We start from the raw sequence: 72,089 nt of genomic DNA, 5'->3' as shown, positions 1-72,089 counted from the left end.
CGCTAAGCAATACTCTTACACTAAATGACTTATCTTGGATTTTTATTCCAAATCATACAAAGCCGAAGGACCTCTTTTGGTTTTTCACGCAAAAGGTTTCCTGGCCGAAGGACCTATCTCAGCAAGATTACCTTCGGAATGCTTTTTCTCGATGCGTTCGTCTTAACTACTTAGTCACGCACGCCATTTTACACTTATCAGAAACAAAATTCATACGCGAAGAGATAACATTGTTCGAGAAAGCAAATGACATTTTCATTGCAAAATCACGAGGCTCTATCGGCCCCCTTCTACATCAAAATAAACTGAACTCATGTTGGTATATAATTAAAAGCAGCAAAAACAAACTACCCTAAAACTAAAACTAGTCTAAAGCCTTCAAAAGCTGACCTACTCTTGAGGGTTGTCGACTGGATCTTCAAGAGTGTCGGCATCGACGTCAACCTCCTGGTCGGGAATTGGCTCCTCTTAGGCATCTTCGGCCTCGTCATCGAACGCAAGTTGGGTCTCTTCCTCTGGCTGGGGGGCAGCACTCGGCTCATTGCTATCAGGGTGCACTCCCTCAGGCATCTCCCCGAACGACATGAATGACCCTTGATAAAAATCTTGGGTCATGTTAAATTCGAAGTTCTCTCAAAACCGGCCGAAATACTTCGCTTGCTGAACGGCATGTCGGAAGCCAGCTTCATGTTGAGAGACAATGTGCTATTTTTCTTGCTCCTTTAATCGATTCAGCTCGGCTTTAGCCTCTTCCATCCGACGACGTTCCTCATTCGATGCCTTTTGGAGATCCAACCGAAGCGTATCATTTTCGCGCCTCAGGACGTCCAGTTCGGCAGCGAGCTCTCGGTTCTTGGTCGTGACGTCCTGCATTGTCGAGAGGGCTTCGGTAGTAGCCTTGTCGATCTCTTCAACTCTTTGCTTCAGGCGCATCAATTCACCGATCAGCTCTATCTCCAAATGATGTGCGAGTGCCAAGGAGCGCGCTTGCACCTCATAGAAGTACTTCCATTTGGTCACGGTATCCAAACGGTCCAGGAATTCCCTCCCGTGGTCTGACACAGTATCCGGATGAATCAGCGTATCGGCAGACACATCATCTCCTAAAAAGGCACGAGACATCAGCGTGGGGGGGACCACGATGACAGTCCGGGTCGATGATGGCTCGGCAGGTTGTTTAAAATTTTTCGTTTTTCTGGGCGTTCTTCATTGCCCTTTCTTTTTTGGCCATCTTGATCGGCTCCTTTCCCCTTTTTTCCCCTTCGGTGCTTACGTTCCGGATGTTGAATTCGTCAGCACCACTTGACACCATTATTCCTGCAAAATACAACAAGTGAACATCAATAGGAATTTAGCGCACGATAAAAATAGGAAAGATAAAATACCTATCAGGTCATTCTCCTACTGAGGGGATTCAACCAAGTTGATTAAAGTTCTGGTCGGCAAACGCCGAGGAAGACGAAGTAGAAATTTTAAATCTTTCCGCTCTTCGACCGAAAATCTTCTTCGGCACAACATCGTAAGGCCAAGGGGCACGCGTCCAGTATAATGAAAATAAGCTCCTATCATCCTCAACAAAGAAAATTCATCGTCCATTCGGTCGAATAGTCACTCAGAAGAATCCAGCCTTGAAATTCTTATAAGACGAGGTAAAACTATCGAGTAGTTGTCGATCCCCTACTCGGCTTAGAGACAACCATTTCGCCAGGGTAGATGGCCGAGACGAGTAGAAATAGAGAAAGAGAAGAGGTGAAGTCCTAATGCAAAGGCATCGGCATAAGTGTTTGAAGCCTTGTATTTGAGCCCAACTGTTTGGATGTAATTGAGTTGGGGCAACATTCAAAACTCTCAACACACCCATTGTGAACTCGTCAAACGACAATTTTACCTTAAGATCCCGAATAAGACAGTCATATATGTAGAACGACTCCATTTTAGCCGAATGGTGGTCCAGGCAAACCATATCGGGGTTCGGGAAGGCATTATTTCAGCAAGACCGAACGCCGATAGGATAGGGCTCCTCCTTGGCATCGAAGGTTAGGCAGTTGGTGTACTCTAGAAGGTTGGTGATCATGGTCGTGTCTCGGTAGCGAGAGTAATACGATGTCACCTCCCCATTCACCCATTCATAATCAGGTACCTCGGACGGCCTATATCATTGCCGATTCGAAACGTGCCTTGACTTGGGTCGAACCTCAAGACTTCCGCTAGTGGAGGTTTCCCCCGAAGAGGTTGCGCTCCCATGAGGTCTTTTGGCATGAACTGGGGACATAATTTCTACGCTTAGACGACTAGGATCACTGGATGACGACCCCTCGGACGACGATGGCCGAGAGCTATTGGCCGAAGAGCTTTCGGGAGTGTTAACCATGATAGTAAGCACTTACCAATGTTTGAAACGCAAATGTAATCACTTGGCACACTCGGTTCGATTTCACGGTCGTTCGAACTGTATACCTCGGCTGAAAGCGATACGCATGAGAGGCCCTACCACTCATTGCTATTTATAGCTATGAAAAAGGGCGGGAAAATTCAAAAATTTGAAAACCGTAACCGTCAGATCTTCAAGATCCAACGATTTAAATTGCGCAAACCTTTCGACTTACCCGTGGATCGCAATTTCAACTTTATACCCTTGAAGAGTCTCCCCTCTCCAAGGCTAGGGGGCAAGTGTACGAGTACGACCACTCGGCCACCAGATGGCCGATACCTGATCGGCCACCGAGCAGCCGAACCTAGTAGCCGACACCCATTCGGCTACCGAGAAGCCGAAGCCCCAAGCCCAGTACACCATGGACTCAAGAATTATCCCTAATCAACAATTAAGGGTTAATCACAACGATAAGCCAATTAGGAACGTATTACCTAATGTGGTAATCCTGTTGCAAGTCCCAAAGAAGTCAGGGCCCATTAATGTCAGTATAAATAACTGTTGTCACGAGGTAAGTCACTGTTCATTAATTACTATCGATATCTGTGTTTGTCCTGACTTGAGTGTCGAAGTGCCTTTTGCAGGTACCCTCCCTCTCATCGGAATATTCGTTTGGAGCTCTCGTTCGACCCTTAGAGACAGGAAGATTATTAGTGTGCCCTTCAAACAGGTAGAGTTACAAATAACCACAGTTGAAATACTGATAACTTATATTTAAACATGAAAGAAATTAATTTACTGAACTTAAGTTTATTTTCTATATGACAACTCTGCACCATTATCTACAAATCAAGGTTTAGAAATTGCACTACATAATTATTCTTTACAATGACATTTATTTACATTTTGAAAAAAAAAACTACTACTACTTCTTTTTTATTTATAAGACCTAATTTAGAATAATTATTTGTTCTTTTATATAAGATTTAATTCATATTATCTTATATATTAATTATTTTTAGACTAAAATACTCCTAACTAAAATATATTCTCTTAATTTGGTAAAATACATTAACTATTAATTGTTTAAAGTGTATATATACACTTTAATTGGTTAGAAGAAATGTGAGTATTAGTTAGGAGAAGTAAATAGTATAAAGCATGCAAATTAATTGATTAGAAGATATATAAATATTAATTAAAAAAGATAAGGAGTATAATGTAGTTTTCAAAACAAAAAAAAATGTATAAGTAAAACAAATTTATTATTATCAACTAATTAAATTAATTATTTTTTTTAATTTTAGTAAATTAGTTAATTGGATCTTATACATAAGAATAGTGGTAATATATTTTTTTCCCAAGAGTTAAGAATAGTGGTAATATATTTTTTTCCCAAGAGTTGTGGTGATGATAATAATTTGTAGGCCTTTGTTCTTATTATATCACTGTATATTTTTTCAGAACAAGTTTATATATATACGCACAAAACTTAGATAGAGTAATATATATGTGTAATTGATATTGTTCTTTAATTAAAATTGATATTTTGTTTCAATAATTAGTGAAACATTAGTTCCGATCGACGAACAACATAGATCATATTGTAAGTAAGTTTTGTATATTGTTTTTTAGGAAATTAATCCTCGGATAGCTATTGGTGTAACTAGTTTCACACATGTGAATGAGAAATGTGGAAATTTTGCTGTATCATAAACTTCCAATAGGAAGTGCTATGGTATTTATGAGATAGGGGCCATCTGAACTGACACATAGTGAAACCATTGTATGGCTATATTTCAACAATGAGCATTAATATGATGCAGCCATCCACCAAGACACGTGCCCATTGTAATGTGTGGTGTTGTGTAAAAGAAACATGAACCAGACAAGATACCAGTGATTAGTGAATTTTCTTCCTTAACTTTGATCAGTGTTATCTATAGCAGGTCTGGCATTTCATGGAAAAACCAAAACATGTTGGTCACAATTTCTAGTTTCCTATCATATCACATTTATTAAGGTCATGAAGTTGGAATTCATGCGTGTTGATAATTACATATACGGTTCATTTAACACCAAAAATGTACTTCTCACGTATCCTCATAGCATATATATTATATCAAAGCTGTTTGTTTTACTATTTTTTTTTTCCCAATCAATACACTTATAACTGTAGTTACAAGTCGTTGTATAAGATAAGTTTGACTAAATTTCATATTAAACATTTTAAAAGTGATTCCTATAATTATTTATCATTAGTTGATATCGTAAAGAAAATGTTATATACATATTTTTAATTTTTTTCAAAGAATTTTAATTAGGATCTTAAATTAAAAATTTGTAATTAAATTCGTAATCCTTTACATTTTTTTTGGTAATTAAATCCTTAGAATTTGTAACACATTGTGTTTTTGACTTATTTGATTAATTATATGATTAATTGCTATTTGTTATTAGTGTTGTTGTTTTAGAACTTCGGGGTGTCAAGGGACCTTGAAAATTAAGTTATTTTTTAGATAGTCTCAGATTAAGTCAAGTTGGTTCAACTTAAGGAAGGGTATATAAGATTTTCTTAATATTTGAATCTTATAAGTTTACATTTTAAGAAAATCTAAATAGAAGTTAGAGAAGTTTTCTAGAATTCGAATCTTTTTTCTCCCTCTTTTCTGCTGAAAATCCTTCTTCAATCCTTCCATACAATTGACCTAAGGTGATTGAGTTGAGGGTTCAAAGCTTCTAGAGCTAATAATGTGGGTTTGGTGGAAGTCAACAACACTAAAGACTTCAAGTTTCTTCCTTTTCCATTGATTGTTGAGCTTCTAGTGGCAAGGAAAGTTTTGTGGTTGATCATTGATGGATTGTGGTGCTTAATGGTTACTTATATTATTCATCACTTGTTGATTGTTTGAGTGGATTCTTATTGAAATGTTGAGTTATATATATGAATTGGGTTCATGAAAGGTGCCTTGATGAAGAGTATGATGATCTTAAAGTTTAATGGATGCATGTTGTTTCTAATGATGGTAATGATGGAAATGAATTATATATGTTGCATATTATTTTGCATGCATGTTGCGATTTTGCCAAGTTTCAAGGTGGTTGAGCCAAACGAAGGTTCTGTTAAGTGCAAAACTCTTCATCACATAGGTCGTGCCTTCATGGTGTTGGGTGTTGCTCAAATAAGGGGTTTTCAACTCAAATGACATCGGGCACAAGAGAAGAAAGAACCGTCTCTACTTGAATTAGCGTTAATTGTCAACAAAGTGATGTTGGACGTGAGTCAGGCAAAACCTCTTTACCTGAAATGGGGTTGATTGTGGGTTTTTCCACGCTAGCTGTGAGAGAATTGAAGGGTTCTTTGCCTCATCCACGTCGGATGTGGGCAAGATAGAAAAACCCCTTTTTCAATGGCGTCAAGCAATTAGGGAATGATGTCGAGTGTGAGTTGTCTGATAAAATGTAACATTTTAAGTCGATTAATAGTTGAAGAATGATGATTCAATTATACGATGAATGTTGTATGATGATAATTCATTATGCATTAAGTTGATATAATGTATAATAATATTTATGTTGCACAAATGTATATTAGAAATAGAATGATAAACAGCTATAACTAGATAAATATAGAATGAAGATATTATCATTCTATTTCTAATAATGTAAGATGCACTAGTGCAAAAATTAGTTTTAAAATTGGGGTTTTAAGATTAGTTAAAATGTGACCAATCTTAATAGTGACGCGGTGACAATTTTGTAAATAATGTGAATGTACTTTTAAGATCGGTTACATTTTAACCGATCTTAAAAGTACTTTTAAGACCGGTTCTTCCATGACCGATCTTAAAAGGCATGCCTGACACAACTTTTAAAATCGGTTACAAAAGAATCGATCTTGAAGTATTGTAACTATTTAAAAAATGCAATGCTCTCCCTTAGTCATTCTTCCTCACATGGGTCTCCCTTAGTCATATTTTAAGATGAATAAATATATTAAGTTAATTAATAATTTATTTAAAATGTTAAAATTTAATTTATAAAAATAATATTTTAAAAGAGAAGGGTTATAATAACACCGGTGTAACTTTTACTAAGTATTACATCGCTCAATAACTTTATATTAAATTTGAATTTTATAAATTCAACCGTTATATTGAAATCTTTTTACTCTTAGCTCATATATACAAATATTTATATTAATTTAAGATGATTTGATACTTCATTTTTATAAAATAAAATTGACGTAATATATACATTTCAAAATATACTAAAATATGAATACTTTGATTACCTTCAAGTTGTTGTTCAATTTTAAAAAATTTTGATATAAACATATAAAGTGATATGAACTTTCAATCTAACGGTTGGATTTACAAAATTCACATTTAATATAAAGTTATTGAGCAATGTAATACTTAATAAAAGTTGCATCGGTGTTATTATAACCCTTATCATTTTAAAATATATAAATTATTATTTAAACTTTTAAATTTATAATAAATAATTTAAATTGTATCATAATATTAATTTTAAATAGAAATAAGTTGATTTTTAATTATACAAGTAAGTATATATATATATATATATATATAAAGATTAATTAAATATAATATAATTATTATTATTGGTAATACAATTATTATATAATTTTTATATTTTTATAGTGGTCTGGACACACTAAAATGAGAGGGATCAAAAAATAGTATAAGTGTGAGATTGTATAGTTGAGGATGACTTAAATAAATTAATTTGTACTACTTATACTGACAACATGCATTTGTTTTTCGGTAGCTTATCTCATCAAAACTTCACAGTTAAGCGTGCTTGACTTGGAGTAATATAGGGATGGGTGACTTTCTGGGAAGTTTCCAAAAAAAGGTGCAGTAAGGACAAAACACGTTGAAAAGTGAAGTGTCGTGAAATAACATCCTTAAGAGACCAAATATAAGAATTGTTACATTAATCAATTTATTAAAATTAAATCTGATATTGTTAAATAATCGATCTTAAAAGTCTAGCTTTTAAGATCGGTTACAAAATAACCGATCTTAAAAGTTCAGCTTTTAAGATCGTCTCTTTTAAGATCGATTCTTTAACCGATCTTAAAAGTAAAAAATAACCGATCTTAAAATTCTTTTTTCCACTAGTGATGATAGATGATCAAGTTGCAAAGTTGTATGATGCTATAGTTGAATAAGTTTTTAAGCTACTAGGCATGTGGTATAAAGATACATGTCTTAGTTGAGAAACATAAAAACTAGAGGAGAGTTATGTTGTTTTAAGTTGTCCTTTCTAGGATTTATGTGGAATAATACAGAGGTGTGGTCAATCCATATTGTAGTTGAAGTGATCAACCGAGTAAGGTACAAGGTTGGGGCTTAGTCCCTAACTTAGCATTGGAAAAGCATAGTATTTGAAGGGTAATTAATGGACTAATCTCATAGGAGACTTAATGATACAAGCTAATGTCGTAATAGGCTCATACTCAAGTTGTTATTCCTTGAAATAAATACTAAACTTTCTTGTTTAAGTGGTGAAACCTAAGAAATCAATTTAAGTTGTATACCAACACTATAAGAGGCTTAATGTTGTCTATGCATGATTTGATTGTAATAGGTTATATGTTGTGATTCAGTAAGGTCTAGTCATTTAGACTGTTCATCTCTATTGTAAACGATCTCCATAGTTAATATGTTTGAGAACATATTAATTTTTTAAAGGTGTTTATTATGATGATATAGTTGTTTGTGTTATAAGTTGATGCAAAGTTTACATGATGATGTTGTTAATAAGTTAAAAGTTATTTATGTTACATTGTTGCTAGTTGTTGTTATTATGAATGCTATGTTAATTCTTTCGCAAGCTTACTCTTTCTTTTCCTTGTGGCTGAAACTGCAAATTAAAGGATCATATTTGGTAAAAGAGCAAAATAGGATAGTAGGATGGCTTGGATGTTGTAGGTGGAGGATCATGTTAGAGATGACTTGGATGTTATATATATAATTTTGCATGTATGTCCAAGTGATTGTTGTATGAGAACTCTAGAATATATAGGTTAGTTATTTTATAATTTTCACTATGTAGTACTATGTTATATTAAGTATAATGAGTTACGAAGTTGTTATAAAATTAGATTATAAAAGTAACAATTTTTGAAGTTTTTTTTATTAACTTTATAGGCTCAATTACAAAAATTGTTAAAGAGTATGGATCTAATTATATTTTTTTTTCATTTTTTTTATAGACATGTTTTTATAATGGAAGAAATCAATTAAAAATTCCCAAAAAGTTCATAAACTTAGTGATGAATATTAAACCTAAAAAGATTATACGATACAATACATGCTAATTGTTGGAATACATGTGTGAAAACTCATGTTCGATTTTTTATTTTTGTCATTCTCTATTGGTAAAAAAAAAACTCACTTTAATTAATTTAAAACCTTGCATGTAAATTGAAATCAATTTAATTATATAAAAATAATGAATGTTGTGTTAGAAGAAATAATAAGTCCTAAAATAAGTGTTATATTCATTTTTCAAAATAGTATTAATTACTTAATTTTTATTTATACTCTTAATAATATTTTTTGCAAAGTAACTATTATATTACATCGATTTTAAAAAAAATAATTATAAAACTAATTTTATAAAATTATTATTTTTTTCATTCATTTATTAATTTTTCTTATTTGTATCACTTATTACGCACGGAGGTATAATATCTTATTATAATTAATTTTGAAATGAATTACAATTATGGAGGAGAGATCGAGATTTTCATTTTTGCTTGTAAGCAACGTGCTTCATGCTTTTATCCAAAGTGCTAGTGGCATAGTGTATACTTTAAAGCTCTAAATAAAAGGGCTACTATTAATGTGACAAGTGTTAACAGTATCATTGAAGATATTCCAAAACTAAAGTATTAATGCTTTCTTATTGATTGAAGATTAAAGTGATTGAAGATTAAAGTAAGTACACATGATTATGAGATCGGTCAACTCCAATATATATTTAATAAATCTTTTCATTAATCAAGTATCAATAATGACTGGTGAGATCTCTTGCTTCTCAGCCAACATCTCACTCGATCAAGATTCCATCTTTTCTAAAGCATGTTTGGCATTGGTGATACCAACCGTAAATTAAAAAAAATATATATATATATTTTTAAGAAAATCATTCTAAAATTTATTTTAACATCTAATTTCAAATTGTTTTATCTTATTAAATGAAGAAAACGGTAAATAAACTTTATTTAATATTTACTATATTTAATATTTTTTTTAAAAAGTAGAGAGATATAATAATTAAGAAAATAGTATCACTCTTTTGTATATATATAACAAAGCAACATGATTTCTGTCTTGTATGAGATTACATTGGTACAACAAAGTAGCATAAAACTTCATAACCCTAAATTTGTGGAAAATATTAAAGTTTATCCAAGTGCAGGAGTTTACATGAGTTTCGTAATTTACTTTACTTAATTTAAATATCTATATAAATTACTTAATCTCTCTCTTCTTAGTTATATATGAGAGTGAGATAATTTTCTTTTATATGAAAATAAAATAAAAGTTATATACTCATAAATAAATGATTAAAATTATTTGACTAAATTATACTTTTGTTCAATTTATAATATCAAATTTGTAATTTTGATCTTTTATTTTTAATTTCACAATTTTAATCTCTAATCTTATAAAATCCTTAATTTTGATCTTTTAATTGAATATTTATATGTTAAAATTGTAACATTGATCATAATATAATATTAAGTAGAGGACACGATAATTAATATTTAATAATATTTAGGTTAAGTTTCACTTTTAGTTCTCATTTTTAACATAATATCATCTCATTTTGCCACTTTCATAAGATAAAAATGAGTGGTATTTAATAGTAAAAAAAATTAGTCTAAATATTATTAAATATTAGTTGTCATGTCATGAAGTCAATAGCATATCATGACTAACGTTATAATTTTAAAGATCAATGGAAAAACATTTAATGAGTGAACTAAAATTGTAGATAAATTTTATAAAATTGAAGGATTAAAATTATGGATTTTAAAATAGAGAGATCAAAATTGTTGGTTTGATAAGGGATCAATAGTAAAATTTAGTACAATTATTAGAGTTGTTAAATGGGTCGGGCCAGCCTGGCTCAACCTAACCTTAGTGGACCAAATAATGATTTTAGATTAATTTAAACCGACCAATATTATTTTCAAATTGTTATTTTATTGTTCATCTTGTTTTATGTTTGGTCATTGAGTCAAATTGACTTTAATTAAAAATTAATTAATTAATTAATTTTATATCAAAAACAAAAAATTTAAGCATTTTTTAAACTGGTTAGTATTTATTATTATTTATTCATTTTTGTAAAAATATGAATGTTTTGAATTTGGTGACTTGAGAGAAAATTTATTCTATTAATAAAAGAAAAAAAGTAAAGGTAAATAAATTAAAATAAAGAAGATAAAGAAATGTTATATATATAGAGAGATTATATCAATGAAATTAAGAGTGAAATTTAACTTATTTTCTTCTATAATTTTTTCAAATATAACAAAAGGAAAAAAAAATATTACCAGTGTCTTATATTTTAATTTATGTTTTTTAACAATTATTATTAATATTAAAATATTATTTTATTATTTTATTTTTTATCTAATCAACCTAAATAATACGGGTCAATTTAACTTAAACCTATTTAGTCTATCAAGTTATGTCATAAGAACAAAAATAGCCTGAATCTATTTAAACTATTTTTACTAAAATCTAGTATAACTTTATCAATAGGTTACTTGGATCACCTATATGATCCAACATAATTTGATTACTCTACTAATTATTTTTTAAAGTTAATAAAATATCATATGACTATATATATATGTATATGACATATATGTTATTATATAATTATTTTCATTTAAAAATATGTCTGTGTCAACTTATAATTAATTTGGGATCAAATCTAAAATAGAATCTTTTCGAATTATCAGACTGTTCTCTGTCACCTATCATATTTAGGATTTGTCACCCACCATTTCAATTAATATTTAACAATAAATGCCTATCATCTACTCAACTTTAACAATATATACTGGTAGGGTTGCAATTGTTGTCTGAAGCACGAATCTTATATTTGAATTAGGTCGATGTTATTTTAATTTTTATCGATAAAAAATATTTTTCAATCAAATACATTTTTAATATAATTAAAGTTTTACATTATTAGATTAAGAAAAAGAATATGATTACAAAATCTTCAATAATAAGAGAGATCTCTTAAAAAATAACTAAAAGTAAAACCATATAAATGTAAAATAATATCATATCAATGTTCATATGTGTGAAAACTCCATGTATACAATATGTTTGAAAATGAGTGAGTAACACAATAGATGATTAAAATAATGTCACGCCAATTCGTACTCTTCATGCTTAAATTTTTTATAACAGAGTATTATACATTAAAAATTCAAGCAAACCTTTTCCTTTCATATTGAATAAAGTAGAATGCATCTTTTGACCTTATATTTTTATTGTCGACATTTAAAGGATGGTGACTGTATACTTCATTTTAAAGGGGAACATTTTTTCATTGTTTATTTTCTAGAGAGTATATCTAAGGGGCTAGCCATTCAATATTTTTCTATTACTTGAGTTTATATATTATCTCACATTTGTGGTGGTTTCTTATCTTCTTGGTGTATAGCTCAACATCACAAGACACGATAATGTTTGTAGAATATGCAAAGCTGTCTCAAAGTAATATTAATTAGATTTAAATATATTTTAAGTGTTTTTTTGTTGTTGCAAATAATAGAAAAAATTATTACTTTTAAATTTATAATATTATTTTAGGGTCTTTTAATCCTTACCACAATATACTATTAAATTTAGTTATTTTAGTGTTAATATGACAAAAGGCTAAATTTTTTTTAAGATAATACAAATATTTTTAATTCAGATATTTAGATTTTTTAATGCATAATTAAAATAAGTAATGTATTTATTATTTTATCTATAACATATAATAAAGAGATTCTCTCATTTGGTATATATTTTTTTAAACGATTTTATAATAAAAAATAATATTAAAAATTAATCATTCTTATAAAAATAAGATTCGAATTCAGGACCTTTAAGTTTGAAGTTTAAATACAACACTAATTTATATATTAAATATTAAATTTTTTTTAAATATTTTTATTAAATAAAATATTGAAATACAAAGAACCTCGACCTCATTAATATAAATAAAATAATTATATAATATATATATATATATATATATTATTTTTAATATATTATGGACGATGATTTTATTAGATCTAATTTTTTTAATTTTCAACTTACTAATTTACTTAGCTATGTATTAAATTTATTTGTACTTGGAGACAAAATCATGCTTATGATATATTAAAAGAATAAATTATATTACAATCAAATATAAAAATAATATTAATTATATATATGAAAAATATACTATAAGTGTCTAAATATATTACAATATTTACAAAATTCAACATTAAAAATAAATTAGTGAATAAAAAAGTAAACGCAATAAAAATTACTGTTTATAATATATTAAAAACTAAAAATAAATTATAAATACATTAATTAATTAAACCATTTATTTAAAAGTAAATTATATTAATTATTACATAAAATCAACGATTATCTTATTTAAAACTAATTTTATGAACTAAAAAGATGTAATTAATATAAAAATGTCAATAAAAATTAAGAAAATTGGAAAAAGATATAGAGCATAATTATATTTTTTAAAAATTTAATAATAAGATATAACTCCTTTTCATCCAACTCGGTTTATAAGATATATATATATATATATACATTGACTTAATAATTAAACCTATTTATTATTATACTGTATTATGCACGGGTTTTTCCTTCTCCAATTTTCCCCTTCCCTATGAATAACATGTATGATCCATGATGTTGGACTGTGCCAAACCCATAATTGTAGGCCCAATAGTTAATGAGTAAGATATATAAGTATACATAATACACCATCCCATAATTCCCACAAATTCAAAAGACAATATCATCACTCAATCGATTAAACAGAAGAGTCTGTACACCACTTCCTTTGCAACATATGGATTATGGAGGGCGAGTTTTTTCTTTTTCAAAAAATATTAAACCGAATCTAATATGTTATAAAAATTGTTTAATTAATTGAAGGTTTTCCATAGTGTATCAGTTTAATTTTTTAAAGAGCAAATTGAGTGTTTTTTTTAACATAGATCGATTCCGTACAAGTTGATTACCGGTCAATTTAATATTTGATAGAAATAATTAATTAATTTGGTTTTTGTTTTTTCAAGAGTTTAGTTTTTATAATTTGATTTTATATCAATTCGGTTCAAAGTTTTTTACACCTTCGTTAAGAGGGAATATTGAAGATGTATAGGGAGAAGAAGGTAAAGGGCTGCAAGTGTGACACAATTAGTTAAGTTTTGTTGTTCCAATTAGTTAGGATTCGAGATTAAATTTGATTTTTCTTGTACTTTATATCATTTCATGTGAATTTGTTCTAGAGATAAAGTAGATAATTCATAATCGAGCTAAAAATCCTAAAAGAAATTGGTGGTTGAGTGATCTTTTTTAAAATCCAAACTTGTTTTTATCTTGGAAATATCTTTGATCACCAATTAATCTATCAAGATTTCTTTTTTCATTTACAAAGTTTGATAGATCTTTTGTCAAAGTTTCAACTTTGTTTTTAAGAATTATGTTTTCATTTTTTATTTAATAAAATAATTTCATTTCTTTGGTGATTTTCTTTAATTGATTTTCTTTAATTGTTCAGACATATTAAAGTGAGTGTCTCTTAGGCAAACGTTTCTTTTGTTCAAAATTTCATTGTATAAAGAGAGTTTTTCATTTTCTTTTTAAGCAATAAAAAGTTCTCATTTTAAAGATACACACTTCTAAACTAGCATATTAGAATCATTTAGAAGATTATCAAAAGTAATGTCTAAATCCATATTATTAGAGAGCTCAAGTTCAAATTTAATACACCTGTTCTTTGCTTGCCATCAAACATAGGTTTGCTATTTGTTCTTTACCTTCATTAGAAGAAGAACCTTTGAAGTCATCCACGCGACCATCATCGCTTTCTTCTTTGCTTTCTCATCATCTTTCTTAAGATGTGGACACTCTAATCTATAGTGTCCCAACTTGTTGCATTCATAGCATTTAACTTGACTTTTGGATGTTTCTCCAGTTGTTGATTATTTTTTGAAGGAAATCCTTTTCATTCCTTTTCTTCTGTTGAGTAGCCTCTACACACTTCTGATCAAAAGGGCTAACTCATCATCCTCTAAGTTCTAACTCAGGTTCTTCAAATTATGTCTTTTCCACAAATTTTAATGTTTTTGTTTTTTGGCTAGCCTTTAGAACTACAGTCTTCCCTTTAGGTTGAAGTTTTTCTTGTAACTCTTGCTCATGCACTTTAGGTGATCCTATCAGCTCATCCATTTGAAGCATCTTGAAATTTTTTGCTTCCTAAATAAGTGTGATCTTTGGTCTTCAAATCGTTGAAAGACTTCTAAGAATCTTTTTGATCTTCTGATGTGTTGTACATTTTTCTCCCAAATCATGTAGCTCATTTATTATAATAGTGAATTTTTTTATTCATGTTGTCTATGATTTCTTGTTCTTGCATTTTAAGCATTTCAAATTGGTGGGTTAAAATATTTACTTTAGAGTCCTTTACCTAGTATGTTCCTTCATGTGCAACTTTTAACTTTTCCCAGATTCCCCAACTTGATCATACTTTGTTCTACTTAGTGCATAAGTGAGGTAGAACTTTGTTTTTGCATTGAGCAAACACATTGACTTTTCATCAACATTCCACTCTTGCTTTGGTTTCGCTAATGACTCCTGTATCCAAAGTTTTCTTTGGTATGTATTGTTAGAACCAAATTTAACCTTTTGATGAAAACCATCATCTATATAAAAATAAATTCTATCATGTTAATCACTAGAAACAATAAGCGGAAGCATACCTGAATTCATGATGATAAGAGAGCGGTGGGGTTTGGCCTTCCAGATCAACACGTACTCTCTTGAGAAAACCCTTTAATTATCTCTCTGTCTTTCTCTGATAATGGGATGTCAGAAAAGAAAAGAACGTAGTGTGATCTGGGGACCTAACCTATTTGTAGACAGTCATAAAGTCTTTTGGTATTTCTATTTTAACCCATCACAAAATAGAATTACCCTTTAGTTACCACACATTAAAGGTCCCATAACCTTTCAGATACATAACTGCCCAAATAATTTATACGTCATTAGATCACTTTAATTTGGCATTATGTGTCTTTAATATATAATTATTCACATATAAGACCAACGTTGGATTAAGGATCCAACAATCTCCCACTTGGACTATATGTGTAACCTTATAATTATATAATTATAAAATGCATCTTTTACCAATTCGGTTCATCAATCATACCAACATAGGATCAAAGCAGTCTTTGTTACATTTAATTTGTCGTAACTAAACCCATCAATGGTCACATATATTGATAGAAATGAATAACATGAATCCTGATATGGATGTGTAGTATGGAATTTTCATGTTATGTGATCTTAACATGCCTAATTCCAATAGGTCCTCCTTAAACCTTAGTGAGATCAAACCATGACAAAATCAAAGTTTCAATATACCAAAACTTTATTTCTGCAAAAAATATACTTGAACCATACATATATTGAAAAATATGTCTATGTCATAGAAGCATTCATAAAATTAGAAACTCCCACTAAAACTGAACATCACTTAAAGACATAACACCCATATGAGCAGTGTGCTTAAGAAACATTTTGGGTGGTAATCCTTTAGTAAGCGGATCCGCAACCATGGAGTTTGTGCCAATATGTTCTATAGACAATTGTTTACTTTGAACTCTTTCTTTAACAACTAGGAACTTGATGTCTATGTGTTTAGACTTTGTTGAGCTTTTGTTGTTGTTGGAAAATAAAACTGCTGATTTATTATCACAAAATAACTTAAGTGATCTTTCTATACCATCTACTATACGCAAGCCTGTGACAAAGTTTCGCAGCCAAATTCCATGATTAGATGCCTCATAACACGCTATGAATTCAGCTGCCATAGTAGAAGAGGCTATAAGAGATTGTTTAGCACTCTTCCATGAAATAGCACCTCCAGCTAGCATGTATATATAACCTGATGTAGATTTCATACTGTCTTGGCATCCAGCGAAATCGGAGTCAGTATACCCAATGATCTCAAGCTGATCCAACCTCCGATATATGAGCATATAATCTTTTGTTCTCTTTAAGTACCGCATGACTCGCTTAACTGCTTTCCAATGATCCAATCCAGGATTTCTCAAATATCTTCCTAACATCCCTGTAACGTACGCAATATCTGGACGCGTACAGACTTGAGCGTACATAAGACTTCCTACTGCTGATGCATAAGGAATCTTTTGCATCTCCTTTTCTTCAAAGTCATTCTTAGGGCACTGAGCGAGACTAAACTTGTCTCCCTTAGCCACAGGGGTATTACCTGGTTTGCAATCTTGCATGCCATATCTCTTGAGAACCTTTTCGATATAACCTTTTTGAGACAACCCAAGAGTACCTCGAGAACGATCTCGATGTATTTGTATGCCCAATACAAAAGATGCATTACCAAGATCTTTCGTCTCAAAGTTCTTAGATAGAAATTTCTTGGTTTCATGTAATAAATTTATATCGTTGCTGGCAAGCAAAATATCATCAACATACAAAACCAGAAAAATATACTTGCTCCCACAAAACTTATGGTATATACAATCATCAACTAAATTCACTTCAAAACCACACGAGGTGATCACATGATGAAACTTGAAATACCATTGTCGAGATGCTTGCTTGAGCCCATAGATGGATTTCTTAAGTTTGCAAACCAAATTCTTTGAATCTTTCAAAATAAAGTTTTCTGGTTGCATCATATAAATTGTCTCATCAATGTTACCATTGAGAAACGCTGTCTTTACATCCATCTGATGTAACTCAAGATCGAAATGCGCCACTAATGCTATTATAGTCCTAAAAGAGTCTTTAGAAGAAACCGGAGAAAAAGTTTCTTTATAGTCAATACCTTCTTTCTGAGTAAATCCCTTTGCGACAAGACGAGCCTTAAACCTCTCCACATCACCTTTCGAATCCCTCTTGGTCTTAAATATCCATTTGCAACCAATGGGTTTTGCACCTTCTGGTAATGGAACAAGATCCCAAGCGTCATTATCCCTCATGGACTTAATCTCTTCATTCATGGCATCAATCCACTTTTGAGAATTAGAACTTTCCATGGCTTGATGAAAGTTAATTGGATCATCTTCCATCAATCCAATTCCAACCTCATGTTCTTGGAGAAACACAATATAGTCATCTGGTATTGCACTTCTTCTTTCTCTAGTGGATTTCCTTAATGGCATAGGTTCTTGAGGAGGAAGAGTTTGTTCTTCTGGAACAACTTCTTGCATAGGTGATTTGACATTGTCTTGATTTGTTGTGTCTTGAACAAAGTCAAGAAGAGGATCCTGAACAATGTCAATAACACCTGTGGGAATATCAACATATTCCTCTTCAAATACAAAGTCCTTAATTATATCTCCCCTTGCAAAATCTACATCCTCAAAGAACTGAGCATTTCCTGATTCGAAAATCGACTTAGTTGTGGGATCATAAAATTTATACCCCCTGGATCTTTCAGAGTATCCAACAAAATAACAACTTATAGTTCTTGAGTCCAGTTTCTTTTCATTTGGCCTATAAGGCCTTGCTTCAGCTGGACAACCCCAAACATGTAAGTGTTTTAAACTAGGTTTTTTGTCTGTCCAAAGTTCATAAGGGGGTTTTCCAGTTGCTTTTGTTGGAACTCTATTAAGGATATATGCTGCAGTTTTAAGGGCTTCTCCCCAGAGTGACTTTGGTAAAGTAGAATGACTAATCATACTCCTTACCATATCTTTAAGCGTTCTATTTCGTCTTTCAGCAACACCATTCATAGTGGGCGAACCCGGCATAGTGTACTGTGGGACGATACCACATTCCTCTAGGAATTTAGAAAATGGTCCTGGACGTTGTTCACCTGAACCGTCATATCTACCAGAGTATTCACCACCACGGTCAGATCTGACGCTTTTAATTCTTTTGTTGAGTTGGTTCTCAACTTCAGCCTTATAATTTTTGAACACGTCCAATGACTTTGCCTTTTCATGAATGAGATAAATGTAGCCATATCTTGAAAAATCGTCTATGAACGTTATAAAATATTGTTGACCATTCCATGCTACCGTAGGAAATGGTCCACAAATATCTGTATGTATAAGTTCTAAGACATCCAAAGTCCTATTGGCCTCAAATCTCCTTTTATTGATTTGTTTCCCTTTTATACAATTGATACAAATATCAAAATCTGTAAAATCTAAAGGGTTTAGAATTTCGTTTGACACAAGTCTTTCTATTCTCCGTTTAGAGATGTGACCTAATCGTCTGTGCCATAACGCATCTGAATTCTCATTGGTTAATTTTCTCTTTATGCCTCGAGTACTTAATTGTAAAGATTCATTAAATGAAGCAATCGTATCAATGAAATAAAGATTATCATAACTTGATAAAAAACCAGAACCAACCAATTTTGAATCATGAAACAAACTAAATTTTTCACTCCCAAATGAACAAGAATAACCAAATTTGTCCAAAACAGAAATAGAAATTAAATTTTGTCTAAAAGACGGTACAATAAATGTTTCATCAAGATCCAAATAAAAACCAGTTTTTAACAATAATCTAAATTTTCCAATTGCGTCAACTTGAACCGTCTTGCCATCACCCACATACATGTATCTTTCACCATCATTTGGTTTTCGGCAACTCAGGCAACCCTGCATAGACACACTGATGTGAGTTGTTGCACCAGAATCTATCCACCATGTGTGTCTAGGTACAGAAGTTAAATTAACCTCAGAACAAACCAAGTTGAGAAGCATACCTTTCTTAGCACGCCATGCGTGATAATTAGTGCAATGCTTCTTCACATGCCCTACAACTCCACAAAAGAAACAACCATTGCCTTCAGACTCATTTGATTTCTTTTGTTTTTTCCTTTGAGGTGCTGTAACTGCAACTTCCTTATCCTTTTTCCTTTTCAATCCCTTGCCCTTATACTTTGAGGTAGAGGCAATATGAGCACTTTCTGTCTTATCTTGCTTCAATCTTTCTTCTTCCTGAACACAATGTGAGATGAGCTCATTTAGAGACCAAGTCTCTTTCTGACAATTATAGCTCACCTTAAACTGACCAAATTGTGTTGGAAGAGAAATCAGAACTAAATGCACCAACAAGTCCTCAGAGAGTTCTAACTTAAGTGCTTTTAGTTTTGAAGCAATATGAGACATCTCCATGATGTACTCCCTAATGTTGCCTTTACCCATATACTTATTTGAAATTAGGTTTGCCAAGAGTGTACCTATCTCAGACTTTTCATTCTTAACAAACCTCTTTTCAATTTCTGCAAGGAACTCCTTAGCTATATTTATATTTTCAGATATTGTGCCTCGGAATGCTTCTGGAATGGCTTTCTTCATGATCATTAGACTCATGCGATTTGACTTCTCCCACATTTCCATTTCCCTTTTATTTTCAGAGGTACTTGTATCCGTAAGAGGTGAGGGTGAGTCTATCCTTAACGCAAGGTCAAGATCCATTACTCCAAGAACTATTAAGACATTGTCTTTCCAGGACTTGAAGTTTGAGCCATTTAATATAGGAATAGAGTTGACATTAGCAGTAATATTGGCAGGATCATTCATAACTGAATTGAGAACAACAAACAAAATACACTCATATAAGTCTCAAAAAAATAAAAATTAAATACAAATACAAATAAATCCCATTTCAAGATACCGGTAATACATTAATATTTTATCTTTGGATAAAATTTTAACTATTCAATGATACCTTGATGCGATAATAAAATGCTAATAATAAGAACATGTCAAATAATAAACCTTCCTTTGGGCTGATTTAATATTTACACGTAAAAAAGAAACCAAATAATTATTACGCATTTATCACCACAAGTACACATGTAATTATGTAAAATATTAACCTTCCTTTAGGCCGACTAATACACACATAAGTTACAAGATCACAACCTTTTATATTTTAAAATAAATTAATTTTCACAAGAGTGGTCACTTTGGTGACATGTTGTTTAAATTAATTAATCTTAAAAAATATATATAAACCTTTATTTTTACTATTTTAGTATTTAAATTTAATTAATATTTTTTAAATTTATATATACACACAAATCAACCTTTATTGTAATCATATGTAGGTTCCATTTTTTTTAATAATAAATAAAAATATTACCGTGTGTATATATGAAAATCAAACTGATTATAAAATCAATTATTATTGCAATAATGTAAACATATTAAATCAAATGAATTCTCAATATAAAAAATAATTAATACATTAAACGTTGGACATAATATATATTAATGTATCAGTTTAAAACTAAATGAATTCATAATTTAAAGACGAATTAAATTCGTAACTGAATTCGAAATCAATTGCAATATATAACATATCAATTTAAAAATGAATTTAATTCGTAATTAAAATCGAAATCAATTAGCATAAAGAGATATAATAATATATCAATTTAATACATAATCTGTGAGAATCATCAAGAAATTTATGTCAAAATATAAAAGACTATTATTTGATTCTTCATAACCAATTAGTCGTAAATCCCAAAATTGATAAAAAAAAATCATACCTTTCATACAATATAATTTAATAAATTCAATACATGCTTGCAAATGTTCAATATATCATACATCATATATCAAACAAATATTATGTATCAAACGCAAATAAAAAATTCAGACTAATATAATATGCGTCTGACATAATAAGCAATATATCACCTTAAAATTAATTAAAATTGTAAATTGAAACTGAAACCAATCCAATCAATTGCATTCAACCATAGTAATGAATACAAATTGTAGAAATAAACTTTACTGGAAGCAAACTCCATTAAAATCAAATAAAAAACTAGCATTCCATGTTACGGTGCATATGAAAATCCATTTTCCAAATTACATAAAGGAAATTCAAAAAATATATAAATAAATAAATCAGCCAACAATTAAAGTCCCTTTCTCCTTACTATAATATTCAGAAGATACATATATTGAATTTTCTTTCAACTGTACATGCATGATGAATTTATATAATACTATAATGAAGAAACATGTCCAAAATATTCCTAATGATAAAATATGATAAATGGCTCTGATACCAATTGTTAGAACCAAATTTAACCTTTTGATGAAAACTATCATCTATATAAAAATAAATTCTATCATGTTAATCACTAGAAACAATAAGCGGAAGCATACCTGAATTCATGATGATAAGAGAGCGGTGGGGTTTGGCCTTCCAGATCAACACGTACTCTCTTGAGAAAACCCTTTAATTATCTCTCTGTCTCTCTCTGATAATGGGATGTCAGAAAAGAAAAGAACGTAGTGTGATTTGGGGACCTAACCTATTTGTAGACAGTCATAAAGTCTTTTGGTATTTCTATTTTAACCCATCACAAAATAGAATTACCCTTTAGTTACCACACATTAAAGGTCCCATAACCTTTCAGATACATAACTGCCAAAATAATTTATACGTCATTAGATCACTTTAATTTGGCATTATGTATCTTTAATATATTATTCACATATAAGACCAACGTTGGATTAAGGATCCAACATGTATGGTCCTTCTTCTACTATTTTCAATAGATTTATATCTTGTGAATCCAATAATAGCTTCATTCAATTTCTCCATTAATAATAGTCTTTTCCATCAAAGCTTGATGGTCTATTTGTTGAAGCTCTTTCTAGGATGAACATTGCTGGATGTTGCACAATCATCACTTCTTTATGATCTTTTCTCCTACATTGTTAAATGTGCTTAACTCTAGGAGCCAAGCTTTGATGTCAATTGAAGTGAATGTTAGGCAAAAATAAAGGGGATTGACTTATTATGTTCTTTAAAACTAATCCTTTATGAAAATTTGTTCTTTAGAAGGTAAATTTTTGAGTGTTCAAACTTAGGATATTCTTTTGAAAATAGTTTTTGAGCAAGCTTGTTTTCACAACAGATTATGTAGCAATAAATATTAGATGAAGTAAATTAAATGCAACAAATAAAAGGATATAGTTAGAGAGATTTCTCATAGTTTTATACTAGTTTACCCTAATTAGACTACATTCAATCCTTACACAAACTTGTGAGATTTTCACTATCACAACCAATTGTTGTTCAAAAAGAACGCAACAACTTAGTGATACAATCACACCACTACATAGCCACCTACTGTTAGTAATACTCACTCAGCCACCTATTGAAATCTCACACTCACACTACAAGAAAATGACAATTTTGTGACAGTTATATGACCTACATTACGACGGTTAGAATTGTCGCAAAGACACCATTGCGATGGTTCATCAACTGTCACAGAAATGTCCGTCATGAGTGAATTTTGCGACGGTTACTGGAACCGTTGCATAAACCATTGCAAAATTGGAATTGCGACCCTTAAAGCACCCGTCGCTAAATATTTATTTTTTATTTTATTAAATTTTATAGACGTCTCAAATTCAGTCGCTATTCTTCTTAAGGATTCTATTTCACAATACTTCACTTTTTAGCATGTTTTGTCCTTACTTACACAATTTCTAGGAAACTTCCTAGAAGGTCACCCATCCCTATATTTCTCCAAGTCAAGCACACTTAACTGTAGAGTTCTGATGAGATAAGCTACTGAAAAGCAGATACATGTTGTCAGTATAAGTAGTACAAATTAATTCATTTAAGTCATTTTCAAATATACAATCTCATACTTATACTATCTTTAGATCCCTCTCATTCCGGTGTGTCCGAACCATTATAAATATATAATAATTATATTACTAATAATAATTATATTATATTTAATTAATCTTTATTTATATATATATACTTACTTTTATAATTAACAATCTACTTATTTCTATTTAAAATTAATATTATGATACAATTTAAATTATTTATTATAAATTTAAAAGTTTAAATAATAATTTATATATTTTAAAATGAGAAAGGTTATAATAACACTGATATAACTTTTACTAAGTATTACATCGCTCAATAATTTTATATTAAATGTGAATTTTGTAAATCCAACCGTTGGATTGAAAGTTCATATCACTTTATATGTTTATATCAAATTTTGTTAACATTAAACAACTTGAAGGTAATTAAAGTGTTCATATTTTAGTATATTTTGAAATGTATATATTACGTCAATTTTTTTTTACAAGAATGAAGTATCAAATCATCTTGAAGAAATAATATAAAATTTTGTATATATGGTATAAGAGTAAAAAACTTTCAATCTAATGGTTGAATTTATAAAATTCACATTTAATATAAAGTTATTGAGTGGTATAATACTTAGTAAAAGTTACACCAGTGTTATTATAACCTTTCTCTTTTAAAATATTATTTTTATAAATTAAATTTTAACATTTTAAATAAATTATTTATTAACTTAATTTATTTATTCATCTTAAATCTAAGATATAAAATTTAAAAAAATATATTTATCCTTGTTTTATTTTCTAATTATCAACCATTAATAAAACACTAATTTAAAATCTTATATAGTTATATCATAATATTTTTATATCAAATTTAAAACCAGATATTAGTTATACAAAAATATCAAGATCATATAATAAATAATCAATAAAGTTCTAGTTAAATAATTTAAAATAATTAAATTTTTAACTATATTGTTTGTAAATAATTTATTCCAAAACTAATCAAATTTTTTCTATATTAATTATTAATAAAATTTAATAACTTTTAATTTAATAATTGGATCAATAAAATTCAACTTACACCATGAGTTATTGAGTGGAGTAACTTTATTAAGAGTTACTTTGTGAGTTATTTGATTCCTCCTCTCTCTCTCGCGTGGCTAGATTAATTTTTCAATTCCACTCCCTTACATACAAATTAATATATATATATATATATATATATATATATATATATTATTTTGATTTATTTTTTTGTGTGCTTACATTTTAATATTTTGAGTTTCTTCTTCTTTTTTAATTGTAATCTTTCAAAAAATGAATAACATTTTATAATTACTCTTGATTTTATAATTTTTAGTCACGATTTTGAAATTGTAGAAAGAAAAAAAAAATGTGTATGTCATATTAAACAAAATATATATATAATTGTTAATAAAATATAAGTTTATTAAGATAATATAATACTTCCAAAAGAAAAATATTACTTTTGGTCTAGTCTACTATTAAATGTGTTTTTAATCCTAAACTTTATCAAACTTTACCGTAACTTTTGAACAAAATAATATTTAATTTGTACTAAAAATAAATTTTAAATTCTAATTAAATAGGGTTGGTATATATATATATATATATATATATATATATATATATATTATTTTCAAACCTAGAAGTAATTTTTAAGTTAATATTTGTGAAAAGATAATTTAATTTATCAAATATCTCATATTTAATTAACCATTAAAATAATAAATTTCATAAATTATTTATTAGTTGTTCAATATTCTCGATTTAATCCACAATTAACATGTATTATTAATTTCACTAACACATAAAAAAATGTAACACACACACACACACACACACACACATATATATATATATATATATATATTTTTTAATTTTTAGCTTCCTAGGATTAACATAAAACTTTTTTATTCTAAAATAATTTAAAAGATAGAGAAATAAAATTAATATAGTATATTAAAGTATTTTTTTTCCTTTTTAACATTTCTAAATGTAATTACATGTCATTATGATTTTATTTTTCTATTTTTATTGAAAGTAAAATTATAAAATTTTGGAGTGTGCATGACTTTGTGTGAATTTTTATTTTAATTTTTGTCTTGTAGATTGCGACGATTTACTACAAACTACCTCAATATAGATAAATTTTGTGGCAATTATTTGGCTCCGTTAAATGAACTATCACAATGTTGCAAAATTTTGCAACGGTTGGGAGAAACCGTCGTATGAAGAGTCGCAATATCAAAGCGATGACGATTTTAGGATAACTGTCGCAATTTATCCGTTGAAATTCATCATTTTCCTTGTAGTGTCAACAACCTATTTAGACAACCAACCCCACAACCACTTGCTATAAGATCACACAACCACTATTGTGATTCCTTTCTTCCTTCCTACACATCTACAACTCATATCTAAGTAGGAAAGGCTATTTACATAAATGGGTTTTGTATCTTAACCCCCTGCTAAGATTACAATAAGTTCTCCTAAGTTGGAGCTTCTACTAAGGAAGATTAACACTTCGTTTTTCTATTACAAGATTGATACAACTATTGAAATGGAGATCTTTGAATAACCAGAGTATGAAGCAAAGGTTGTAACTTTGATAGCTTGTGCTTTGATTACTTTCTTTTATCTTTCTTGCTTCAAAACTATAACCTTGGTCTTCCTTTTATAGCCATTGATGAAATAGATCCATTATGGCTTGCTTAGTTTTCAAGCAAAGCTAACCTTATTGTACTTTCCTTTCTAGTACTGTAAGCTTTTTCTTCGGATGATGGTACCTTTGAGGATACCTTTTCTTCAAACATTCTAAGTAGAGTCTTTAATACAAGTCTTATGAGAATTGTGTTTTAATTGAAACCTTTTGATAAATGGTTCAAAGTATAGGTCTTCCAAGCCAAGTCTTCAAGCCATTTCTCCTAAGAAGGAACGTTGTAACTTAAACCTTTTTTAATAGAGACACATGATGCTCATCTTCTTGCTTATAATAGTTAAGGACTTAGTGTTAAATGACAATTCAAGTAGATTGAATGATATCTTGTGAAGCTTTTGAATTGCTAAACTTAGGCACGCCTTTGAGTACTTAGAAAAACAATTCTAAAACATTAAAACAAAATTGTTAATACTTTACATGAGAACTCTTCTATATTAAAATTTGAAACTAAGAGTTTGTCATTATTAAAACTAGGGATGACAAAATTACCTATATTTGTAGATAAAATCCATATCATGGATAATAAATGGGTAGCCTAAATGGATATCCACGGATAACAGATATGGATATGTTTTTTACCCGTTTATAAATGGGTCAAGGGAGGGTATGGTAATATCACTAGTGGAAAAAAGGCTTTTAAAATCGATTATTTTTTACTTTTAAAATCGGTTCTGTAACCGATTTTAAAAGTAAAAGAGCCGATTTTAAAAGTTAGACTTTTAAAATCGGTTAAATAACCGATTTTAAAAGTAAACTTTTAAGATCGGTTGTTTTATAACCGATCTTAAAAGTGTTGGTCAAGAAAAAAATTAAACTGGAACGGGCCGTTCCAAAACTGGAACGGGCCGTTCCAGATTGTGAAAAGCACGAATTGAAGAACGAAACTCAGAACGACTCGTTCTCCTTTCTGTACGGGCCGTACTGCAAGGAGAACGGGTCGTTCTCCATGAAGAACGGGGCGTTCTCCATGCAGTACGGACAGTACTGAAAGGAGAACGGGCCGTTCTCCATGCAGTACGCCCTGTACTGAAAGGAGAACGGGCCGTTCTCCTTGCTGAACGGGCCGTTCCAAATTCAAAATTTACCCAAAATGAACCTACAACGAAAATAGAGACAAGAGAACAACATGAGAAAACGAAAAGAGATACAAGAAGAGGAAAACGAAAACGAAAACGATAACGAAATTTACCTCTTTAGAAAATGAGAGCGCGAGAGAGAGATTTAAAAAACAAATGGAGGGAGAGATTAAAGAGAATGAGATTGGAGGGAAATATAAAAGGTTTCTGACGAAACTTTTAAAATCGGTTATTTTAGAATCGATTTTGTATATTACATACAAAATCGATTCTGAAATAACCAATTTTAAAAATAGCACTTTTAAGATTGGTCATAAAATAACCGATCTTAAAAGTTATGTCTGATACAACTTTTAAGATCGGTTACAAAAGAATCGGTCTTAAAAGTACTTTTAAGATCGGTTAAATTTGAACCGATCTTAAAAGTGTTCAGTTTATTTACAAAATTGCCACCGCGTCACTTTTAAGATCAATTATCTTGTAACTGATCTTAAAACTCCGATTTTAAATCTAATTGTTGCACTAGTATATCCATACCCGTGGATACTCACTAAATAATATTATTTAAATATTCATATTTTTATCTTGTATTTTTTTAATATTATTTTTTATATTTCAAAAAATATATATCTTTGATTGTAAGTACAAAAATTAATATCAATTATTTATTTTTAATATTTCAACATACTTAAATATCAAATACAAGATTAAAATGATTTATAACACTTTTTAAATTTTTTTTTAAAAAAAATACAAGTATTCATGGATATCCATAGATACCCGTAGATATTTATAAAATTTACGGGTACCTGCAGGTGTATGGGGTGGGTACAAGGCAGATTTTTAACTAATAGGGTGGGTACAAATATCTTACTACCCACCCTCACAAGGCCCCATTACCATCCCTAATTAAAACATATATTTAGGTATGATTCAACAGATTATTTGTTTGATGATAGAAATCGACTAGATTTGATAAGCACAAAAGAATTTTCTCTTTTCAAAAATATGTTTCTCACCACTAAAAAAAGAAAGATTGTTAGATCAAAAATAAATCTTGGATCCCTCAAGGTATCAATTTTAATGCTAATAAACTTAGATGTTTTTATCAGAGAAAAACTTTTCAAATTATTTTATATGACGAAATAGAATAGATGTTTGGTTATGATGACATATAATCTCTTAGATGAATCACTTCATTTGTGTAAGACAAATGCATTTAATGTATATCATTTTTTGTATTTGATAACTAAATCATCTTTGTCTATGTTATTCCTTAATGTATTGATAGGAATAAAAGATTATTTGGTACTTGCATTTCAAAAAAGAGTAGAGACATGCTTTTCATCAAAGAAAGAACAAGCAAATTCCTCATGCAAAGTCTCATAAAAAGTCATTTCTGACTAACACAAACAACAATTCCTTTTGTTTGGTACCTTAAAAGTGATAAATAGCCTCCTTGATCAAATAAGAAGTAAAAATTTGGTGAAACACATTTAATGATCTCATTTAATACTCACATTTAATGCACTAACAAACATTTTTCTCCATAAGAAAGGAAGATGAAAATAGACAAAGCAACCCTGTGAAATATGCTCCAAGATTTGCAATGTCATTTTCATAAAACACCTATATAAAGAAGCTTGAAGACTAAAAAAGATAGGGTAAATAACCATTCTAAAAATTTTACTCAATTCTTTATATAAAATCGTCTGTTCTTAATTTGGTTATATCACGTCATAAAAGTAAGACAAAACAACAAGTGATTTCTCAACTTTAACTTTGTGTTAGTACTTGAAGTCTGAAAAGGCTTTCTTGTAAAGAATATTTGGTCGTTCAAGCTTGGAGAGGTTTTATTGTTCAAAAAATACTTGGATAAATTCTTGAAGAGAAAAATCAAAGAATACTTTGGTTGAGTCAGTAGTGATTTGTGATCTATGAATATGTTTAGAACTAAATATTGAGGAATTGATGTTTAGATATTTAATTCAATTGGATTGATGGAAAGAATAAGAGTTAAGCATGTGTGTTAGATTAATTATGGAGTACATTCAATCTTGATCGATGAATTTTGGTCCCAATTATCTAAATCTATTGAATTAAATTTGATTTTACTACTTGTTGCATTTTATTTATAGTTTGAATTCCGAGTAACAAAACAAAGTTTGTGTCTTATTTTAATAGAATTATGGATAATAATTTCTTAATTTGCTTAAGTGTGAAATTTGATCAATATCTATCAAAATTTGTATAAAGATGACTCATACTTGCTATTACTTATAAGTTGATATTGGTATACTTGCTAAAGTATCAACATAAATTTCCTTAATCCTATACTATTTTCTGATATTTAAAGTGTGAAACAAACTTCACAAATAAAAATCGATAAAAATCGAAGAAAATGAGGTAAAGATAAAAATAGGTATATATTAACTTTTTAATTGAATTTATATTAGAATAAAATAGTTAAGATAATGATTAAAAGTTAAAAATAAAAGCATCACTGAAATCTATATTAATATCAAAACTATAACAATCTATTACACCATAAGTTATAAAACAAAGTAGATATAATGCACAAGTATTTAATCAGTATATCAAAATAATTGTATCCTCTTTTTTTTTTTTTAACAAAACTATTAAGATAATGTTAAATGAGATTAATAATACTGTCAAACTTGTTGCAATAACTTCACGAACAAAAATTTATTAAAATTTTGCGCAACTAAGCATGGTTATATTTCAACCATCTGTGTGACAAAATATGATTATATTTCAAGTTTTTATATCAACAAAATTATCAAGACGGTGCTAATTGATATTATTAATATTCTAGAACTTGCAACAACTTAATCAAGAAATGTTCATTCAAAATTGAATAACTATGATAAATATGGACCATACTCTATAATTATTCTTTAATTAATTAGACATCTTAATTCCATGTTATCTTTTTTAAATCGTCCGTCTAGTATTTATAATAACAACTTCAATATGTATACTTGTGAATTTGCAAGAAAAATGATATACATCATTAATCATGTTTTAAATAAATATTAATTTGTTGTTATGTCATGAATAAAAAATCTCAAATGATATATAAAAAATATTGTTTAATAGCATAGTTTCATAATAAAAATAATAATAAATTGCTTTAAAGCATCTTATTTCTTTCAAATTAAAACATTTTATTTAATAGAATCAACCGTCTTTTACTTTTTAGTGTGTTTGTCAAAACTGCTTATTTTAAAAATAGATAATTTCTACTTTTTTAAGAAGCAAATGTTATTTACTTCAAAAAAAATTATTTTTTAAGAAACATTCTTTATTTAATCAATTTTTAAGTTGAAACAAATTGACTCGTTATCACAACATAATTAATCACTTTGAAAAAATATTACACTCCAAATGTTAAAAACATTATATAATAGGATAATAAGAAAATTAATTTTTGAATGAACTTAATCATATTAATAATAAATTTTTAACCCTTATTTTGAGCCAACAAAAAATATTATTCCCTATTTGGTCAAAAAAATTTGGAAGAGAAATGACGTAATTTTATTTTTTGTTGGAGAATTATTTCGTCATAAAACAAACTTAGAAATGAAGTGTGATATATCAAAATAACTTAACATTCACTTTTATTTATTAAAAGTGTAAAAGAATCTTCATATGGCAAACTGCTTCATTTTTTATTTGAGCATACAAAGATTAATAATTGGAGATCATTCAACTAAACTTAGCCATACAAAAATTCTTAATCTAAATTAGAAAAATGAATTACTAGGAGATAGTTGGTAAATTGTCGAGCCAACTATCTTTGTTGATAAAAGATGCTAAAGAAAATTCTTCTAACTGTGAAGGACTCAACTTTTTGATCCATGGAACACGCTTTGAAGTATCAGCCCCTGGTCCTTTACAGTCTACTTCAGCATAAGTAATCTTACTGATCCTACAAATATTTATTAACAAATTAAGAGAAATGAAGAAAAAATTTCTCAATACAAAAAAATACCCACTAATAAAATAAATCATAATTTTTTTAAGTTTTAAAAAATTATGATTACTTTTGCATTGTCCATTTTTAAGAATATATTTATTAAAACTTACTCTTGACCAGTACGACCAAAAGAATTCCATCCTTCAGGAGTTACCACAGAAGAAAAGTTTGTTTTGTGAAAAATAACTCTAGAGTAAGCTTTCCATGCTCTTCCTAAGTTCACTTTACCATTTCCCACTAGGGAACCGCCTTCAAATACAAAACCACTTGAGCTATTAGAAAATTTTCTTCCTTGAGCTGTGACAAAACCTGGTAAATCTTTATTTCTCCCTGTAGCATTGAGCAAACAATTCTACAGGTGACAAAAACAAATCACATAAAAATGAATGTGTGTATTATTTCATTTTCAAAAATTAAAAAAAAAAAATACATTTGTGTATTACCTCGAAATAAGCTTGTCCACCACCAAAAATAAAGTCCACTTCACCTTGAATGTAACAATCTTTATAGTAATGACGTCCATAAGCATCAAATAAAGTGTCTTGATAACCTAAAAAACTACACCTGAGGATAAAAGATTTGTCTCCGTATATTGTTGCTGCCACTGCTGGAAATATTTGTGCACTTATATTATCCACATTATATGAGTTCTGCAATTACATAACAATATATTAGGAATAAATAATATTATATAATTGCCCAAATGATTGCTTTTATCAATTTTTTTATGTATTCACCTTGAAAGTGATGTCAGTTAGAACGATGTTTGGTGGCGATGAAATGAATATAGCACTATTCTTTGTTTTGTCGTCGTTTGAGAAACTTATGATTGTGCGTTGACTACCTTCTCCTTCTAAAATGATGCATGGTTTTTCTATAGGAATTTGAACTTTTTCTCTGCACAAATACAATATAGGAATAATTAACAACATACATTTTTATGAAAATGGTAAATTCTTAAAAAGTTCCAAATTCAAGAGAGAAAAAATCACGTGCAAGATATTATTTTTCAACAAAGGTAATTAATTCAAAGATCAACAAGAAAAAAATTTGGGGCAGGATATACATTCCTTGTTAGAAAAACAACACCGAATCTGATAAATAAATAGGGTTGTCAATGTTAAATGGACGCAGTAAAAATGGTAAATATGACTTTCGGTGAAAATTTGATCAGAATTTTTGTAGCTATGTATGAAAACATTATAATTTGAATTATAGTGAGTTTGAACATTTATCCTTATCAATATCGTGGGTCATAAATGTCAAAGACAAAGAAAGCTATTCCCAACTAATTTCCTTTTTATTGATGGAGCAATTAACGCTTAAAAATCATTAATTGCTTTTAAAAATGAAAGAAAAAAAAGCTAATTATCTTATGAACTTAATGACAAAAATAATACTCCCTTTATTTTAAAGTTTTGGTTCTTTTAACTTTTTACACATAGATTAAGAAATTTTTAATTTATATATTTAAAATAAATTACTCTCATTTATTAATTTATAATTTCTGCAATATTCCTAAATACATTTAAATAGTTGTTTTATATGAGTTTTTGAAAATAATGTTCATTTTAAATACGAATTCGTCAAACATAAAGAGAACATGATGGCGAAATGAACTTGTAAAGATTTTAGGCCCATTTCAATGTGGATCCGAGGGATAAACAACAAAATCTATAAAAGTACTAACTTATAAATGGACAAAATTGATTATAGAATCCTGAGTATAATCAATGTTTCGAAGAATTAGGATTTTTTCATCTTATTTTAAATGGAAAGTCTCAATACTACCACCAAGATAATTTAGATTAGTAATGACAAAATGGTTAAGGTGTGGATAATTACTTAGTTATTTGTAGTTCGAATTTTTGAATTTATAAAAATAACATTATTTAAAAAAAATAATTAATGAGTAGATATGTTGTTTTATTTTAATTTCACGTATTAGTCTTATTTAATGTTGAAAGAGTAAATAATGTATATATATGTAACAATAAGAATATTGTTTTAAAGCATGATATATTCTTTATTTTTTTTAACAAATTCTTGTTTGTCATCAAAACAAAAAAAAATCAATAAAATTAAAAAAAAAAAAACAATACAAGATGTTACAAATAATATGAATTCAACTTACATGTAAGTACCGGCTTTTATGTGAATCTTGACCCATCGATCATTGTTACTCTTTACAGAATCAATGGCAGCTTGAATTGTTCTAAATGTTACTTTGCCATCTTGACCAACAGTAATGGTATTTGAAACACCTTTCCCGCCACAATCTGTGGCTTTGCTGAGACAAAAAAAATAACTAATGAACAAAATTAACAAGAAAGTCATTGACCGAGGAAACAATTCCATGATAGAGGATATGTGTTGAGTGAATTTTAGGAGCATAAACACCCCCTTTTAAATACAAAAAAAAAAAAGAGTATCTTCTTTGGAGAAAAAAAAAAACTATCTCTCACTTCTTTATTTAGTAAATTCAAGAAAAGAAAAAAAATCTTATGTAATATTTAATTCCAAAAAAATCAAATCTTCTAAATTAATTTTCATGCATAATTAATACTACCTTGTAATATTCTGAATTTTTCATACCATATTATGATATTCTCAATTTTATTATTATCAAAATAATAATTTAAATTTTTAGCTACATTTAAAAAAAAATACATACAAATTTAAGTATAATGATTTTTTTATGCTATGAATTTTTTTATATTTCTAGTAAATTAAAATGGAGATATAAAAATTTCAATTACATTATAATTTTCTTTTAAAAAATTTATTTTTTTTAGAATAAAACTTTAATTTTATTATTATTATGAAGTATATAGATATTTAAAAAATTATTCTTTATATGTATATAAAAAGAGAGAGGTTTATTAAAATAAAATTATAAAAAAACTTGCTACAGCAAATCTGCAGCAGTACATTACAAATCTTATCTCTTTATCTATATGTAAAGAGAATTATCAATAAGCAATGGGTAATAAATGGTCTCACCCATTTCTAACTAAATAAATATAATGATAATAATAAAATAATCATTTAAGGCTCCTATAAATAGAGATGGAGGGGGGTCGAGGAGAAAGAAAAAGAGAGAAAACATGAAGAAATATTAAGGAGGAAGAGAAAGAAATAGCATGAAAAAGGGAAAGTGAGAAATTTTTTTTACGCAGTCTTAATTATCTCTAAGCAATTCCACCTTTTTTTTATTAAGGTAAAAAAGGAGATTTTTATCCCTTTTAAGTTTTTTATATTGTTATATTTATTTATTTTGTTATATTTATATATATTTATTTAGTTAGGTGCTTTAACCTCATTTGCTTGTTTAATCTATGATACCCTTTATTCAAAATAATTAATTAGGTATTTCTAATTTATGTTATTTAATTATTTTATGTGTTTATAACTGTCATTTACTAGATTACTATTCTTTAATACATTTCATTCCTGTAAACTATGTTATAATAAATTTTTAAATAATTTAAAATATTCTAATTGTAACGACCCGACTGGTCACTACATACGGCACATCACACCGGAAACACCAGACAGAAAAGAACAAGTATATAAATATAAGATTTAAAATATATATATATACAAGGTCTCAATCCGGCTAGAGTTAGAGTGTACAAAACAAAAATACATCCAGCAAATGCTAACTAAGTAGCTAACTACATCAAAAGAATAAAACTTCATCTGCCAGTTGGAGACCTTCCTCAGCAAAACACCAACCTAACCATGCCCTGCTCCCACACAACAATATGATCATCGCAGTCCAAACACATGGAAACAACAAAGGGTAAGCTAGTGAAAAGAATCAACATACATATGTAAAATATGAATGATAAACAGCTACAACTATCAGCACATCAACCAGCTCAAAATATCACAACATTCAGCAATAACAGCACCGACTTAGCGGCTATAACAGCACCACAATAGTGGCTATAACAGTACCGACATAGCGGCTATAACAACACCACAATAGTGGCTATAACAGCACCGATATAGCGGCTATAACAGCACCACAATAGTGGCTATAACAGCACCGACATAGCGGCTATAACAACACCACAATAGTGGTTATAACAGCACTGGCATAGCGGCTATAATAGCATATAGTTCAGCACAACACAACAATATCATCAAATACAGCTTAAATCAACATACAACATGGCTCTGCTTAACATCTAAACACAGCTCACAGCACAGCTTAAACATCCCTATTCAGCAATAACATCTAACAGCACGGCATATTCATAAATTTAAGCTCAATTTAGCTTAAAATAACATTTATCAGCATTTGGTCAAGCATCGCATCCGTGCCCGGCGCACTCCTGGTTGTGCCCGGCGCGGCACAACCAGAGAGCACCAGGGGCCAGCGCGCCCGGTGCAAGAGTGCTCGCGCCCGGCGTGACCCAGCCAGAGAGCTCAAGGCTCTCACACGCCTGGCGCAATGCAAATTGCACCCAGCGCATGCCCAGGCAGAGACTCCAAGGAGTGTCACGCGCCCGGTGTGCCCAAACTCGCGCCCAGCGCGGGGAAAGCAGAGACCTCCCAAGGTCTCGCGCCCAGCACAATTAAAATTTGTGCCCGGCGACCCCATGGCAAAGACTCCCAAGGAGTCTCCACGCCCAACGCAACAAGGGTCACGCTTAGCGTAGAACCAAAACCCCAAAACATGTCACAACTGGTATCGCGCCCAGCGCGGTCTAAGTCACACCCAGCGTGGGCCAGCCAGAGACCCACATTCTCAAGCGCGCTCGGCGCACTCATCATTGCGCTCGGAGGGCTTGCTCAAATGGAGTCCCTTGGTGGTCACGCGCTTGGCGCGAAGAACGGCGCTCGGCGCGAAGCTCAGCAGCAACTCACCAAGTTCGAAAATTTTCACCCAACCCTGCAAAACAACTAGAAAACCAGCATGCAATCCATCCAAAAGTCCACATTTTCATCAAACATCAAGAAAAACACCTCATTTTCAACATGCAACTCGAATCCAAGAAAAACCCAAATTTTCTCCCAAAACCCCGAAACCCCGAAAACGAAAGTTTCAATTAATCTCAGCCCGAAATCATCAATTCGTCAGCCCACAAATGAGTTTATGAACTCATTTTCAACAAGACACAGCCACGAACTAGCTTCCCTTACCTCGGTGCAAGGATCCGAGCTTCGGAACAGCGGAGGAGAAGAGAAATGGAGAAGAAGAACGAGCGGAGAATTTAGAACGGAGAAGGAGACTTCCACTAGCTTCCAACACCACAATCAGCACCTATTGCCACCAAGATCACCACAAAGAAGATGAGAGAAAATGAGAAGTGAGGATGAGAGTGTTTTTGAGTGAGTGAGGAAGAGAAAAGAGAGGAAGAGTTTACGGGGATCTCACACTAATTTATTTAGCTTAATAATTTTTATATTAATTCTAACTATAATCTAATTTTGTTAATTTTTCTAAGCTCATCTTACTATTATATTATCATTCATTATAAAGATAAATGTTAATCTATGACCATAAGAAAAATGAAAGTTTGAATTAAATTGTAGTTAGAAGTTTAATCTTGGTGATTTAAGTGAGTAGAGAACTTAATGTGAAATATCTTTTTGTTGTTTGAGATTATCATAAAACTCATTTATCCAGATTAGTCACTACAAGAATAATTCAAATTTTTATTTAGCAAGAAGAACTAATATATATACTTAACATTGGTTAAAATATTCTTATGCATTTTATTTAACTCTCGGCATTTATTAGATAACTAGACATAGACATGCGTGATGTATGTATAAAAAAAGAAATTATATAAATTAAGAAATATATTATTTTATTAGTTAATAATATAACTTTTTTTTATGTATATAATATAAATTTGTTATTGACTTTTTTACATCAAGTAAAATTATTATTGTTTGTAAAGAAAAAATATTATTAAAAATATTTTGGTATTTTATATTTATCAAATTTATATAAATAATCTATCATTAATCGATTTAAAATTTATTTTAAAATGAATATTAAAAAATTTATACATTAATACTAAAATTAAAAAATATAATAACAATAATAAGATTAAATGAGTAAGAAAAATAATAAATCCATATTTACTATTTAGAGTAAAAAAATAATACTAAAATTAGTTATTTTGAATTATTTGTGGCAGAAAATAGATCAGCTGCAGGATAGATATTTTAGCACCCACTTTTATTAGTTTGTGGTATAATCTTAATTAGAAAAAAAGTTCATTGCTCTTTTTTCTTAATATGAACTTGTTTGTAAATATATCTATATTTATGTAATTTTGAGTAAGAAAAATTTAACCCAATAATGTAACGCCCAACTTATATAATATTGAATATATTTTTCTTTTAATGATATTATCATAATTATATCATTAATAATATTTTTCACAAGGACAAAAAAAATTTTGTGAACTTATTACATGACATCATTCTAAAAATATTTATAAATATGTACTATTTTACACATTTTTCATTTCTTCCACCTCTATTACAATAATTACATTAATAGTGAAAATAAATTTATAATTTGACTAGTATGGTTGGCAGAAAGAAAAATATATGAATGTAATCATATGTCTTCAAAACGTAATGGAGTTGGAAATAGCATCCACATCCCAATTCCATCCATGAAAGACAACAATAATAACAATTGTAAAATGTCCTCGAATCGTAGGTAGATCCATCTATTTTATAATATATTTAATTTTAAAAACAAAGAAAAGTGAGGAATGAGAACATATCCAATAAATACAATAATTCAAAAGAATATACAAAATTATTTATAATGAATATTAAACACACACACACACATATATATAAAATTTTCATCATAATATCAACCAATAAAAGGATATTTCACCTTAACCAACAAGAGGATATTTCACCTTCATTCCTTACTCATTTAAATCCCTAAGGTCAAACCTCCAGCTACAAATAATTCAAACTTTATCTTCTATGGCCATATAGAAATAATATTTATCTTCATAAATACATGAAGAAATAACAACAAGACAAGTCCAAGATATCAAAACTATATTATAGTTGATTATAAAATATATTTACATTAAATAAATTTGAATAATATTTACGTAAAAAGAATATATTAAGAGTCTCAATCATATAAATGAAAATGATAATCATTATAAAATAATTAAATAACATAAACTATGAACACCTTATTAATTTTTATAAGTAAAAATGATCATAAGTTAAGCAAATAAATGAGGTCAAGGACACCTCACTAAACAGATACAAATAAAAAATAGCATAAATAAGTCAACAAAATGGTATTAAAATTTTAAAAGAGATAACGTTCTCCTCTCCCTACCTTAGAACATCGACTTATTTGCGAAAAACTTCAAGATCCTCTTCCTACTCACTTTTTCTCTCTTTCCCTCTTTCTTTCTCTTTCTCTTTCTCTCTCTAAGTTTTCACCTCACTTTGTTATAATTTTTTCACAGCCCCCCTCCTATTTATAGAAGCCTGGAGTGGCTAGAACAACCCGTTCTGGATCCGGAATGGCCCGTTCTAGAGCCGTTCGTTATGTGTAACATTTACAACTAGAACGGCCTGTTCTCAAGAATGGAATTGCCCGTTCTCAAGACCGGAACAACCCATTTTAAAACCAGAACGTCCTGTTCTGGGGTTAAATTTTACTCACAACGACTATAATTGGAACGACCCGTTTCCAACTAAGGTTTTTAGGCATTTTTAATAACTTGGAACGACCAGTTCCACTTTTGGGAATGGCCCGTTCTAGGCCTCCGAAACACCAAAAAATAATATTTATTATTTAATTATAAACTCCTTTAATAATCTCCATAAATATTAAAAATAAATAATAATCAATTATTAAAAATCTCTAAAATGTTCTATAAAAAACCCTTTCTATTAATTAATAACTATAAGATAATAATTTCCATAAATATAAAAATAATAATTAACTATTGTATTAGTAAAAAATTTGGGATGTTACAATTCTCCCCTCCTTTTAAAAATTTCGTCCCCGAAATTTTCCTGAAAATAGAAATGGGTAGGCTTCTCGCATCTTGCTTTCTAATTCCCATGTAATCTCACTACCTTATTGATGTACAATTTTATCAATCTCTCCAAGGAATGTCTAATGTTAATAAGTATAAGGTGAGAAAACTTGGTGGGTTTATCCACTATAATCCAAATAGAATCAAATTTCTTAAGCATCTCTAGATAAACCTACCATCAAAGTCTATCTATACACCATCTCACTTCCAAAATGAGGCATCTAAAGGCTGTAAAAATCTTAAAGACTTATAGTGGTCTACCTTAGACTTCTATCATACTACACACGAGTACAAAAATTCCTCTACTCCTCTGTTCACCTTAGGCCACACCATGCTTCCGCTGCGCCACTCTGATACATGTTAGTAACTCCTGAATGAATATTAAGAGTACTTCTTGTGTCCTTCCTCTAAGATAATCTTCCTTAATTCAAGATTACTAGGCACAAAGATTTTATCCTTGAATCAAAACACTATCAACTTCCACTCGTAAAGGGCTATTTATACCCCTACCAATCTTTTTTTCACTTGGATCACTAAGAAAGAATCTAACTCCTGGCTCGTTCTGAGTTTGAATTTTACTCATAACAGCCTGTGTTGGAACGACCCGTTCCAATCTAGGGTTTATAGGCCTTTTTAGTAGTTTGGAACGGCCTATTCTAGGGTACTAAATCACCCTTATTAGGCTTTAAGCCTTCATATAATTTGTGAAAATCGAGGTGTTACAATAAATATTGGAATAACCTTAAGAGTATCATGAGACGGAAGCATATACCCTCCTATTATGGAAGGGAGCTTATGGATAGGCTCCAATGACTCCATCAAAAGAACATGAATGTAGAAGAGTATAAGCAAAAGATGGAGTTGTACATAATAAAGGAAAGCATAAGGGATGAGGAGAAAACCACAATAACAAGGTTTCTAAGTGGCTTGAGCATTAAGATCAGGGATAAAGTTTAGCTTTTATCATATAGGGACCTTAATGAATTTGTCCAATTATGCATTAAAGTTGAGAAGCAATTGTTGAGGAAAACTTCTCACAAGAAGGATTCCTCATCATCTTCATATCATAAAAAAGATCATAGAGAGGATAAATACTCTTCTAAGAGTTACTCTGAGGATGAACCATTTAGAGAGAAACATGAGAAAATCAAACTTTCACGTGAGAAAGAAACTCCTAACACTTGTTCTAGGACTAGTACCATTAAGTGCTTTAACTTTCAATGGTGTTATTACTAGTGGTGGAAAGAAACACTTTATTACCTTCATTGATGACTTCTCAAAATATTGCTATGTATACTTGATAATTCATAAAAGTGAGTTATTTGAAAAATTCAAAGTTTATAAAGTAGAAGTTCAAAATCAATTAGAAAGGAAAATTAAAATTTTTCATTCTGATAGAGGAGGAAAATATTCTTCAAGTGAAATGGGTGAATTTTTTGAATCACATGATATCATTCATGAAGTCACTCCACCAGGATGCTCCTCAATCTAATGGAATTGTTGAAAGAAAAAATCGTACTCTGTTAGACATGATAAATGTTATGCTTATAGGTTTTGGTTTGCCTAATAATTTGTGGGGGGGAAGCTTTGTTTACTGCATGTCACATTTTAAATAGAATTGCTTATAAAAATTCAGATAAAATCCTTTTTGAACTTAAGAAAAATAGAAAACCAAATTTGAAATATCTCAAAGTGTAAGGATGTCTTGCAAAGGTGAATATTCCTATTAATAATAAAAAGATTTGGTCCCAAGACTATTGATTGTGTTTTTTTTGTGTGGATATTCTTTACATATTACTACTTATAGATTTTTAGTTATTAATTCTGAAGTTGCTGAAATTTCTAATAATATAATTATAGAATCTAGAGATATTTTCTTTGAAAATATATTTTTCTCTTGAAGAATAAATTGTCCAAACCTGTTTATGATACTTCTAGCTCTATTTTACCTTCTAGTGTAATGTTAACAAGGATCTTGAACCTAGAATAAGTAAAAGAATTAGAAAACTAAAGATTCTGGTCCTGAATTTTGTTCTTTCTTACTTTAAAATGATCTTAAAACTTATAGTGAAGTCATGAGATTTGTTGATATATGCACCTTTTTGGAAAGAAGCCACTAATGATGAAATAGATTTTCTTAAAGTCAATAAAACTTGGTTTTTGATTGACCTTCCTCCTGGCTGCAACAATACAGGCTATAAATGGGTTTTTCAGAAAAAAAATAAAATAAGAATGGATGGTTCTATAGATAAGTTCAAGGCAAGACTTGTTGTTATTGGTTATTATAAACAAGTAGAAGGTGTGAATTTCTTTGATACATATTCTCCTATATCTAAAGTTACTACTATTAGAGTCTTAATTGCTCTTGCTCGTGTTTTTAATTTAGAAATTCATCAAATGGATGTAAAAACTACCTTCTTAAATGGTGACTTGGAAGAAGAAATTTATATGAATCAACCTGAAGGTTTTATAGAACCTGGAATGGAAAATAAAGTTTGCAAGCTTGTTAAATCTTTGTATGGTGTAAAACAAGCACCTAAAGAATGGAATGATAAATTTGATCATGTTGTTTCATCATATGGGTTTCAATTTAATAATAATGATAAATATGTTTATGTGAAACAATTTGATGATAATTCATGTGTTATTTTATGTCTCTATGCGGATGATATTTTAATCTTTGGTAGTAATTTACATGTTATAAATGATGTGAAGTCCTTCTTGTCTAGTAATTTTGAAATGAAGGATCTTAGCCTTGTTGATGTTTATTTTAGTGTAACATCCCGAATTTTTCTACTAATACTACGAATAATTATTATTTATTTTTGTATTTATGAAGATTATTTCCTTATAATTATTGTGATTAATTAAATGGGTTTGATTGAAGTTTTAAAGGTTTTTAATAATAATCATTTATGAAAATTATTTTGTATAATATTATTAATTATGATATTTTGTTATAATTATTATTTGAAGAAAATCATGTTTTAAATTGTATTGATATTTTATTTTGATATATATATATACGTTATTTATTTATTTATTAATCAGTAATTTGGATTTTCATAGCTCTGGAACGGGCCGTTCCACTTTGGGAACGAGTCGTTCCAAATCAAGCATTCGTGGGTAAAATTTTAACCCAGAACGGGCCGTTCCACTTTAGGAAAGGGCCGTTCCGGATGTGATTTTTAAAAGAACAAAGTTTGACTCAGAACGGGCCGTTCCACATTGAAATGGGCCGTTCCGGAAACCCCAGAACGGGCCGTTCTGGTTTTGGAACGGGCCGTTCTGGGAGAGGCTTTTGTACCTATTCCGTGTGCCCAGAACGGGCCGTTCCGGATTCGGAACGGGCCGTTCTGGCCGCGACCTGATTTCTATAAATAAAGCGTTTTGCACTCTCTAAAACTCATTTTTTCATTTTCTAATCTTCTTCCTCCTTTCTCTCTGAAGACGAAGGGAAACCTAGAGGGGGCGACCAACAAGATTCGGCTCCTGCTTATCGAGGTAAGGGGGGAGTGAGAAACCTCGCTCTGGGTGTGAGATTGTATGCTGGGTAGTGGGATTGGCCCCTAATCCTGTGTTTGCTGTATTTTTATGTATGCTCATGTATGAGGGGTTTCTCCCAATTGTATCTGTATTGCTTATTATTTTTCTTATATGCAATTAATTGTATGACTTGAGATCTCTATGGGTTCCTATGGGAAACCCTATGAGAAAACAGGCAAAATATGAATGTTTTCTATTTTTCCTTCTGATTACTTTGTTGTGTTCCTTGTTGGATGTGATGCACGAGTATGTGGTTAATTTTGAAAATAAATATGTTTTAATATGATCTAGAGTGCTCTGTGGGTTCCTGCGGGAAACCCTATGAGAAATAGGAAAAATATGAAATATTTTCTGTTTTGATTTCTGATTTTTCTGTTATATTCCTTGTTTGATGAGATGTAAAAATATGTATTTAATTTTATAAATAAATGAGTTTTGATATAAATTAAAGTGCTCTGTGAAGGCTTGGTGAATATGATGAGATAATGCGATAATGTGAAATGTGATTGAGACATGAGATATGAAATGTGATAATGAAATATGATGAGATAATGTGATGATGTGATATGACCATGGGAAATGATAATGTGATATGAGAATGCATATAGTCTTGATTGACATGCATCATTTGCATAAGTGTTTTAAGGGTACGATATGGAATACACCGCCAGAGAAGGCCCCCTAGTGTAAAAGCTTTGGGGATTAGTCCTTGGGGATAGCTCGGTTTGGAAGTCCCAGTCTCGCCCATTGTGTGCATGGGATGTATCTTGTGCGGCTTAGCTATCCCGACGAGACTCTGGTAGTATATCCTTCTAGTGAGAGTGTGTAGAGGGTGTGACCCGGCATGTACTCCTAGACTACTCTTCGTGTATTGCTAGCGGCAATATGCCATGTGATGTTTTACTGGCGCCACATGCATGATAATGTGAAGTCCGTGTCCATGCATGTGCATCCTTATTATTAAATGATAATAAATTACTATTTGTATGACTTGGATGATTGAATAAACTATTGTTGTTGATTGATCTATGAGGTAACTGTATTGTTTGTGTTTGGCTATCCGGTGTGCGTTCCTACACCGTGAGCCAGAGTGAGATGTTTCTCACTCCCTTCTTTTGTGTTGTTTCTTTTGTTTGATATACAGGTGATCATCAGCGTGAGGCTGAGGATGTTGGTGATGAAGCTTAGGCTTCTATGTTGGGTTTTGCTCTGATAGGACATGTGACATCGGGACATAGATAGAATTAGTTTAAAGATGTTCTTATTAAAGTATTTTGGAAAATTCAATTTTATTTCTTTGTAATTTTACCGGCATGTTATTTGGATTAAGTTTATGAATGTGAACTCTTTACCCTTACGTGGCTGGAAATTTGATTTTTAATGATGAAAATTTTTATATTTTTATAATTACTGTATATGTATGTTGGGGTAGAGGGTGTCACATTTAGGGATTAAGTTAATTAAGAATCACAATGATATTGTTTTGACACAATCATATTATATTGAAAAATTGTTAAAAGTGTTTAATTATTTTGATGTGAAACCTGTTTCTATCCCATTTGATTCTAATATAAAATTGAAGAAAAACATTGGTGAAAGTGTTTCTTCTCTTAAATACTCTTAAATTATTGGTTCCTTATTGCATTTGTCTAATTATTCTAGACCAAACATTGCATATGCTGTTAGTAAATTAGGAATATATACTCATAATCCTGACCATTCACATTGGCATGCTCTAGAAAGGTTATTTAAATATATTAAAAGAACTATTAATTATCGCATTTACTATGCATGTTATCCTATTGTAATTGAAGGTTTTAATGATGCAAATTGGATTTTTGACTCTTATGAAACTAAATCTACTAGTGGTTATATCTTTACTTTAGCTGGAGGTGCAATAGCTTGGAAATTTACAAAATAATCTATTATTTCTCGTTCTACTATGGAAGATAAAATAATTGCCTTAGATACTGCTAGTAGTGAAGTCGAATTTCTTAAAAATTTATTATGTGATTTGCCTTTGTTAAATAAACCTATATCTCCAATCTCAATGCATTGTGATAGTCATGTTGCTATTGCCACTAGTGGAAAAAAAGCTTTTAAAATCGGTTATTTTTAACTTTTAAAATAGGTTCCTTAACCGATTTTAAAAGAGCCAATTTTAAAAAGTTAAACTTTTAAAATCGGTTATTAACTTTTAAGATCGGTTGTTTTATAACTGATCTTAAAAGTCTTGACTTTTATGATCAGTTATAAAATAATTGATCTTAAAAGGTTATGAAACAATCGATCTTAAAAGCCTTAGAGTTTTAAAATCGGTTATGAAACAACTGATCTTAAAAGCCTTAGATTTTTAAAATCGGTTATGGCATAACCGATCTTAAAAGTAGTGATTTTAATGTTTGACTTGTTTTGGGAGCACCTCAGAACAAAACTTGCAAATGAATAAATACTAGACAGTTCAAATATTTTCAATTAACCAAAATATTTGTATTTTCTATGTTACTTCTCAATGAACCAAATTGCATAGAAATGAGAAGAGATGATAAATGTCAACCATATATATAACTGAATAGTTTTAAATACATCTAATACATAAATGGACCACATTGCTTAATGAAATGTAAGCTCTAACTAGTTAAAGCAATACTATAAAATATAAGCCCAAACTAATTAAAGTAATGGTCAATAAAAAATGTGGCCCATTGCTCCCTAATGATGTTTATGTCTTCTAGCGACAATGGTGATCGATCTATAAATATCTGTTAAGAAAAATTAAAACAATTAGTAATAATTCATAAAATATATAGAATGAGAACTTAAAACAAAAACTTTCAAAATTGTAAAACTTACTTCAACCCACCCAGATACTATTTGTGAATCGACAATAGTATGCATTGTCTTCATTATATAGTATCTGCACTCATAATTTCCTTTTTGTTTATGAGACTACAAAAAGAATATAAAATCAATTTCAATAGAATAGTAATTAAAAAAATTACTTAAAAAAATATCATTGCTAGAATTAAAATCTTACTTTAGGAGAGACCCAACTCATTTTTTTCTTCAACTTTGAACCCTTAAGTATATGATATCCTCCGATGGCCCTAATGATAAAATGACATTATGATTATAGTTTAAAGTCAAATGCAATGATAATAAATAAAAGAAATTAGACATTTTTAAACAATTTACCTATCTAATAATTGTCTAAAATCCATAGGAGGAGGTTTATGCAACGAGCAAATGCATACAGTTATGTTGTCCATATGGAAAATAACTAAAAGTTGCCAATGAGCACTGCATTAAGAAATTATGAGTAATAGAAAATAGTTTTTATAAAAAATTATATTTAATTATATAAAAGTAAACTTACTCAGAAAAATAAGGGGCCAAGTAAACTTCTTTATTTGAGTTAGACATCTAATTTTGAATGTAAGCTTGTATTTCTTCGACCTTATTCCCACTTTTTTGGATTGAATCAGGTTCCAAAAATCCATATATGTGATCATTTCCCTTATCCACGCTCAATTTATGGATAAATCTACAACGTTAGAAACAATGTTAGAAAAAATCAACAAAATATAATTAAAAATAATTTAAATACTTACAACAACCATAACTGCAAAATTGATATGTTTAGCATACAATGACCATTTGTAATCTCTGATATATCACTCTGACTTATATATAGAGGTACTTTACTAGTCATGTTAAACACTTCAGGAGGCCAAGGGAGTTGTTTGGGTTGCTCGTCATCTTCCATATCTGCAAATAATCTCCATAGCCTCATTATTGGAGGAAGATTTCAAGAAGGGATAACAATGACCGTCCCTTTATCCTTTGGTGAGGTAACAATATCCTATTCTACAAAGTACAAAACAAATATTATACAATATTATAATAAAATTACACCAACTTAAAATTAAATATTATTTAAATAACATACCTTCGTAGATATCACCTTTACTAACTTATGAGGCCACTAAAAAAAGGTGTTCAAGGCTTGTCCCATTGTCTGAACCTCCTCTGTGGGCACAGGAACTCTAGCCTCTGGTTGTCTCACATCCAACACTGAAACCTTAACCATATCATCTCCTATGACTTGATGGTGTACAGTGGACCCTAATATGTGAATCCGCCCTATACCCACAGGATCAAGTGATCCATCCACAAACAACTCACATTAGTCAAATGCCAAAAGAAATAATTTTTTAGAGATGGTTGAACCAGAGCTTTTGTTTTAATGGAATGGTGTCATATATCAATTGGTCAAATGCCAAAAGAAATAATTTTTCAGGTCTAGAGAAGGTCTAGAAAATGTGTAAAATTATGTGGTCAAATTAAATTATAAATTTAATACTTTTTATGTTCCTTTGATATTATGCAAATTCAAATAGATAAGCAGACACCTATACCACTTGCCTGATTTCTTCAATATTAATAAACTTTCTTATAAACAGTAAAACAAGAAAGCAATTATGTCTGAATAATCAATCAAAGACAAAAGAGATATAAGCAGAAAAAAAAAAAAGAATGGAAAGTTTCATGATTTCATGAATCCAAACACAATCATCACTACTACAGTAACAACATTTTACATCAGTTCTTTTGACTATTCTACATCGGTTTTGAAACCGATGTAGTTGCAAATGACGTAAAATGAATAAGATATTTTACATCGGTTCTTGAACCGTTGTAAAAAGTGAGAAAAACTACATCGGGTCTTTTATCACCCGATGTAAAATGTTGAGAAATATTACACAAATTGATAACCGGTAACGTGGTTGAAGTAAATTTTTTTTATCAAAATTACTTTTAGCAGGCTTTAATCTCTGTGATAGCAGTGTGATAGCAGGCTTTTTATGCTTTTTTATTATATAAAACCATGTTTCCATCATTATTAATTAATTCATCTAATATATCATTAGTTTCTTTATTTACATCGTGGAAACTATACAATTTATGCAACAATTATTACTGAATATTAAGAATTTAAATCCAAAATTAACCATAAAAAGACAAGTACATGGCATTATGATTTTGATTAAGTTACGAGCTTATGAACATTCAAGTTTTGGCACACGTCAAATAAGTCCTCAAATGGGAAAAATTACAAACTAACTAGAATAGAAAAAGAATGGAACCAAACATTAGAACCCCTGGAAAGTCACAAAGCATGCCACCAAGAAACCCACAAAGCATGCCTCTAAGATTTCTACTAGAAGACGATTGTTCTTCCCTTTGAAACCAATTAAAGATCCTTTACAGCTTCTTCCCATTGACCAAGCATTGCTCATGCCATGCCACGTGACTTGTATCCTTTAGTAGAATCAGGATTAATCTGGGTAAAAAATATAAAATAAAAAAGTAGAAGTGGAGGGCTATACAATACAATTTTATAAGAAGAGGATTCAACATATATGAGACTGACAACCTAAAGAATTATGTAAGGAAAATATTTAGTTTAACAAATACAATTAAAAATTATATTTTGCCTTCTATTTCATCATATGAGATGATGTGAAAATTTCAACTATGCTCACCACGAAATTAGTATTTCACGTCAAGGGTATAAAATTGTAGCATTTTATCATATTAACCAAGAATACCTAAATGAAAAATAAGGATCACATACATTCGCAAAGAGTTACAAAATACAATGAAACTTGTAATAAATGGTCAAATATAATTGCTTTCTAATTCCCACTATATAATTGCAATGAGAAAATATCTTACAAAGCATATGTTGAATAAGGAGACTTACATCATTATCATAATAGTTTGCTAGTGTTGTGAACAATTTCTCTGTCTCACACCTAATGATAGACAAAAAAATTAGTAGTTGCCTCGTGAAACACTTTGTGAATAATAGATGGAGAAGTTGAAAGCACTAAATAAAGGAACAAAATGCAGTTTTCTTTTATGCTAAACAAAGGAAGCAAGCAAAAAAAAAAGCAACCAATGCAGTTTCTAGACTAAAAGATTAGTAAATATTTTAAAAAAAAAAATAGAACACGATATTAAGAGATCAAGTCATTGCTACCTGTAAAGCTGTTCCATGAGCACAAGTAATGTTATTTGATGATTTAAGACCAGTGAAGATAAATCATGATTAATGTCTAATAGTTCCATTTTAAGATTTGCAACAAAATCACACATTCGAGCAAACTCTCATAACTAATTAGATCTCTCAAAATACTTTCAAAACTCGCCGCTAGAGTGGAGGATTACCAAGAAACTTTCATTGGGATTAATATTGATAAAAGGTGCTTCTGCAAAAGTCCCAGCCAACGTGCCTACAAGCCAATCCGTGTGAAGGAATAGATCCAAAAGGATTTAAGTTTTGTATTAGTTAAAGATTTGATATAAAAAAGTATTAATTAAAGATAATATTATAAAGTTTGTTTTTGAACCTAATAGTTGATCCAGATTTTAGCCATGTAATTGTTAAAAAACAAAAAAAAACAAAAAAGTGGTGTTTCATAGCTTAGCATCAATTAATAGTGGTTGGTTTACATGAGTGATGAAAATGAATATCGCACTGTACAAGAAAAAAACAATAGATGCATGTATGGAATATGATATAGTAGCTGTCCATAAAGAAAAGTGAACCACTCCCTTAAGACTCAGTCTTCGTCTGTGACACTGACACGTCCATGAAGAAATTAAAAACAGAGGAAAAAGGTTCAACTCTTGAAGAAATTAACGAAGAAAGCATTGATGATATGTTAAAATAGTTTAAATCACTATCCAACCAATCATAAATCATGTCATGTATGACTCTTAAGATAATTATTATATAAATTGACAAAATTATCATACATAGCAATTTTTGACAGCATAAAAAGTGCATTTACTCCTTACTCTGATAAAAGAGAACAAAAACAGTGTTTTGTTAAGAACGAAGAAGAACTAACCAGTACAATTTTGTTGACCTTCAATTCCACTTTCTGCTTGGATCCTTGACTCTTCACCACAACTCCTTGCACCCGCACGGAGGTACCAGTGGTAACCAATCCAGATTCTACCTAATAATAACCTCCACAACTTCAACAGAGAGAGCAACAAAAGCCACAAACAACTCATTACAAAAAGAAAGCATACCTGATCGTAACCTTCAGCCTCAAAGTTCAACACGCATTGCATGTTGGAAAAGGCAAGAACCATCGTTAATCTACACACAATCAACAAAGCACTCAATTAAAATGCAAGTAGAAATCCATAAGGATGCTATTCAGAAGGGAAATAAGAGTAAAGCATTGCCTCGATGAAGGTGACGCTGCTCTGAAGGCGAAGCGTGCGAACCCAGCCCTGCACGACGAGGTCGCGGCCGAGCATGTCGACGCCATTGCCTTCTTTGATTTGGGAAACCCTAAGCTTCTTGCAGAAGTGTTGGACTGTGTTGTGGGAGGTGCGGAGAGCGAGGGCGCAGAAGGAGCGGCGCGAAGAGGAGGGGGAGGGGGAGGGAGGAGGGCGTAGAGAGAGAGGTTTATGGAGAGAGAGAAAAGCAAGTCCTATTGCTGCGTAGGGTTTTGTGCGGAGGTGAACATTCTTTGAGGACATTGGTCAAACAGTTACCAGATTCAAAAAGAGGAGAGATCTAAAGCGGAGGCATGATTTAAGGAAGTAAAAAGTAACAGATCTGGAGAAAAGGAAAATCCTTACTCTTGGTGATAGAGTCATTGACGTTAATAGCGGGGAAGAGAAGAGTGCCATTAGCCTGCATCTGGTAGAGCCTCTTAACACCAGTGGTTGTCTCCTTGGAAACCTCAACGAGACGGTCCTTCATCTTGCGGTAGCGGGAGGGGCCGGTCCTCCACCACGCTTGAAGCCCTCGCGGTGGAGGATGGCGACGAGGCGCGCGGCCTCTCGGAGGTTCTTGGAGTTGCAGACGTTGTCGATGAGGATGGTGTAGGTGACGAGGTCGGGCTTGAGGGCAAAGTCGCGGCGCATCTCGTCGATGAAGGCGTAGCCAGAGGAGAGGGAGCGGATGGCAATGTCGACGGTGACGACGTTGGGGGCGAGGCTGGAGGAGAGCATGAGGTTTAGGGTTTGGTAGATGGGGGAGAGGGATTAGGAGTGGGATTGGGATTGGGAGTGGGAAGAGGTGGCTGGATTTACGTTGTTGATGAGCGCACTTAGGGTCTTATTTCTACATCGGTTATAAGTAAAACCAATGTAGAACAACTCCCAGATTTTATTTTTACATCGATTATAAGTAAAATCGATGTAAATATACTTATATTTTTTTATTTATTTACAAGTTTGCCACCGTGTTTATGATTTACATCGGTTCTACTAGAACCGATGTAAATATGGCGATGTTAAATAATATTTTTGTAGTAGTGCATTAATCACTTCCATTAACCCCTAAATTTCTAATGCCTCATCTTCTTGGGAGAATTTTCCATTAATTTTGATTATAAATCAAACACAAGATCAAAAATTTCAATTAAAACTACACACTTTGAATACAAATATGACAACTTTGCTTATAAACCTAATGCCTCAAGAAGCACCCCTGAAGTCCAAACATCCAAAATGAAAAGAAAGAACCATTCATCCACTCGAATTTCAATAAACAAAGAAATATAACAAAGACTTGTCAAAAACCATTTTGCTTATAAACCTAAAACCACTATATTAATGTGCTTTAGAATTAAGGTACAAAAAACTATAACCTTGAAATAGAACTATCACATCAAATTCAACTCTTAATTGGTTTATGTTGTCTAACCAAGAGATAACCTGATTGACAATATACAGTTTCAACTCAGAATCAAGCTACATTTATGTATTTTCTGTTTACTCATTCTTTAATTTATCACCCGTAATAAGAAAATGAATGCTTAAGCAAAGGAGAGTTAGGATACCCAACATAGTGAGGGAAGAATATATATCGTGAGAAGTCAACTCCTCAAATGAATGGTTCAAAGGATTAGTGTTTGGCTTTCGGCCAAGGATACCAAAATTGGAAACATAAATAAACATCACACACCTAGGAAACCTTAGTATAAAAATTCTCAAGAGTATTCACCCTACAAGGTTCCCATGATTATTCCAACAATGAATGCAAAAACCCTAATAAATACTCGAATCAAACAATGCACCCGTGAAACCAAACTAAGCCGACGCCAAGCATAATCGATTAGTTAAAAAAAAAAACTCAAAACCTAAAGATAGAAAAAAGCCAAAATGAAAAATTGAACCAATAATAGTAACGAATTAGTAGGAGGCAGCAAAAGATAGACGATACCAGAACCGGCAGTCCCTGTGATGACAACTTGCATGTACCTCTCCGACAACTCACTTGCACAAGAGCATCCTCCACGCCAGAAAGTCCAACAGCAGCGGTGGTGGCATAGAAGCCGTCGTAAACTCTGACGCGACCCTTAACATAGAAGGCGTCGATAAAGGGAACGACGAAGAGGGGAATAACGAAGAGGAGCAAGCCAACGTTGATTCTATAAAGGCATGGGATTTGTGGCTGAAGAGGATGATGAGGAAGATTCCGATGAGGCCGATGAGCATGTAAACGACGGCAAAGATGAGAATCGCGAGCCTGAATGGAGATGAAAGTGCAAATGCAATAGAGAAGAGGGAAAAAGGAAGGGGTCTCGTCATTTAGGACATAATTTTTTAAATCAGTTATTTAATAATCGATTTTATTTGTAATATATAAAATCAATTTTTAAATAACCGATTTTAAAAGTAGTGTTAGATAGACCTTTTAAAACAGTTAAAAATTAAATGATTTTAAAATATCTTTTAAATCGGTTAAATTTTAACCGATCTTAAAAGTGATGGTATTATTTACAAAAATGCCACCGCGTTATTTTTAAAACCGGTTCCCTCTTAACCGATTTTAAAACTCTGATTTTAAAAGCATTTTTTGCACTAGTGTGCTAAAGTTACTAGCAAAACTTTAATGAAAAAATTAAGAAGGCACTTGAGAATAAGACACAAGTCTATTAGAAATTTTATATCTCATGGTGTTTTTCTGTTGGTTTTGTTAGGTCTAAAAATAATCTTGTAGATCCGTTCACAAAAGGGTTGACGCATCAACAAGTTCTTGAATCGTCGAGGGGAATGGGACTAAAGTCCATTAACTAGTTGCAACAATGGACACCCACCTCCAAATAAATGGCGATCCCATGAATGAAGTTCAATGGGTAATAATAAAATTGTTTGTTAGCTAAAGTACACCATTGTAAACTGCAAAATTATTGCATTTTTCATACTTATGGCGAGGTGTACTCTAAATTAAATTGTGATAGTAATAAGGTTGAGGTACACTACAAGAAAAATCAGCATTATCTACGGAATTTTTCCGTAGATAATGATGAAAATCCGTAGATAACTGATAATTATCTACGGATTATCTACGGAAAAAAATCCGTAGATAATAAGGTCGTAGATAACATTATCTACGGAAATTTTTCCGTAGATAACGTTATCTACGGATTTTATCTACGGATTTAGAATTTATCTACGGATGCGTTTATCTACGGAATATATCTACGGATGCAGTTATCTACGGAAATTTCCGTAGGTAATTTATCTACGGAAATTTCCGTAGGTAATTTATCTACGGAAATTTCCGTAGGTAAATTATCTACGGAAATTCCGTAGATAACTTACCTACAGAAATTTCCGTAGGTAAATTACCTACGGAAATTTCCGTAGATAAATTAATTATTAATAAAGTTTAAAACAAACAGCTGCACACCAAAGTTAATCTGTGTAGAATACGATTTGATATCTTGTTGATGTGAAATTGATTATAAATTACTTTAACTAACTTATAAATAAAAGTAATAATAACTTATCAAAATTAATACAATTTCTTTCTACATAACAATCCATAATTAAACACCAATCTAGAAACTTTTACACAATCAACACATTTCAAATAAATTCTAAAAAGATACCCTTTAATTTTTTTTATTATTTTTCTTCAAATTCCATTCCAGTATAAATATTGATATGTCTTTGACTTGATATGCACAGTTAATGTAAACTTTACCAAATTACAATCTAAAAAGTTAAAAATTCCAAACTAATTAAATAGCCACAACCTTATAATCACATAGTTTCAACATCTGTCAAACTTAAAGGCATAAAAGCTAAAAATCTTGGCTATGATATAAGAGTCCATATTAGACTTTGTCAAACCATACTAAATATAAGAAGGAATTGGAAAAGCTAAGTTGATGAGAAAAAAGGGAATACAATAATTATTAATTACTATAGGATTTGAATTGTTTGTGGTCATGTTTTTCCATTTTCCGTCCAAGCTAATAATAATAACACGTGCTTCTAATGCTCATTGTATAGTAATAGAGAATTGGATTTTGGATTAAATACATGAAGTTTTGCCTGCCAATGGCATGTGTTTTGTATGCATAATTAGGTGACTAATTGGAGTTCCAAATTTTTCGGAGTCTGATGTAGTATAGTGATTGGACAAATCACAGAGGATGGTACTACTGATACCATGTTGAAAGAGAGAAAAATAAGACATGTTGACACACTGTGTGTTGACTACACAACTGAGTCCGTTTTATATAGACTTAATGCAATAAATACAAAATTATATAGGAGATAATATTCCTATTTACATGATACGAGAGACCTACAATCAATTACAAAGATCCTAATTAAATAAGGAAAAATATTAAAATACAAAATAAAAATAAATCCTAAAAAATCATTAAGGATACTCTAAAACATTATTGTTACTCTAAAAACATTATGTCAAAATGACTGTGTACTTACTTGTTTGTTACTCTAGCAATGCTATGGTGCCGATATGGGTGCAGCCTTTTTGCACATGCCCAAATCCCGCTGCAGCGTGAGGAATATATGTATCAGTATCACATTTCTGATAAATCATACTCATAAGTCCTAACCAGATCACATTACCATAATATATTTACATTATATCATAATATTACATGAATACAATAAGTCCACGTCTTTTGAGTTTTGACAGAGACAAGGATATAAAACAAACATGTGGGTATGTATGTATACCGTGTAATTCTTTTTTAAAGAAATTATACGAAGTAGTTCTTGAACGCATCAGAAAACAAACCCCGCTCAGGTTGCGTGTAAAACGGGGTTCTTGGTCAATGATATATAATAAAAGACCATTTTCAAGAACCATATGCTCAAATATAATTTATTAAAATAATAAATCATATAAAGTATATAGTCTGGACGCTTCTGAATACATGCAGTGCATAAATAAAAATATATAATGAGACAAAATTAGGCTTCTCATAATAAAAATTATAGCCGCATTATGTGTTGACTGCATTTTCATCAACATCATATATAGTGATGACAAAAAGAAACATCAAAAGAAGTTTAAGGACCAGATGAAGGAATATTAAAAATCAAAAGAAGCTAACACATAATTTCCAGAAGATGTCAAAGTTGTATGATACAAATTGAAACTACATGCCCTTTGAGAAGGGTATAGATAGAACCTAAATCTACATGTTCACAAATTAAGGACTAAGCTTCATTGTTTATAAGTTTAGATTAATTCACACACACCAGCTAACAAAACCAAAACCACAGAAATTTTAAGAATAAAAAAGTCATACCTAGCTAGCAATCAGAGTACGTAGAGCAGCTGATGAACTTCAGGCCCTTCAAGAAGAACGCAAAGTACTATTAGTTTTTGCTCTATATCATTGTTTGATGTATGCGTTTCTCTTTAAATAATTTAATGTTATGCTTTTTACCTTCTAGAAAGTGACTCCAGAGACAGCTGAAGCAATTGATCAGTTCTTGGTGAAACTGCGAGCTTGTGCAACAGGGGAATCAGCCTTCACGTTTATTCTTGATGATCTTGCTGGAAACAGCTTCATTGAAAACCCGTAAGGGATTACATATCTTGTTGAAGTTTTTTATAAACTGAATTAAAGTGGTTTTTATTAGAGACAAGATCAGAAAGTAGAGGCCAAGATATCCTCATATAAGTAAGATGACCTCATAAAGTAAAGAACAATAAACATTCAAGGATAAAAACTTCATCTCAATTTAAGCATATCCATCTGGATGTCAGGTGGTGTTGTCAACGAACAAAAGTAGTGTTTGTGGTTGAAAGGAATCATCATCATACTTATATTTAAGAGAGTGGACAATACAAGTGATATTAATAGTACACGACAAGAGAAAAACACGGTGGCAGATACTATATTCCAAAAGTCTTTTTTTTTTTTTAAATCCTCCAAATGCTATTTGGAGATAAGTACAAAACAAGTCATATGTGAGTTCAACAGAGATATTTACAAATGAAGATGCTCCTCCAAAAATATATAAATAACAATCTGTCAACAATATACAACTGTATACATAATAGCATATCAAAACTTTGTCTCGAAAAGAACAAATCAAAATGCAAATGCTACACGGTACATAGTTTCCGCTAGTTTTCTATGATTTCTACATATCAATACCGTCAACCTAGAATACTTCTTTTATTGACCAAGAATCAAGGAAATTTGTATAACTTATTCCAAATAAGAACAAAGTTAAACAAGCTCATTGTAAATGATTGTAGCCTCAATTCTCTTATAAACTTTGGTACCATTTTCTAATTGCACCAATCATTTACAATAAGATTAATCATTCATAATAAGATTTCTTAACCTCATTTTTTGCTTAAAATAAGTTAAAAACCCCTTATAAATTATATATACACTCAAAATTCAGGGGCTCATTTCAAAAGGAGGGTAAAATTAAAAAGAAAATTGTATGCTTTGTACTGTAGAGTGAAAGTGAATCTAAAAAAAAATGAACAGAAAGGGAAAAATGTAATGCTTTCATCTCCCTGTGACCATTGTGACTGTCAAATTATTTGACACATCAAGGCCTTCGCTATGAGATTCTCCATCATCATATTTCCTCATGGAAGTAAGCAAAGGTTGCTTAGGCAAAGGGACACAGTTTAAAAATCGAATAAAGTGCACATACTTATTAAAAGGCCTTCGCTATGAGATTCATTTCCATTCTGAGTAATTACCAACATCAAAGACACTTACTTGTGCACATTAAAAGGTTTTTTCTCACCTAATTAATTTGACTAAGCTTCTGCAGCACACATATATTTTATGCATATACCCTAGAAAGTAGAAACCGTGAATTGTACTACCTAATAAAGTGCATTTTTTAAGTTGTGCGTGTAAAAGGGGGTAACCAAAAAGTTTTCATCTGTGAGGTAAGTATCGCAATGGCTTTAACCAAAGCTGAGAAGATGCTACATACCCTATTGAAATGAGGCCCAACCTGAGAAGATGCTACGCCCTAATGTCGTCGTCTAGGGAGGAGAACGTGGGAGGAGCGACGCACGGATGAGCGAAGCCGCACGCGCGAATGAATGGAGCAGCGCGCGAATGAACGGAGCAGTGCGGCTGAGCGGAGCGATGGAAGTGGATGAGCCAGGCAACGCGCGCGGAGCAATACACGGATGAATGAAGCAGTGCGCTTGAATGGAGGAGCGGAGTCAGTAAAAGGTAAAGGCGGTGAAAATTGGAGGGATTAATTGGGTGAAAATAAATTGCGGGAGAAAATGGTCAAAAATTTTCAGGGAAAATTGCCTCTGAATTTAGGAGGGCATAAACCTCCTCAAAAAATAATAAAAACCGCGACTATTTTTACAATTTTGGGCGTTCCTCCAAAACGCCGCAACTCATGTTAATTTGAGGGGGTTTTTAAAACCTCCGTAAAATAAACCCCACTAAATAGCATTTTTTTTGTAGTGCCACTCGATAATTAATTATTATATTATGAATAATAATAATATATATATTTAATTAATCTTTAAAAATAATTGAAGTTAAAAGGAAAAGAAATTTGATTAAATTAATATATTTTAAAAAATTAAAGACTCAATTGAGTATTTTCAAAATAAATTTAATATTTAAATAAGAAAATTAATTATTGAATCTTTTAAAAATAAGATAATCAAATTTAACTTAAAAAATATTAAATAAATTATATGAATTATTATATAATATAAGAAATATTTATAATTAATATAAATAGAAATATAAATTATTAATTATATTAATTATATTAATAAATTATTAATTAATAAATTAATAAATTAATTATATGAATTATTTATAATTTTTAACATAATCTAGAATATGATGAACAACCATAACTCATTTTCAAGTGAATTTGAGATTTTAAGAAAGGAAATTAAAGAATCAATTTTAAATGATTTTCTGGATCTTCTGGGAACTTAGAGGTCTTACAAACAGCCCACTCCAAGGGTCTTACAACTGCCTCATCTTACCCTCCAGACAAATTTCTTTAAAAAAAAATTTCTCTTTCCTTTTAACAGTTATCAAGGGCACACCTGATTTCTCAGGCTTACAAATCCCAGGTTTTCACAAAGGAGTTCAGAGTTCTAAATCATATTCGCATATGTTAAAAGAAATAACTAAGGCATTCTAAGAACTACCAATGATGGTTTTAGCCGGCCATCATCTTGAAGAAATACTTACAAAATTTTATTGATAATAGGATATTACAACAGAGAAGGAGAAAAGAAAACAACAGGCTTCGGAGGAACTTTCTCTCACTAAAACTGATATGGGGGGGGTCTCTGATACCATAAAACTATAATTAATATAAATAGAAATATAAATTATTAATTATTATATTAATTTTTATTTGTTAAAAAAATTTAATCTTTAATTTGTTTCTTACGTTTAATAAAGTAAAACTGAATTCATCTTTTCTTTATGTTTTCCATTAAATATGGTACACAAAAGTTAAAGCTATTCATTATTCTAAATTATATTTTAATTAAAAATAATTTTTTAGTAAATAAAAAGTATTATAATAAATAATTAAACTAAAAAAAATAAATTTTATAATAATTAATTTTTTAATGATGTTAAATTAAATATTTTAATTATTTTATAAAAAAATGTTTTACCTACGGAATATTATCTACGGAATTTTTTCCGTAGATAATTTCCAGTTATCTACGGAAATATCCGTAGATAAGTTATCTACGGAAATTTCCGTAGATAACGTATCTACGAAAAATTTCCGTAGATACGTTATCTACGGAAATTTCCGTAGATAACTTATCTACGGATATTTCCGTAGATAACTGGAAATTATCTACGGAAACAATTCCGTAGATAATATTCCGTAGAAAATTAAATATTATCTACGGAAAATATTCCGTATATAATATTCCGTAGATAATTAAATTTTATCTACGGAAAAATTTCCGTAGATAATATTCCGTAGATAATATCAATTTTTCTTGTAGTGGTATTCAAATATTTATATATATTGAGTTAAAATTAAAAATACCTCTTAATGGACCTAATGACAATTGTTGTATGGGCGGGTGTCACAAACCACCCTTGGAAGGGTTCACCTAGTGAGTGAGGTGGTGGGGCCGTTACTATGAGATATGGTCAATCTCTAAGTGACACTCAAGAAATAAGATATATGCACAGTCGTAATGCGCTTCATTGATTAAAACTCAAATGAACACCTTTATTATACGTGTTATGTTCTAAAATTTGGTCAAAGAGATATGACTGAAGACAATCATATGTCTTCATATTCTCTTAGATGGAAGTTCATATGTACTAGGTATAAGACTCAAAGCCGAAAAGTTCCTTGTACCGAAAATATAATATATCATGCTCCATTAAAAATGTTTATCCACTACAACAAAATTGATTATTACCGACAATTATTTAGTGGCAATAAATTAATTACCTTTATTTTATTATTTAATAAAAATATTAATGACTAATATATAATGGCCACTAAAATTGTGTTTATATCACACTAAAATTTACTATTAGCGATAATTATTTATTTAGAAAAACTTAAGTCCCACATTAACCAGAAATAAGATAATTAAAGAGTATATAAATGGATGATAATTCTCACCTTACAAGTTTGTTTTGTAGGGTTAAGTTAGACCTATAACTCATTATTCTAAATTGATAAAATAATTAATTAGGAGATAAGATAATTAAAAAATATATAAGTAAAAGACAAAAATGTCACAAAAAGTTATACATTTTTTTCCGGCCATTATAAGGATTTTTATCAGCGTTCAGAATAATTGCCGCTAAATATTTTAGCGACACTGCATACAATAGTTATTGTGGAAATGCCGTTAAAAGATTTTAATTTGTAGCATTTTTATTTCCACTAAAAATTATATTAAATGCCATTAAAAATCTATTTTATTATAGTGATCTTTTTTTTATCAATATTTTTAAAATTTTAAATTAGTGGAGGATTGTTGAGAAATTATCTTATAATTTAAAATTTTAATTAAATATTTCATTCAATCAATTTTTGTTTTTAATATATTAACGTTTCAAAGAGTAAATTCGTTATGGAATTACTGTGACCAATTCACTATCTTTTCAATTGATTAATATTGACCAAGTTCACATTGTACTCTCTCTCATCCATTTTCTTTTGGTTGTTACGGGAAAATGAGTAAAACTTGGTGCACGTTTACTTTATCTTGTATAAAAGATTCTAATATTGACTATATATATATATATATTTTGATACGTGAGGAAAAAACTTAAAAAAAAATTATAGATACACAATAGTTCACTTATCTCTCTCCCTTAAAATTATTTCTACTACAAAAATATATTTTTTTGCAACGATGTTCTTTGACTCGAGGATCTTTCGTTGCACTCTAACGATCTAACAAATTGACATATCTTGGGAGAGAAACACATTATAAAACTCAAAATTATTAGTGTAGTGAGACATTTTCTCTCTAAGAATAACACTACGTGCTCTAATTTAAGGCACTAATCTTGTTATTTATTATTTTAACTTATTCTGTGTTTAATTAATTGATATTGATCGCTCTTTAATTTTGAAGTATTCATTATATTGTTAATATTTGATAAATTTAAGTATTTAGTTTTGTGTGCTCTATCAAATTTTATTTCCAACGGCTTTCCTTATAGAAAACCATCCCTAGCCTTAAGAAGCGGGCCCAAACAAGTGTTTTGTCTACCTTGGTATCGATAGCCGAGAATTTTGTGGGGTGATATTCTCTGTCTTCTTCCATACCTTTCTTTCTTTGAAAATAATTAATGTATTTATTTAATTAAGGTTTTGAAAAATTATTTTTAATTAATTTAACTTTTATTAAATGAATATTTTAATTAATTTAGTTTTGTTGACTTGATGTTTAAAGAGTTATTTCCATATCAAAATACCACTGCCTTTAAATTAAGAGGTAGAAATTATCCATCACCCACGTGTTGGGGATCGGTGAATATGCCTTTGGTTTTATTACATCAACTCTTACTCAACAGAAAAATAATAAAGATGAAGATTTTTGTAGTTTTTTTTTTCCCATCGTACCATATATATCTGTACACTCGAAATATACTTTTTGACCAAATCTTTCTATTCGAGAAGGCGTAGGATTTTCTGCAAGCTATGTAAAGTTACTGCTACAATGAAGACATGAATATGGCTTTGGGTGGTTTTGTTGATGACATTTTGTATTGTATTGATATTTGGGAGCGACCTCATGCTCCATACAAGACATTCAGTTTCTTAGCAAAAGCTATAGTCAGCAGAGTTTTGAGGCATCATGCTTTCATCGTCAAGGGCAATGCATGGATGCATACTTTCGGAAAGCCTTATATTTAAGGGCTTTTATACCCATATGTTGAGTTAAAGTCTTCGAGGAAAATTAAATATATGTATGTATGTGTGAAAGTTAAATGCAAAATTTGGGGTGAATCAAATTTATCCCAAAAGTTTATAGTAAAGGGATCTTAATACAGAATTCTTCCACTTTATGATAAATTGGAGAAGAAAGAAAAAAGCATTTAGAGGGATATTCATTGATGACTCTTGGATTGATGAGCTGAGGAGGTCAAAAGTTATGTGAAAATGTGCTTGTAAAATAGATTTCAGGAACAAATTGATGATAGGTCTAATCTGGATGGAAAATAATGTAAACAAATTTCTGATTCACAAAATTATAAGCATACCTTCAAGTTTGAAGAAAAGGAGATCAAGCAAGTTGGGTGGAATTGTGGAAGCTCCAAGAGCCTTGGGTCAGATGGTTTTCACTTTAAATTCTTAAAGCACTACTACAAGATACACATTCTACATCGGTTCTCTAAAGTCATCTACATCAGTTCTAAAACCGATGTAGAATAGAGCGATGTAAAAAATGAATACATTTTTACATCAGTTTTGAAAAACCGATGTAGATTTAAGCATAAATCTACATCGGTTCTCTGAAAAACCGATGTAGATTTATGCTTAAATTTACATCGGTTTTCTTGAGAACCGATGTAGATTGCATTTTTTTAAAAAAAAAAATATTTCAATATTTATTCTTTCCACCAGTACTTCCTCAATCAATTTACAATAATATCTCCTTGGACAATCTTAATAATGAAGATTTAATAAAGAACAAGGAAGTAAAATGTTGTCATCTCATGACACCATATATGCCTCCCTATCAAAATTACAACATCTCATAGGATAAACAGTCAAAAGCTCTACTTATGGATTACAAAATATAAACAAATTGTGTCTTAGTATACTCTCACCCATCCTCGCCAGTTATCTTTTTTACAATATTATAAGAACCTGAAATCAAATTTGAAATCAGTTTTCACTTCTTGGTGGCTCAACCCAATTTTCAGTCACAATTTTTTTGAAATCAAATTTGTTCTCATCCTGCATTTAAAGAAAAAAAAGACCCAGAGGTGAGTTAAAAACAAAGAGGCAGGAAAGAGTTGATGCATAAATTCATAGTCCATAGTTAACTCATGCTCATGATGTTTAATTGGTTAATTGCATGATTCCTACAATTTTAGACAACATTATGTACAATACATACTTGCACCAAAGAAAGCAAAATAGCTGCATTTGCAGGGGCGAGAGAGAAGCCCATCATTCCTCCACGCAATTCATTAGGAACATACCTGCAAACAAATTAAATAAAATTAAAAATCCAAGATTGAGCAAATGAAAAAGTACAAATCTTGTTAAAGAGATTACATGGTCCTCAAGTAGGAAAGGAAAAAACCGATCAGAATACAAAGCAATGAGAAAATACCAAAGAATAAAGTAGGTGACATGAATAAGTACTTTCTTCCACCTAACTAAAGCACTACAGACAAAAACATGGCACAAAATAATAATAAATTGGATGAACTTTGTTGAATAAAGCACCATAATGAAAGGGGTGCATTCAGTATTAATTGGTACAGTGAGTTGAAGCGGCTGCAATATGTTAAGATATAAAGTAGGCAATATCAGCTATAGTCTGCAATATGTAAAGATGTAGAATAGGCAATATAAGACGCTTGTATAGTTCTATATTTATATGTAAAATACAATCTTTAATACGTTAATCAATTGAAATCTATACAAATAAGAATTCTTATTAGATAGTTTTTGATAGATAAATTAAAACCAAACAAAACAAAATGAGTTTTGTTTCACGTTGTTGCATATTACAAATATAACAGAACAAGTCATCAACCCAAAAAAATAAAACAAAAATGAAATATATTTTGGTTACACTAAAAAAGATACAACAAAACTGTCAATATCTGAGTCTTGACCCATTTCATAATCTGCAGAACCATTTACAAAGGTGTAATTTTTCTTTGTTCCATTTTCAATGAATCAAAGACTAAATCTGAAAAGAAAAACACAAAAATGAACAAACTTGTATGCTAAATTGCATCACCACACCCCTGTACAATCCGGAATTTCCAAGTTCAGACCAGGTGCTTGCATCAACATAAATGAGCTAAAGCATGCTTGCATCCAAAGACTTGGAGTGATATAATATAACATAAACAATAACTTAAAAGCCTCTTCTCATAATGATTCAGACACATTTTCTCACAATAATGGACTAAAAAAAATTCTTAATAAATTTGTTCAATCAAGTCCATTTCTAGATTCACCAATACAAAGAAGCCTGAAGAAGAAAAAAAAGTCAGTAAGAAATCCACTTAATGCGATATGATCTTAGTGTTTTATTCTCTCAGTAAATCATATGATGTGATTTCAAATTTGATATCATACCACCACTGTAGGTGACCATAGGATTCAAAAAATTCCAATAGAGAAGTGAAAGCAAGATTGTGCACACGCCAGCAGCCATATCCTTTTATCTGTGGATTAAAAAATTACAAAGCATGAGATCCAAATTTAATATATGCGTGGAAAGGAAATAGACTCTTATAGTAGTTCTTCCTAAATACTAACTCATGGTACACACATAATTTTAAGACAAAATGGAAACTATTATCTCCACGGGCCTGCGAGGGTGGATGGTGTGAGAAGACGGAACCCTAGGCCCGCTGAAGGACTCCACGGTGCTGCTCATGCCGCTGGTGGTGGGCCGGTTCACCTAGACCACGGGCTCGAACTTGGAGAAGCTGTGGGCCTGGTAGAGGGGAATCTGGTCAGACTCAGGCCCGCGGAAGGATCGGGCGGCGTTGTCGTAGGACCGGGAAGCATCCTCGGTGGAATCGAAGGTGCCGAGCCAGACGAGCGACTTCTTCCAGGGATCTCGAATCTCGGCTGCGAAGCGGCCCCAGGGCGCTTCTTGACGCCGCGAAAGCGCGTCTCCTTGGGCGGAGGGTGGTGATGGGCGGCGGTGGCTCTCCCTCGGTGCATCTGGGTGTGGAGGGTGCAGAGAGTGGTTGTTAGGAGGAAGAGCAAGAACCACCAGGACGGTAGGTCTATTGCTCTTCTACAAGAACCACCAGGACGGGAGGAATGGGTTTGGGTGATGTGGCGAAGGAAGGCGAGGGAGTCAGAGGGAGAGGCAACGACGGTGGCGTAGGAGTGGAGGAGGGAGTTGGGGAAGCGGGGATTGGAGGAGGAGGTTTGGGGATTTGAAGAGAGGGAGAGGAGGAGGGGGTTGGTGTTTGTTTGGAGGGAGAAGGGGGTTAGGGTTCGCGATTGCGGAGCCGAATGAATGAGGGATTTTCCCCCATCACGAGAATAGTCTCATTTCTACATCGGACATGAGCAAAACCGATGTAGAATAACCCACTGATTTTAATTTTACATCGGTCATAAGTAAAATCGATGTAAATATGTTTTATATCTTTTATTTATTTACAAGTTTGCCACCGCGTTTATGATTTACATTGGTTCTACTAGAACCGATGTAAATATGACGATGTAAAAGAGTGTTTTTGTAGTAGTGAAGGTGTTTTAGGACATTATGAAAGGGGACATACGTCATTTCTTGAGGGAATTCCATGTAAATGGAAAGCTTCCTTAAGGTAGCAATTGCACCTTCATCACTCCCATCCCTAAGAAGAAGGATTAGAACACTTGGAAAATTATAGATCCATCTCATTAATGGGTTATATGTACAAGATATTGTCCAAGATTCGAGCTAATAGATTGAAAAGAGTGCTACCAAGTGTCATAGATGAGAGACAAAATGCATTCTTAGAAGGGAAAAGCCTCTTGCATACACTAGTACAAAAATGACTTTTAAAATTGGGGTTTTAAAATTGGTTATAAGGTAATCGATTTTAAAAGTGACGCGGTAGCAATTTTGTAAATAATGGCATTACTTTTAAAATCGGTTACGTTATGACCGATTTTAAAAGTCTCTGACGTTACTTTTAAAATCGGTTCTTGAAGACCGATTTTAAAAGTGGACTTTTAAAATCGGCTATCAAATAGCCGATTTTAAAAGTATCACTTTTAAAATCGGTTATTCAATAACTGATTTTAAAAGTAGCATCACTTCTATCTCCGCTCTCATTCTCCCCCTAGCTCCATTCTCTACTCTTTGCCTTCAATAGTTCATATATTCCTCTCTTTACTCTCTTGGGCTCTCATCTAAAGTGTGCAACTTCTCATTTTCTCAGAAGAATACAACATCAAGGTACCATTGTCTTCTATTGTATCTTATTTCGTTGTTGCTGGGCGAATTTTGAGTTTGGAACGACCCTAGAACAGCCCGTTCTGGGGCCGTTCCAGACTAAACTTTTAGGCATTTTTCGATCTTGTGGGCATAGAGAGGATTCACATGTTGGGGTCTGTTGTGCACCATCAGACCATGGGAAATGATATGGTAAGGGTTTCAGTTTTGGATGTTAGAAACCCAAAGGCTAGAGTTCCTGTGCCCACACAAGAGGTTCAGACGATGGAACAAGCCCTAAATACCTTCCTTCAATGGCCTTATAAGTTGGTTAAAGTGATATCTACGGAGGTCAGTTATTTAACTATTTAATTTTAACTTGGTGCTATTTTATTATAATGTAGTATAACATTATTTGTGTACTTTATTTAATAGGATGTTGTCCCACCAAAGGCTATGCTTAACCATTCTAGAAATCTAACTTCGATGAAAAAGCTATGGAGATTGGTTGCAGATATGGAAGATGACAATCGACCCAAACAGATCCCTTGGGCTCCTGAAGTGTTTGGCTTCTGTAGTAATGTCCCTTTGTATATAAGCCAGAGTGACATATCAGATATTACAAACGGGCACTGCATGCTAAACATATCAATTTTGCAATTGTGGTTATTGTAAGTATTTGAATTAATTTTAATTATGTTTTGTTGTTTTTTTCTAACTTTATTTCTAACCTTGTAGATTTATCCATAAATTGAGTGTGGATAAAGGGAATGATCACATTTATGGATTTTTGAAACCCGAGTTAATCCAAAAAATTAGGAACAAGATAGAAGAAATTCAAGCTTACATCCAAAATTGGATGTCTGACTCAAATAAAAAAGTTTACTTAGTTCCTTACTTTTCTAAGTAAGTCTATTTGTATATAATTGATTATAAATTTTAAAAAAGTGTATTGTCTATTACTGATAGTTTCTCAATGCAGTGCTCATTGGCAACTTCTGATTATTTGTCCTATGGACAATATATCTGTATGCATTTGTTCGATGCACAAACCTCCTCCTGTAGACTTTAAACAATTATTAGATAAGTAAGTTGTTTTAAAAAAACTACTTTATTTTATTTATCATTACATTTTATTTTAAAATATAATAATGATGTCCTTTTATCATTAGGGTTATGGAAGGATACCATATACTTAAAGGTTCAAAGTTGAAGAAAAAAATGCTTTGGGTCTCTCTTAAAGTAAGTTATTTTAGTAATGATATTTTTTCTAAGGTATTTTCTTTTGAATTACCATTACTACTAAAATTGGTTTTTATATTCTTTTTGTAGTCTCATAAGCAAAAAGGAAACTATGAGTGTGGATACTATGTAATGAAGGCAATGCATACTATTGTTGATTCACAAATAGTATCTGCGTGGATTGAAGTACGTTTTAGAATTTTAAAATTTTTTATTTGAAGTTTGCATTTTATCATGTTTTAAGAGTTACTTCTAATTGTTCTAAATTTTCTTAACAGATATTTATAGATCGATCACCATTGTCGCTAGAAGATATAAACACCATTAGGGAGCAATGGGCTACATTTTTCATTGAAACATTGGCTAGCTACGAATTATGTTTATAGTTTTACTCATTTTGTAATTTAGGATGCATCATAATTTGTAAGTTACTTTGATTAAATATATGGTTGACATTTACCAACTCTTGTCATTTGTATGTAATTTGGTCTATTAAAAACATATGAATTGTCTGGTATTTTATTAATTTGCAGGTTTTGTTCAGGGATCCTCCTAAAATAAGTCAAATATTTAAATAAAAATTAACCACTTTTAACATCGGTCATGCATTGACCGATTTTAAAAGTCCCACTTTTAACATCGGTCACTGTTGACTGATTTTAAAAGTCTCACTTTTAACATCGGTCACTGTTGATCGATTTTAAAAGTGGGACTTTTAAAATCGGTCACTGTTGACTGATTTTAAAAGTCCCACTTTTAACATCGGTCAGCAACCGATGTTAAAAGTCCAACTTTTTAAAATTGGCTCTTTTAAAATCGGTCAGAAAACCGATTTTAAAAGTAAAAAATGACCGATTTTAAAAGTATTTTTTCCACTAGTGATAGTGTGTTGGTGGTTAATGAAGCTATAAACTAAGCAAAGAGGAAGAAAAGAGCTAGCATTTTTTTGAATGCTTGAAAATAGTTCAGGTCTTCGTGCTTATTAATGGAAGTCCAACTAAAAATATTTGTCTTAAGAGGGGTCTAAGATAGAGGGATCCACAAGCACCATTCCTCTTCAATTTAGTTGTTAAGGGGTTAATAGGTATGACGAGGGAGGTAGAGAATAAGAATTTATTCAGAGGTATGTGAGGTTAGCGGAAATACACACAGAAGGGGGGTTGAATGTGTGTGTTCGGATTCGAATGAAAATTTTAAAGTTATTTCGCAAGAGTACTTTTGGTTGGAAAATTTAAGCAGATTTTTCATCTAGTGATTTTTTTTAACAAAACTAATTTTCAACGTAGAAGATTACGTAAACTAGTCTTCAGTCTGGAAAATGTTATCGTCTAGTAAAATAGTTTTAACAAGGTCAAGTAAGTTTTCATCCAAAACTTTGTTGGAAAACGAAGTAGATCAAGAGCAAAGTATGTAATGCTGAAAAGTGAAGAGAATGCACAGACAGTTATGCTGGTTCACTCAATCTGAGCTACGTCCAGTTTCTTTTCGCAGAAGGGTTCCACTAATCACAAAGGATTACAAGTATTCTCAGCCACTTCTGGCTCGTCAACTAGGCGCTAGTATTCTTAACCACTTCTGGTTCTGCAAGTACTCTCAACCACTCCTGGCCCGTTGGCTTCACTCACCAACGCTAGTATTCTCAACCACTTCTGGTTCACAAGTATTCTTTCTACCAGCCTCTTTAGGCTTTACAGCAGTTGTAGGTTTTTGAGTGTGTGTATAACTCTCTCAGAGAGGATAGGGTAATTTCTACACTCACTTAGGTGCGTAACCTTAGTTTTTCAGAGATAAGTGTTTGGTTACTCTCGTAGAGAGGATGAACTATTGGCAACACTCACTAAGATAAGTTATCTTAGTTTTTACACAGATATACAACAATTTCTTTGAGAAGAAAAAAAATATTATGCTCTTGATTTTCCTTTTCGTATTGCATGTTTTCTCTGCTTCTCAGTTCTATTTCTTCTTCTTCTTAGCCTTGATACTTATACACTTTTGATAAATCTGCCCGTTGCTTTTAATTTGAATTTTTTCGTTAAAGCGTAGCCTTGTGTCATTGCAAATGGAGGCTTCATTCATGTTCATGCAGATCTTCTCATTTAATGCATTTGATCTTGCATTAAATGTTTGCTTGTATTTGTGGAGATTCTCTATGTAGTTGATTTCTTCGATATCTGACTCCAATCATGATCTAGGTATATTTGTACTTTCCTCATCAATTTCACCGCTGCGGTGCTGTCTTTTTCTGAAAAGTAGGTGTCCTTTCTCTGACGCATTCAGCTTTGACTTGTGAATGCATGCTTGCCCAAATTTTTATTCACGATGATGTCCTCTTGGTTTTCTTGTATAATTCCTTTCAATGTGACTAGTGGACTTCAGACGTGCTGTAACATTCTTGACATCGTTTGGTTAGAAGATACTACGTCTGATCTTGATTACCCTTTTCGTCTGAGTATGGAAGTGATAAATTCGTCTTCTAGTTTATATTGGTTCTTTCTGATGGTCACTTCATGTTGATGTCTTGGCCATTCATGTTGATGTCTTGTCCAATTTGCATCTGATACCTCAGGCTTCAATTGATAGACTTTGTATTTTATTTGAGCCTGAGTCAACCTTAGTCTTGATGTTGGCCTTTCTATCGTCTGATATTTTGTCTAGCTAGATTATGCTTGAACATATTCCACTGTTTGAACTTTTCGTTATCCGACTGAAACACTAATGCACATGTGAGTAATAACAATATGTATTATACTTTTTATTATTCAAAACCTTGGTGGGAATTGCGAATGCGCCTCGTCTGACTTAACAGTATGAAGGTGGGCAACAACCAAGGTGATACTAGCATAGTTCAATACATAGAAGACATTATGTTTTTGGGTGAGACTAGTCTTGAGAATGTAGTTGTGATCAAAAGTATTTTACAATGTTTTAATATTACATCGAGGTTAAAGGTTAACTTCTCCAAGATCAACTTTGGGGTGACTAGAGTGGATAGAAATTTAGTGGAGAGATTTACACATCTCCTAAATTGCAAGTTACTACAACTACCTTTTACTTATCTAGGCTTACCTGTTGGAGCAAATCCAAGAAGAGTGGAGACATGGAAGCCTATCTTGCAAAAAATCAGGAATAGAAGCTATCTTCATGAAAAAGCAAAACATTTTCTCTAGTTGGAAGGGTTTGTATAATCAAATTAGTTCTAGCTTCTCTACCCCTATTCTACTTATTCTTCATTAAAATGCCAAAAATTGGTAGGTAGCCAAATAAAGTCAATGCAAAGGCGATTCTTATGAGGGTGTAAAGAAAACCAACAAAAGATATCTTGGATTAGTTAGGACAAGGTGATCACTAGACCAATAAAACAAGATGGTTTGGGGGTAAAAAAAATCATTATTTTAAACATTGTCCTACTAGAAAAATGTAGATAGAGCTTCTTCCATCATCCAAACACCTTGTTAGGGAATGTGTTATCTTCAAGGTATGGAGAAGGATGCAATATGAACTCACAAAAAGCCTATACCAAAGCCTCTATTTGGTGGAATGACTTACTAAATGTCTAGGGTAGTGATATTAAGGACAGATAGTTTGATAAGTTGGTTACTTGGAAGGTTGGGGAAGGTACATAAGCTAGATTTTGGCTGAATAATTGGGCTGGGACAAAAAGTTTACCGATAACATATCCTAGGTTTTTCCTCAATTTAGAACAAAACTAAGATGCAATTGTTAATATGGGGTATTGGTTGGAATGTAGTTGGGTTTGGAAATTCAGATGGCATAGAAACTAGTTTAAGTGGGAGCTAATTAGGAACACTCACTACTAAAGGTTTTGGGAAATGTCATGATTCATAAAGATCACTTAGATTCATGGGTATGGAAGTGTGGAGAAAAAATAGACACTGGAAGAGGGGGTTGAATAATGTTTATCAAAAGTTTGCATTTTTTTGAGTAGTGAAGTAGTAACGCTAACAATAAAGTGTAGTAGAAAAGGCAGATGAAACACATGATAATTTTTATACTAGTTCATATCAACCATCGAGACTATGTCCAATTCTCAATTCAACCAGATTGAGTTCCTCTATCTTTAAAAAGATACAAGTATTCTTTCAAAAAGAATCTTTTGGCTCAAACTTAAGTGTTCTTTGAATTGTCTCTTCAAGCAATCTACCCAAGTATGCTTTGAACACAAAGCCTCTCCAAGCTTCAACACCAAGTATTCTTTTATAGTCAAGTCTCTTCAAGCTCAAACAATAATTCTTTTATAAACAAATCTCTCCAAGCTCAACCCTATAACAACAGTTATATCTTAGTAAAGTTTTGCAAGTGTTGTTTCGTCTTACAAGCAAGATGTGTTACAACTAAATAAGCACAAATGTCTTTACAAAAAGAATGAATAAATATTTGTACAAGATATTCTCTTTTTTGTTATCAATCCTTTTTCTTCTTTCTATTCTTGAAGTTCTTTATATAGTAGCCTGAATAAATATGATTGTTGCAACACTTTGAGGGTTCCTCACAAGCTTTCTTCATTTGTCTTTGTTATGGGGTCCCTTGAAATGAGAAGTGTTCGTTGAAGCATTAAATACTTGCATTAATTGCATTTTACTAAATTGTCACTTCTTATCTAATCAAGGAGACTACTTATCATTTTTAAGAAACCAAATAGACTTTCTATGGCGTGTGTCAGTGAAGATCAGGTTTTGTATCAATTTTTACTGACTTTCTCCATGATTTCAGGGATCTACCTATCCTTGTTTCTTGTGCACAACATGGCTTCATTCACTTTAATAGATTTATGACTTCCAATGAGCTCTCTTTGTTCAATTTGTTAAGGAACTAGTTAGTCATGCACTAAATAATCATTACTCATAATAAATGATATACATTTAAGACTTTATGTAGTATGACTCTATGTTTCATCTGATGACACATTATCTGTCTAAAGGTTTGTGTTTTATGCTTCATTTGATTTTTATTTTGTAAAAGTATTTTTTCTTAAGAAAAATGTTCTATTTATTATCATTAAAACTTAAAAGCTTGAGAGATCTAAGATCATCTTTTGACCTAATTGGAAGCCTAAACCTTCTAGAATGTTCTCAGTCATATTGGCATACAAGGCCATTCATATAGAAAGCCACGGGATTGATGAGGCTGGAAAGTTCAAGCCGATATGGAACATT

General features: G+C 31.0%; 2 protein-coding genes across 3 annotated transcripts; both read right to left on the bottom strand.

Annotated features, from left to right (window-relative positions):
• Window positions 1-30,686: 30,686 nt before the first annotated feature.
• Window positions 30,687-33,576, bottom strand: LOC109817015 (putative pectinesterase 10). Its single transcript, XM_020382210.2, has 5 exons — window positions 33,281-33,576; window positions 31,884-32,043; window positions 31,590-31,796; window positions 31,257-31,498; window positions 30,687-31,098 (listed from the first exon to the last, which is right to left on the bottom strand). The coding sequence occupies exons 1-5, from the start codon at window positions 33,538-33,540 to the stop codon at window positions 30,930-30,932; spliced, it is 1,038 nt and encodes a 345-aa protein (XP_020237799.2). The 5' UTR covers window positions 33,541-33,576; the 3' UTR covers window positions 30,687-30,929.
• Window positions 33,577-47,759: 14,183 nt separating this feature from the next.
• Window positions 47,760-50,834, bottom strand: LOC145954114 (uncharacterized). 2 transcript variants are annotated; one of them, XM_083067844.1, is made up of 6 exons: window positions 50,019-50,834; window positions 49,860-49,929; window positions 49,673-49,783; window positions 48,987-49,051; window positions 48,520-48,571; window positions 47,760-48,096 (listed from the first exon to the last, which is right to left on the bottom strand). In XM_083067844.1, exons 1-6 carry the CDS (start codon window positions 50,102-50,104, stop codon window positions 48,049-48,051), a joined length of 432 nt encoding a protein of 143 aa, XP_082923970.1. In that variant the 5' UTR covers window positions 50,105-50,834; the 3' UTR covers window positions 47,760-48,048. The 2 variants fall into 2 exon arrangements, 1 of the variants encoding a protein (XP_082923970.1); XR_014431275.1 differs by lacking the exon at window positions 48,987-49,051 and having other exon boundaries at window positions 49,673-49,779; window positions 50,019-50,042.
• Between the last annotated feature and the right edge of the window lie 21,255 nt (window positions 50,835-72,089).

Source organism: Cajanus cajan, chromosome 2, assembly GCF_000230855.2.
Source record: "Cajanus cajan strain Asha chromosome 2, NIPB_CcT2T_4, whole genome shotgun sequence".
Classification (NCBI taxonomy): Eukaryota; Viridiplantae; Streptophyta; class Magnoliopsida; order Fabales; family Fabaceae; genus Cajanus; species Cajanus cajan.
Note: the sequence above shows the minus strand (reverse complement) of the source record. Positions and strands in the feature narration are given on the sequence as shown.

Bases quoted from the DNA above. Each gene is read 5' to 3' on its own strand.
- LOC145954114 (XM_083067844.1), bottom strand. From the start codon at position 50,104: ATGGCGTCGACATGCTCGGCCGCGACCTCGTCGTGCAGGGCTGGGTTC. The intron at 49,784-49,859 runs GTATGCTTTCTT...GGTTATTATTAG, and splicing joins AGGCTGAAGGTTACGATCAG to GTAGAATCTGGATTGGTTAC. The intron at 49,052-49,672 runs GTTAGTTCTTCT...ATTGGCTTGTAG, and splicing joins AGGTCAACAAAATTGTACTG to GCACGTTGGCTGGGACTTTT.
- LOC109817015 (XM_020382210.2), bottom strand. From the start codon at position 33,540: ATGCTCCTAAAATTCACTCAACACATATCCTCTATCATGGAATTGTTT. The intron at 31,797-31,883 runs GTGAATACATAA...ATGTAATTGCAG, and splicing joins TAACTGACATCACTTTCAAG to AACTCATATAATGTGGATAA. The intron at 31,499-31,589 runs GTAATACACAAA...TGTCACCTGTAG, and splicing joins GTGGACAAGCTTATTTCGAG to AATTGTTTGCTCAATGCTAC.